Source organism: Nicotiana sylvestris, chromosome 11 (genome assembly GCF_000393655.2).
Source record: "Nicotiana sylvestris chromosome 11, ASM39365v2, whole genome shotgun sequence".
Lineage (NCBI taxonomy): Eukaryota > Viridiplantae > Streptophyta > Magnoliopsida > Solanales > Solanaceae > Nicotiana > Nicotiana sylvestris.
This window is the reverse complement of record NC_091067.1, coordinates 131,553,568-131,625,656: the sequence shown is the minus strand read 5'-3', so window position 1 is coordinate 131,625,656 and position 72,089 is coordinate 131,553,568. Positions and strand designations below refer to the sequence as shown.

General features: G+C 37.4%; 2 protein-coding genes across 3 annotated transcripts; one reads left to right on the top strand and one right to left on the bottom strand.

Moving 5' to 3' along the window:
* The first annotated feature begins 34,101 nt into the window (after positions 1 to 34,101).
* Positions 34,102 to 41,359, top strand: LOC104228911 (auxin response factor 4). The gene is made up of 12 exons (XM_009781464.2): positions 34,102 to 34,941; positions 35,041 to 35,097; positions 35,509 to 35,694; positions 35,799 to 35,883; positions 35,951 to 36,041; positions 36,294 to 36,458; positions 38,263 to 38,382; positions 38,470 to 38,545; positions 39,419 to 39,578; positions 39,663 to 40,408; positions 40,491 to 40,681; positions 40,930 to 41,359. The coding sequence occupies exons 1-12, from the start codon at positions 34,561 to 34,563 to the stop codon at positions 41,111 to 41,113; spliced, it is 2,442 nt and encodes an 813-aa protein (XP_009779766.1). The 5' UTR covers positions 34,102 to 34,560; the 3' UTR covers positions 41,114 to 41,359.
* A 902-nt stretch (positions 41,360 to 42,261) lies between these two features.
* On the bottom strand, positions 42,262 to 52,451 carry LOC104228910 (isovaleryl-CoA dehydrogenase, mitochondrial). Of its 2 annotated transcripts, none has more exons than XM_009781462.2 (15): positions 52,274 to 52,451; positions 50,637 to 50,720; positions 50,495 to 50,552; positions 48,608 to 48,732; positions 48,475 to 48,519; positions 47,291 to 47,339; positions 46,850 to 46,959; positions 45,566 to 45,642; positions 45,320 to 45,370; positions 45,163 to 45,227; positions 43,467 to 43,621; positions 43,331 to 43,371; positions 43,177 to 43,231; positions 43,001 to 43,057; positions 42,262 to 42,599 (listed from the first exon to the last, which is right to left on the bottom strand). In XM_009781462.2, exons 1-15 carry the CDS (start codon positions 52,388 to 52,390, stop codon positions 42,453 to 42,455), a joined length of 1,236 nt encoding a protein of 411 aa, XP_009779764.1. In that variant the 5' UTR covers positions 52,391 to 52,451; the 3' UTR covers positions 42,262 to 42,452. The 2 variants fall into 2 exon arrangements, with proteins under 2 accessions (XP_009779764.1, XP_009779765.1); XM_009781463.2 differs by lacking the exon at positions 52,274 to 52,451 and adding an exon at positions 51,969 to 52,041.
* Between the last annotated feature and the right edge of the window lie 19,638 nt (positions 52,452 to 72,089).

Genomic DNA, 72,089 nt, shown 5'->3' with positions numbered 1-72,089 from the left:
AGCATTGAAGGATTTGACCAAAGAAACAAAGAAATTGAGAAAGACTCGGGCATACAAAGAGTCGGTGAAAGAATTAAGGGTGGAGGTGGAGAGATTAAAGGCTGATCACTTGCCTTTGGATCTTTTATTGCATGACCCTGCTCCAGCAGCCCAGCCTGAGCCGGAGCAGGAAACAGAGAGGCCATCAAAGAGGAAGAGGGTGATTCCCCGTGCTAATGATGTTGTGATAGAGCCGCAGGGATGTTCCTCTAGCCAGCCTCAGGCCACAGTACAGGCCCAGGTCCTAGTGGAGACATAGGTTAAAGGGAGCTAGTCTCAGGTTCCCGAGCAGTCCGAGGACCCAGGGACCCAGACTCAAGATTCTATGCAGACGGAGGGCCAATAAGGAGTTTCTTTTTCCTCTCTATCTTTTACTTTGAGCTATTTTTGGTTAGTTAGCATTGTGGATAATGCTAGCTCTCATTTGAGGGGGTAGCCCTATTTGGATGATTTGGGTTGTATATATGATACTATTTTCTTTTATTATGCTTTTTTTTTTTACTTTTGGTATGTACAAATTATCATTCTAGTTTACTTTTCGTACTTTGAAACTTTGGTCTGTATATAAAGTTACTTTCTGATGTATATATTCATTTCCCCCTTATGTATATTCATCTAAATCCCCTCTTGTACATATTCATTCTACTTTCCACATTTTCTCTTTCATAGCTTCTTATTTCATTTCGATAGCTTCTTATTTTGAACTTTGTGTTCAATAAGCCTTTGGTTTTCTTTATGCCACGGTTCTTTCCAAGGGTGGAATTTGTGTGAACTGGGTGGCTCTTCCCGATGATGGATGGCATGGCAACCTTCTTAAGGGTTTGAGTCTGTTTTTTTTTTGTTCCTTTTTGTGTAAATAGTAGCTAGTGATAATGGTGCCTCAAACAAAGCTTCACTTGGGCCTAACACATTTACCTTTGATCCTATGGTCAAAAACTAATTGTTGTGTATAAGATGGTGAAAGTTGTGACCTTGAGACTCTTGTGTTGGCCGATAATCATCAAGTGATTTTTCGGGACCATTGTGTTGCCCAAATCTTAGATAAAGTTGTTGTGGGCCCCCGACTCGGTCTCTTTAGCAATCCTATAGCTTATGTGGTGAGAATTTGAATTGCAGTCCAAGTCCCGAGCCATTAGTCTAGAACTTGCCCTTAATATTTGTCTAGGCAAAATTCTAAGTGTATTTTGACTTGAGATGTTATTATAGGCTCTCCTTGATCCGAATGATGTCTTGAAAACTTCCATGGCCTACCAATGTTAATACCCCTAGTCAACCCTTTTGAGCCATAGACTTTTTTCTTTCAAAAACTACGATACAAGCCTTTACCCGTTCTAAAAATACCCTCTCTTGGCACCCGATATTTCCTTAGCATAAGGCAAAAACATAAGTTTGGGGAGAGAGACGAGGAATGCAACAAAGAGGTAAAAGGTACGAAATGAAGAAAAGGAAAGGCAATGAAAAAGAAAGAAAATCAAAAAGACAAAAAGAATGATCAATGTAGAAAAAAATGAAGGGGTTCAATAAAAGTAAAGAGATGAAAGGTGTGGAAAGTTGAGAAAGGAAAAAAAAGGTTTGAAATGAACAAGAAAGATGACAGTGTGTCTCTCTAACCCCCCCCCCCAGAAAGAAGTTAATGACTCAAAAAGTCAAGAGAATCTATGTCAAAATGAAGCAAATGAAGTGCTTAAGGGAAGATGGAACCTACCTAGACCAAATATTTCCTACCCTGAACCAAAAGCCTTCACTATATCTCCACAAAAACCCTATATGATCTTGAGTTGAATGAAGCTTACATTAGTGGTGACTCACATAAGGGGCAAGCTTATGGCACTTAGAGTCGGACTTGTGACCTTTCTTTGAAAGAGATGAGTGTGTTTCCACTAACCTCATTCTGAGTGCTAAAATCTAAAAGTGAGGTTTGCTTAGGGAGAGTTGAGGAGTATGAGTTTGGATTCCACAATGACCAAAGTAGTAGAAAGAGTTTCTTTGATGAGTTGAGTCAACTCTTGATGCTCTTGTGTCGCACTAAATCCATGGTGTTTAGAAGGTCGAATGTTGTTAATGATTCATTTAAATTGAGGGCAATTGTTAGTCCTAATTGATGCTAGATGAGGTCACTTTAGGTCAGCTGAATTTTCTTGGTTTTACTCTTAAGGAGGTGGGTCTTATTTTATTTGATTGAGGACAAGCAAAAGCTTAAGTTTGGGGGAGTTGATAACTAGGGATTATAGTTCATTTTACACTCCTTCTTACTTGAGTTTTGATTAAAAATGTATACAAAATAGTCCCAAAGGCTTACATGTTGTACTTTGTTGCAGGGTTTGATAAAAAAGGTGACAATTAGTCAAAACCAGCTCAAAAAGGAGTGAAACATGCACAAGTACCAAGAACAAGTCCAAGCACAGTTAAAACAGATCCACTACGGCCGCAATCCATTTAGCGTAGTTCGCAGTGAGAAGAATCAGAGAGGTGCACTTTTTAAGCCTAAGGCAATGCGGACCGCGGAGGATTTAGTGCGGTCACAGTGGCCTCTTTGCGGCCGCAACCCATTTTCTGCGGTCCATAAAGATGGGGGTTCAGAGAGTTAGGAGTTTGAAGATGAAGGCCAATGCGGTCCATGGTCCTTTTTGTGCGGACCGCAATTGATGCCACCGCGGCCGCGGTGCATTTTATGCAGCCCGGGGTGGCCAGATTCAGAGAATGCATTATCAAGCTAAAAAGCCTCAGTGCAGTCCGCGGTGCATTTTGTGCGGACCGCACTACCTCGTCAGGGGTATTTTTGTCCAGAAAATTTGGCCTAGTATAAATACTTTCTTTTCCTATTTTTTGTAATCTACGAAAGACTAGAGCACATGAACAGTTGTGTTTAACTATTTTGAGTAATTTTATAGTGGGTTTATCATTGAATCTTCAATTCTTAGCTTGTAATTAAATCTTGTAGGTTATTCTTCATCTATTTCTCTGTTTTTTTTCATTATTATGAGTAGCTAGACCCATTATCTAGGGTTGTGGCTCAACCCTAGTGTGGGTATTTGATGGGTCTTTTGATTTAAGGCTTAGATGTTTATGGGTAGCTGATATTTGGACTGGTTTGTGTTGTCCATGTTGAATTAGTTGTTGCAAACACTAATTTGTGCCTATTTGACTTGGGTTCTTCTTGAGAAAGAGAACTTAAGTCTAGGAAAATCAGTCCAACAAGGAATTGAGGTGTAATCATGAGATTGATAGCCCCAATTAAAGGGTTAAACCTAGAGATAGTAATACCCGACTTGAGCCTATATTGCTTGCACAATTTTGACACTCAATTGGTCTTGAGAAAGTCAATTAAGGCAAAGTCACTCAAGCTACCAAGAGGTATAGAGTGAGTAAATCCATGCATTGGCTAAATCACAATCCCCAACATAACGTCTTTGCCTTAGGCTTTAGATCCCGTCAAGAATTCACCTAGGAGAAAGTCATTTCCCTAGTGCCTCTTTAACTAATTAGAAAACCCTACAAGCAATCATTCTTAGTTTAATATAGCTTATCATTAGCATAAATATTAGAAGTAATATCCAACAAAAAGATGATTGGATGAGTAATTAAGAGCACTACGCATCTCTAGTTTAGATAGGAATCCAATTCCCACTTCTAACTCCCTATGGATTCGATCCCGACCATCTTGGGTAAAAGTTGTTTCGACCGCTCTAGCCACTCCGTAGTGGTGTAGGGTTAGCTCCGATCACGCCCGGATGAATAGAGTACCGGGAACTATGGGCCTCCTCTAAAATCAATTCTCGGAGCCCATCCACATTAGGCACACAAACTCGACCCTGCAGCCTCAAAACTCCATCATCTCCTAATGTAACCTGCTTGGCACCTATGTGCTGCACCGTGTCTCTAAGGACACACATATGAGGGTCATCATACTGTCGATCTCGGATACGCTCCAATAAAGAAGAACGAGCGACTGTGCAAGATAACACACGGCTGGGCTCAGAAACATCCAACCTCACGAACTGATTGGCCAAAGCCTGAACATCCAAAGCAAGAGGTCTCTTACCGACCGGAATATACGCAAGACTGCCCATACTGGCTGACTCCCTACTCAAAGCATCATCCACCATATTGGCCTTTCCCGGATGATATAAGATGGTGATATCATAGTCTTTCAACAACTCCAACCACCATCTCTGCCTCAAATTTAGCTCCTTCTACTTAAACAAGTACTACAGACTCTTGTGATCCGTGAACACCTCACATGACACGCCATACAGATAATGCCTCCAAATATTCAATGCGTGAACAATGGCAACTAACTCCAAATCATGGACTGGATAGTTCTTCTCATGAATCTTCAACTGCCGCGAAACGTAGGCAATGACCTTTCCATCCTGTATCAATACCGCACCAAGTCCAATACGAGATGCATCACAATAAACTGTATATGGAGATGAACCTATGGGCAAAACCAACACCAGCGCCGTAGTCAAAGCCGTCTTGAGCTTCTGAAAGCTCGCCTCATACTCGTCCGACCACCTGAACTGGGCACCCTTCTGGGTCAACCTGGTCATCGGGGCTGCAATAGATGAAAACCCCTCCACAAACCGATGATAATAGCCTGCCAAACCCAAGAAACTCCGGATCTTTGTGGCTGATGCTGGTCTAGGCCAGTTCTTGACTGCCTCTATCTTCTTTGGATCCATCTGAATACCCTCTGCTAATACAACATGACCCAAGAATGCAACTGAACTCAACCAGAACTCACACTTCGAAAACTTAGCATATAACTAACTATCTCTCAAAGTCTGAAGAACCACTCTTAGATGCTGCTCATGCTCCTCCCGGCTGCGGGAATAGATCAAAATATCATCAATGAAGACTATCACGAATGAATCCAAGTAAGGCCTAAACACTCAGTTCATCAAATCCATAAAAGTTGTTGGGGCATTTGTCAATCCAAATGACATCACCAAGAACTCATAATGCCTGTAACAAGTGCGGAAAGCTGTCTTAGTGACATCGGATGCCCTAATCCTCAACTGATGGTAGCCAGATCTCAAGTCAATCTTCAAAAATACCTTGGCACCCTGAAGCTGATCAAACAAATCATCAATCCTCGGCAATGGATACTTATTCTTGATTGTAATCTTGTTCAACTGCCGGTAATCTATACACATCCTCATCAATCCGTCCTTCTTCTTTACAAACAACATCGGTGTACCCCAAGGCGAGACACTAGGTCTAATGAATCCTTTATCAAGCAAGTCTTGCAACTGCTCCTTCAACTCTTTCAACTCAAGCAGGGCTATACGATACGGCGGAATAGAAATGGGCTGAGTGCCCAGAGCCAAATCAATACAGAAGTCAATATCCTTGTCGGGTGGCATACCCGGCAGGTCTGAAGGAAAAACCTCAGGAAACTGATGAACTACAGGCACAGAATCCATAGAAGGAACCTCAGCACTAGAATCACGAACATATGTCAAATAGGCTAAATACCCCTTCTCGATCATACGCCGAGCCTTCATATATGAGATAATACTACGGGTAGAATGACTAGGAGTCCCTCTCCACTCTAAACGAGGTAAACTCGGTAAGGCTAAGGTCATAGTCTTGGCATGATAGTCCAAGATAGCGTGTTAAGGTGATAACCAGTCCATCCCCAATATGACATCAAAATCAACCATGTCCAGAAGTAACAAATCTACTCGAGTCTCAAGACCCCCGATCACAACTATACATGAATGATGGACACGATCTACCATAATAGAATCACCCACCGGTATAGACACATATACAAGAGCACTCAAAGAATCACTAGGCATGACCAGATACGGTGCAAAATAAGATGACACATAGGAGTACATAGACCCTAAATCAAATAAAACTGAAGTATCTCTACTACAAACTAGAATAGTACCTATGATAACTGCATCGGAAGCCTCAGCCACAGGCTTGGCTGGAAGAGCATAACATCGGGGCTGGGCCCCACCACCTTGAGCTACATCTCTGGGATGGCCTACTGTTGGCTGGCCTCCACCTCTAGTGGCCTGACCTCCACCTCTAGCTAGATGAATGGGCTGTGGAACACTCGGTGCCTGAACTATGGCACGAGAACCCTGATGCTGAGAGCTACTCGATGCTCGAGGGCAAAATCTAGCAATGTGCCCCATATCACCACAAGTATAACAAGCCCTCGGCTACTGAGACTACTGACCCTGATGACCTGAATGACCACCTCAAAAACTCTGGAGCGGCGGTGCACTGATTGGAGCTTATAGTGTACTGTAGGACTGCTAATCAGAATACTGCAAATGAGAACCACAGCCACCTGAAGCACCGTGAGAACCTGAAGTGCTGACTGAAAAGGCCTAAGAGGATGGCCTCTACCATACGAATCCCTACCTCCAGACGAGGCGCCACTGAATCTGTCTGAATGACGAAGCCTCTTATCAGACCCTTGACCACCTCCCTGTGATAGAACCATCTCAACTCTCCTGGACACATTGGCCGCCTCCTGAAAAGAAATCTCACTCCCCGTCTCCTTAGTCATTTGAAGTCGAATAGGCTGAATGAGTCCCTTAATGAACCTCTTCACTCTCTCTCTCTCTCTCTCTCTCTCAGTAGGAAGTATAAGAAGAGCATGATGGGCCAAATCAATAAACCTGGTCTTGTACTAAGTAACAGTCATAAAACCCTGTTGGAGACGCTCAAACTGCCTCCGATAGATCTCTCTCTGAATGACCGGAAGAAACTTTTTCAAAAATAGTTGAGAAAACTGATCCCAAGTCAAAGCTGGTGACCCAACTGGTCAAACCAAACAATAATCTCTCTACCAAGTCTTGGCGGATCCAGATAAGCGAAAAGTAGCAAAGTCGACCCCATTGGTCTCCACTATCCCCATGTTCCTGAGATCCTCATGATAGCTGTCTAAATAATCTTGGGGATCCTTAGAAGATGTACCGCTAAAAGTGGTAGTGAAGAGCTTGGTGAACCTGTCCAATCTCCACAAGGCATCAGCAGACATAGCTGCTCTATCACCGGTCTAAGCTACCAAATCCGGCTGAACCGCTCCAACTGGCTGAGCTGCTGGAGTCTGAAACTGGGGAGCCATCTGCTTCAGAGTGTGAGTAGTAGGAGTCTGGGCTCCTCCTCTAGCCTGGGAGATGGCTGGTGCTACAGGAAGCAAACTTGCCCGGGTGACACTCTCCATAAGGCCCACTAGACGGACCAGAACATCCTAGAGTACTAGGGTAGCAATGAACCCCTCTAGGACCTGAGTTGGGCCCACCGGAACTACCTGGGCCGGAACCTCATCATCAAAGTCAACTTGAGGCTCCGCCGCTAGCGCTGATGCTCTGGGCTGAGCTCTTCCCCTGCCTCGGCCTCGCCCTCTACCCCTCGTGGGAGCTGCTGCTGGGGGCTCGGGCTGTTGATCAGTTGATGAGGAAGTGCGTGTTCTCGCCATCTGCAAAAGAACAGAGTAGAAATTCAATTAGTATTGAGAAACCAAACCGTACGGCAGGAAAGAATAGATGTGAAGTTTTTCCTAACTCTGTAGCCTCTAGGGGATAACTACAGACGTCTCCGTACCGATCCCTCAGACTCTACTAAGCTTGTCCATGAATTGTGAGACCTATGTAACCTAGAGCTCTGATACCAACTTGTCATGACCCGGATTTCCTACCCTCGGGAGTCGTGATGGCGCCTACTAGTGAAAGCTAGGCAAGCTAACCTTTTGAATAATTTATCCTTTTCCCATTTTTAATCCTTTAACAATTAAGAGTCAACATTATATAAACAGCAAAAATTTAAAAGTAGAAGACTGAAACGTAATATAATATTAAAGATGCCAACACCAATTCATACATAAACTACCCAAGACTGGTGTCACAATTTCACAGACTGTTGAGGAGTACTACAAATAAAGTTCTGAAAGAATTATTACAACACCGTCTCTGAAATACATGAAAGAAACAGAATAAAAGGAGTGAAGGAGACACCAAGGCCTGCGAACCCTGGCAGGACTACCTCGGATCTACAGATGGACGGAAGGCAGCAACCCCAAAGCTAAGGTCCAAAAGCTACTGCACCGGGATCTGCACATAGTGTAGAGTGTAGCATCAGCACAACCGACCCCATGTGTTGGTAAGTGCCTAGCCTAACCTCAGCGAAGTAGTGACGAGGCGAGGACCAGATTACCAAATAAACCTGTGCAGTTAAATCCTATACAATGGAGAATAAATGCAGGATGTACATTTAAGAATGGGAGGGGGAGACATGTTGCGGGGAAACATCAATGATAACAGAAGGACAACAGGTAAATATAAGGAACACCATAACTCAATTATCAACAAGAATCGGAAATCAAACAAGTGCACGGCATCACCCTTCGCGCTTTTACTCTCGTCCTCACCATAATAATCAATATAATCTGTACGGCATCACCCTTCGTGCTTTTACTCTCGTCCTCACCATAAAAATCAATATAACCGGCACGAAATTGTACATCGTGCAACACGACATCACCCTTCGTGCTTTTACACTATTCCTCACAAAATCATATACGGCATCACCCTTCGTGTTTTAACACTCTCTCACCAAAATAATGCACGGCATCGCCCTTCCTGCTTTAATACTCCTCCTCACCCAAACAACAATCACAAGCAATAAGGGCAAGAAAATAAATAAATAAAATTACAATAAAATCCCGGCAAGAGAACAATAGTACAACAATCAAATCCCGACAAGGGAACAATATCAAAGCATCAACATCCCGGCAAGGGAGATAGCATTAAAAGCAACAACATCCCGGCAAGGGAGACAATATAATAATCCTCTTCTCTTTTTTACATTTACTTCACAACTTAAGCCAATGCTCTATAAGGTTCAATTGCCAATTATACTTCCACAATTTATTTTACAACTTGAGCCAACGCTCTTCAATATTCAAATACCAATATTACTTCCACAAGCTTTGCTCCACAATAGAAATCATCACATAAGGCATGTACAATACAAACGGAGTCACATTAATCATAGTATAAGACTCACGGGCATGCTTGACACCAACATATAGATACTCGTCACCATCCCTATTCGTCGTACTCAATAAATAACACATAAAAAATAGGACACAACTTCTAATCCCTCAAGCTAAGGTTAGACCAAACACTTACCTCGATGCCACGAACACAATTCAAGTCTCAACTACCGCTTTACCTCTTGATTCCACCATCAATTCGCTCGTATCTAGCCACAAGTTACTTAATTATATCAACAAATGTTAAATGAATCAATTCTAATGCATGAAAATAAGTTTTCTAAAGTTTTTCTCAAAAAGTCAAAAATCGACCCCGAGCCCACATGGTCAAAACTCGAGGTTCGACCATAACCCGATTACCCATTCCCCCACGAACCCAAATATATAATTTATTTTGAAATCGGACCTCAAATCGAGGTCCAAATCCCCAAAATTTGAAAAACCTAGGTTCTACCCAAAACACCCAATTTCCCCCATGAAAACCCTTGATTTTGATTTGAAATCATATGAAATGATGTTAAAGATTGAAGAAAACGAGTAAGAAATGACTTATTATCGATTTGGAGAAGAACTTTTCTTTGGAAAATCGCCCAAGAGAGTTTATGTTTTGAAAGGGTTTGAAAAATGAAAGATTTTCGGCTAAGTCATGAGTTTGCAGGTCGCAGATGTCGCAATTGCGACTAGGGTTCGCAATTGCGAACCCTTCAGAACATGCTAATCTCGCATTTGCGATCACTGTTCGCAATTGCGAACTCGCATTTGCAACATTTCTGGGCCTCTTCACATTTGCGATCAAGCCTGCCCAGGCCTTATCTCGCATTTGTGATGGTCTATTCGTATTTGCAATCTCGCATTTGCCTGCGGCAGACCTGCAACATACCAGCAATTCCTAAGTGCAAATTTCACTTTATGGCCTATCCAAAACTTGCCCGAGCCCTTGGGGCTCCAAACCCAACATGTACACTAAGCTAAAAACATCATACGGCTCATGCAATCAAATCACCAAAATAAGATCAACAACCATGAATTTAAAATCAAAATCAAAGAAAATTTCAAGAACTTTCAAAGTTTCAAATTCTACAACTAATGTTCCGAATCACGTCATATGACCTCTGTTTCTTAACAAATTTTACAGGCTCGACTTAAATCATATATAAAACCTGTACTGGGTTCCAGAACCAAAACACGGGTCTGATACCATCAAATTCCAAACACATTTCATTTTCAAAAACTTATATATATTCAAGAAAATTATTTTCTTTAAAAATTTATTTCTCGGGCTTGGGACCTCGAAATTCGATTCCGGGCATACGCCCAAGTCCCATATTTTCCTAGGGACCCTCCGGGACCATCAAATCACGATCCGAGTTCTTCTACCCAAAATGTTGACCGAAGTCAACTTAAATTCATTTTAAATGTGAAATTCATCATTTTTACAGATTTCCACATAATGGCTTTTCGGATACACCCCTGGACTACGCACACAAATCGAGGTGAGACAAGAAGAGGTTTTTAAGGCTTCGAAATGCTGAATTTATTTCTAAAACAATTAATGACCTTTTGGGTCATCACATTCTCTACTTCTAAAACAACCATTCGTCCTCGAACGGACATAAGAAGAAAGTACCTGAGTCGGGGAAAAGATGGGGATAACAGCTTTGCATATCGGAATCGGACTCCCAGGTCGATGCCTCAGCAAGCTGACCTCTCCACTGAACACGAACAGTAGGGAAACTCTTCAATCTCAACTGACGAACCTGCCGATCTAGAATAGCTACTGGCTCCTCCTCATAGGACAACTCCTTGTCCAACTGGACAGTGCTGAAATCTAACACGTGGGATGGATCGCCATGATACTTTCGAAGCATGGACACATGAAACACTGGATGTACAGCTGATAAACTCGGCGGCGAAACAAGTATGTAAGCCACCTCTCCCACTCGATCAAGAATCTCAAACAGGCCAATGAACCTAGGGCTAAGCTTGCCCCTCTTCCCAAACCTCATCATGCCCTTCATAGGCGACACCCGAAGCAACACCCACTCACCAACCATGAATGCCAAATCACGAACCTTACAGTCAACATAACTTTTTTGCTTGGACTGAGCTGTACGAAGCCTATCCTGAATGATCCTGACCTTGTCCAAGGCATCCTGCACTAGATTCGTACCCAATAACCGATCCTTTCCCAGCTAAAACCATCCAACCGGCGACTGACACCGCCTACCATATAAAGCCTCATAAGGATCCATCTAGATACTCGACTGGTAGTTGTTGTTGTAGGCAAACTCTGCTAAAGGCAAAAACTGATCCCACGAGCCTCCAAAGTCAATGACACAGGCTCGGAGCATATCCTCCAAAATTTGAATAGTGCGCTCGGACTGCCCGTCCGTCTGAGGATGAAATGTTGCGCTCAACTCAACCCGTGTGCCAACTCTCGCTGAACTGCTCTCCAGAAATATGAGGTAAACTACATACCTTGGTCCGAAATGATAGACACGGGCACACCATAAAGATGAACAATCTCCCGAATATAGATCTCAGCTAACCTCTCGGAAGAATAGGGGACTGCTACCGGAATGAAATGTGCTGACTTGGTCAGCATATCAACAATAACCCACACTGCATCGAACTTCCTCTGAGTCCGTGGGAGTCCAACAACGAAGTCCATAGTGATACGCTCCCACTTCCACTTAGGAATCTCAATCTCTGGAACAAACCACCTGGTCTCTGATGCTCGTACTTAACCTACTGACAATTCAAACACTGAGCCACATATGCAACAATGTCCTTCTTCATTCTTCTCTACTATTAATGTTGCCGCAAATCTTGATACATCATAGAGGCGGCCCGGATGAATAGAGTACCGGGAACTATGGGCCTCCTCTAAAATTAACTCTCGGAGCCCATCCACATTAGGGACACAAACTCGATCCTACAGCCTCAAAACTCCATCATCTCCTAATGTAACCTGCTTGGCCCCTCTGTGCTGCACCGTGTCTCTAAGGACACATATATGAGGGTCATCATACTGCCGATATCGGATATGCTCCAATAAAGAAGAATGAGCGACTATGAAAGCTAACACACAGCTGGGCTCAGAAACATCCAACCTCACAAACTGATTGGCCAAAGCCTAAACATCCAAAGCAAGCGGTCTCTCACCGACCAGAATATACGAGAGACTGCCCATGCTGGCTGACTTCCTACTCAAAGCATCGGCCACCACATTGGACTTTCCCGGATGATATAAGATGGTGATATCATAGTCTTTCAACAGCTCCAACCACATTCTCTGCCTCAAATTTAGCTCTTTCTGCTTAAACAAGTACTGCAGACTCTAGTGATCCGTGAACACCTCACATGACACGCCATACAGATAATGCCTCCAAATCTTCTACGCGTGAACAATGGCTGCTAACTCCAAATCATGGACTGGATAGTTCTTCTCAAGAATCTTCAACTGCCACGAAGGGTAGGTAATGACCTTGCCATCCAGCATCAACACCGCACCAAGTCCAATACGAGATGCATCATAATAAACTGTATATGGACATGAACCTGTGGGCAAAACCAACACCAGCGCCGTAGTCAAAGCCGTCTTGAGCTTCTGAAAGCTCGCCTCACACTCGTTTGACCACCTGAACTAGGCACCCTTCTGGGTCAACCTGGTCATCGAGGCTGCAATAGATGAAAACCCCTCCATAAACCGACGATAATAGCCTGCCAAACCCAAGAAACTCCGGATCTCTGTGGCTGATGCTGGTCTAGGCCAGTTCTTGACTGCCTCTATCTTCTTCGGATCCACCTGAATACCCTTTGCTGATACAACATGACCCAAGAATGCAACTAAACTCAACCAGAACTCACACTTCGAAAACTTAGCATACAACTGACTATATCTCAAAGTCTGAAGAACCACTCTTAGATGCTCCTCATGCTACTCCCGGCTACGGGAATAGATCAAAATATCATCAATGAAGACTACCACGAACGAATCCACTAAGGCTTAAACACTTGGTTCATCAAATCCATAAAAGTTGTTAGGGCATTTATCAACCCAAATGACATCAACAAGAACTCATAATGCCCATACCAAGTGCGGAAAGTTGTCTTAGGGACATTGGATGCCCTAATCCTCAACGGATGGTAGCCATATCTCAAGTCAATCTTCGAAAATACATTGGCACCCTGAAGTTGATCAAACAAATCATCAATCCTCGGCAATGGATACTTATTCTTGATTGTAACCTTGTTCAACAGCCGATAATCTATACACATCCTCATCGATCTGTCCTTCTTCTTTAAAAACAATACCGGCACACCCCAAGGTGAGACACTAGGTCTAATGAAGCCTTTATCAAGCAAGTATTGCAACTTCTCCTTCAACTCTTTCAACTCAGGCAGGGCTATACAATACGGCGGAATAGAAATAGGTTGAGTGCTCGGAACCAAATCAATGCAGAAGTCAATATCCCTATCGGGTAGCATACCCGGCAGGTCTGAAGAAAAAATCTCAGGAAACTCATAAACTACAGGCACAGAATCCATAGAAGGAACCTCGGTACTAGAATCACAAACATATGCCAAATAGGCCAAACACCCCTTCTCGACCATACGCCGAGTTTTCATATATGATATAACACAACAGGTAGAATGACCAGGAGTCCCTCTCCACTCTTGACGAGGTAAACCTAGCAAGTCTAAGGTCACAGTCTTGGCATGACAGTCCAAGATAGCGTGGTAAGGTGATAACCAGTCCATCCCCAATATGACATCAAAATCAACCATGTCCAGAAGTAACAAATCTACTCGAGCCTAAAGATCCTCGATCACAACTATACATGAACGATGGACACGATCTACCATAATAGAATCACCCACTTATGTAGACACATATACAAGAGCACTCAAAGAATCACTAGGCATGACCAGATACGGTGCAAAATAAGATGACACATAGGAGTACGTAGACCCTAGATCAAATAGAACTAAAGCATCACTACTACAAACCAGAACAGTACTTGTGATAATTGCATCGGAAGCCTCATCCTTAGGCCTGGCTGGAAGAGTATAACATCGGGGCTGGGTCCCACCACCCTGAACTACATCTCTAGGATGGCCTGCTACTGGCTGGCATCCACCTTTAGCGGCCTAACCTCTACCTCTAACACCTCTACCTCCACCTCTAGCACCTCTACCTCTACCTCTAGCTAGCTGAACGGGCTGTGGAACACTCAGTGCCTGAACCATGGCACGGGAACCCTGATGCTGAGAGCTGCTCGATGCTAGAGGGCAAAATCTCGCAATGTGCCCTATATCGCCACAAGTATAACAAGCCCTCGGCTATTGAGACTGCTGACCCTGACGACCTGAATGACCACCCCGAAAACTCTAGAGCGGCGGTGCACTAATAGGAGTTGATGGTGCACTATAGGACTGCTGATTAGAATACTGCATATGAGAACCACAGCCACCTGAAGCACCGTGAGAAACTTGAAGTGCTGACTGAAAAGGCCTAGGAGGATAGCCTCTACCATACGAATCTCTGCCTCCAGACTAGGCACCACTGAATCTGCCTGAATGACGACGCCTCTTGTCAGACCCCTAACCACCTCCCTATGATAGAACCATCTCAACTCTCCTGGTCACATTGGCCGCCTCCAAAAAAGAAATCTCACTCCCCGTCTCCTTAGCCATCTAAAGTCGAATAGGCTGAATGAGTCCCTCAATGAACCTCCTCACTCTCTCGCTCTCTCTCTCAATGGAAAGTATAAGAAGAGCATGACGGGCCTAATCAATAAACCTGGTCTCGTACTAAGTAACAGTCATAGAACATTGTTGGAGACGCTCAAACTGCCTCTGATAGATCTCTCTCTGAGTGACAGGAAGAAACTTCTCCAGAAAATAGCTGAGAAAACTGATCCCAAGTCAAAGCTGGTGACCCAACTGGTCAAGCCAAACAATAATCTCTCCACCATGACTTGGCAAATCTAGATAAGTGAAAAGTAGTAAAGTCAACCCCATTGGTCACCACTATCTCCATGTTCCTGAGAACCTCATGACAGATGTCTAAAATAATCCTGAGAATCCTCAAAAGATGCACCGCTGAAAGTGGTAGTAAAGAGTTTGGTGAACTTGTCCAATCTCCATAAGGCATCAACAGATATAGTTGCTCCATAACCGGTCTGAGCTACCACACCCGGTTGAACTACTCCAACTGGTTGAGCTGCTGGAGTCTGAAACTGGAGAGCCATCTACTCCGGAGTGCGCATAGCAGGAGTCTAGGCTCCTCCTCCAACCTGGGAGACGGCTGGTGCTAATGGAAGCAAGCCTTCCCGGGTGACACTCTTCATAAGGCCCACTAGACAGACCAGATCATCCTAGAGTACTGGGGTAGCAATTAACCACTCTGGGACCTGAGTTGGGCCCACCGAAACTGCCTGGGCCGGAACCTCATCATCAAAGTCAACCTGAGGCTCCGCCGCTGGCGCTGCTGATCTCGGCCTCGGCCTCTGCCCCTGCCTCGGCCTCTAGCACGGCCTCGGCCTCGCCCTCTGCCCCTCGTGGGAGCCGCTGCTGGGGGCTCGGGCTGCTGATCAGTGGATGAGGAAGTGCATGTTCTCACCATCTGCGAAAGAATAAAGTAGAAATTTAATTAGTATTGAGAAACCAAACCGCACGACAGGAAAGAATAGATGTGAAGTTTTTCCTAACTCTGTAGCCTCTGGGGGATAACTACAAACGTCTCCGTACCGATCCCTCAGACTCTACTAAGCTTGTCCATAAATTGTGAGACCTATGTAACCTAGAGCTCTGATACCAACTTGTCACGACCCGGATTTCCCACCCTTGGGAGTCGTAATGGCGCCTACTAGTGAAAGCTAGGCAAGACAACCTTTTGAATTATTTATCCTTTTCCCATTTTTAATCCTTTAACAATTAAGAGTCAACATTATATAAATAGTAGAAATTTAAAAGTGGAAGACTACAACGTAATATAATATTATAGATGCCAACACCAATTTATACATAAACTACCCAAGACTGGTGTCACAATTTCACAAACTGACTAGGAGTACTACAAATAAAGGTCTGAAAGAATTATTACAACACTGTCTCTGAAATACATGAAAGAAGTAGAATAAAAGGATAGAAGGAGACGCCAAGGCCTGCGGACGCCGGCAGGACTACCTCGGATCTCCGGATGGACTGAAGGCAGCAACCCAAAGCTAAGGTCCAAAAGCTGTTATACCGGGATCTGCACACAGTGCAGAGTGTAGTATCAGCACAATCGACCCTATGTGCTAGTAAGTGTCTAGCCTAACCTCAGCGAAGTAGTGACGAGGCTAGGACCATATTACCAAATAAACCTATGCAGTTAAATCATATACAATGAAGAATAAATGCATGATGTACATTTAAGAATGGGAGGGGGAGACATGCTGCGGGGAAACATCAATGATAACAGAAGGACAACAGGTAAATATAAGGAACACCATAACTCAATTATCAACAAGAATCAGAAATCAAACAAGTGCACGACATCACCCTTCGCGCTTTTACTCTCGTCCTCACCATAAGAATCAATATAATCTGTACGACATCACCCTTCGTGCTTTTACTCTCGTCCTCACCATAAAAATCAATATAACCGGCACGAAATTGTACATTGTGCAACACGGCATCACCCTTCATGCTTTTACACTATTCCTCACAAAATCATATACGACATCATTTTAACACTCTCTCACCAAAATAATGCACGACATCACCCTTCCTGCTTTAATACTTTTCCTCACCCAAACAACAATCACAAGCAATAAGGGCAAGGAAATAAATAAATAAAATCACAATAAAATCCCGGCAAGGGAACAATAGTACAACAATCAAATCCCGGCAAGGGAGATAGCATTAAAAGCAACAACATCCCGGCAAGGGAGACAATATAATAATCCTCTTCTCTTTTTCACATTTACTTCACAACTTGAGCCAATGCTCTATAAGGTTCAATTGCCAATTATACTTCCACAATTCATTTTACAACTTGAGCCAACGCTCTTCAATATTCAAATAACAATATTACTTCCACAAGCTTTGCTCCACAATAGAAATTATCACATAAGGCATGAACAATACAAACGGAGTCACATTAATCTTAGTATAAGACTCACGGGTATGCTTGACACCAACGTATAGATACTCGTCACCATACCTATACGTCGTACTCAACAAATAACACATAGCAAATAGGACACAACTCCTAATCCCTCAAGAAACACTTACCTCGATGCCACAGACACAATTCAAGTCTCAACTGCCGCTTTACCTCTTGATTCCACTACTAATTCGCTCGTATCTAGCCACAAGTTACTTAATTATATCAACAAATGCTACATAAATCAATTCTAATGCATGGAAATAAGTTTTCTAAAGTTTTTCCCAAAAAGTCAAAAATCGACCTCGGGACCACATGGTCAAAACCCGAGGTTTGAACCAAAACCCGATTACCTATTCCCCCACGAACCCAAATATATAATTTGTTTTAAAATCGGACCTCAAATCGAGGTCCAAATCCCCAAAATTTGAAAAATCTAGGTTCTACCAAAAACACCCAATTTCCCCCATGAAAACCCTTGATTTTGAGTTGAAATCATGTGAAAAGATGCTAAGGATTGAAGAAAACGAGTTAGAAATGACTTACAATTGATTTGGAGAAGAACTTTTCTTTGAAAAATCGCCCAAGAGAGTTTATGTTTTGAAAGGGTTTGAAAAGTGAAAGATATTCGGCTAAGTCATGAGTTTGCAGGTCGCAGATGTCGCAATTGCGACCAGGGTTCGCAATTGCAAACCCTTCAGAACCTGCTAATCTGGCATTTGCGATCACTGTTCGCAATTGTGAACTCGCATTTGCGATGGGAGATTCGCATTTGCAACAATGGGGATTTCTGGGCCTCTTCGCATTTGCGAAGAAATGATCGCATTTGCGAAGAAATGATCGCATTTGTGATCAGGACTGCCCAGGCCTTCTCTCGCATTTGCGATCTCACATTTGCAAAGCCTGCAGACCTCCAACATACCAGCAATTCCTAAGTGCAAATTTCACCCCGTGGCCTATCCAAAACTCACTCGAGCCCTCGGGGCTCCAAACCAAACATGTACACTAACCTAAAAATATCATACGGACTTGCTCGTGCAATCAAAACACTAAAACAACATCAACAACTATGAATTTAGCATCAAAATCAAAGAAAATCTCAAAAACTTTCAAAGTTTCAAATTCTACAACTAAAGTTCTGAATCAAGTCATACGACCTCCGTTTCTTACCAAATTTTACAGGCTCGACTTAAATCACATATAAGACCTGTACCGGGCTTTGGAACCAAAATACGGGCACGATACCATCAAATTCCAAACACATTTCATTTTCAAAAACTTATATATATTTCAGAAAATAATTTTCTTTAAAAATTCATTTCTCGGGCTTGGGACCTCGGAATTCGATTCTGGGCATATGCTCAAGTCTATATTTTCCTACGGACCCTTCGGGACCGTCAGATTATGGGTCTGGGTCTGTTATCCAAAATATTGACCAAAGTCAACTTAAATTCATTTTAAATACAAAATTCATCATTTTTCTCAGATTTCCACATAATGGCTTTCCGGATACACGTTTGGACTGTGCATGCAAATCGAGGTGAGCCAGGAAGAGGTTTTTAAGGTTTCGGAACACCAAATTTATTTCTAAAATAAGGTCATCACAGCTTAAAGTAAGGAGATCCTCTAGCTCCTTCCATGTTCATCATTGGAGTTGAACTTCTGTCCAGAATGCTCAACAACCTGAGTCATGATCAATTTTTTAATGGTTTCTATATCCAAAAGAGGGGACCTCAGATTAATCATCTCAGCTTTGTAGACGACATCATCATTTTTACCTCTGGAGACAGAGTATCACTTCAAAAAATCATGACAATATTGAGGAGTTATGAAGAAATCTTTGGACAAAAGATCAACAAGGATAAGAGTCATTTCATGACTTCACCTGGAGCATTACAATCTGCCATCATGAGGATCAGAACAGAAACTGGCTTTTCAAAGAGGGAATTGCCTCTAACTTACCTGGGATGCCCATTGTTGTAGGTAGGAAGAAGATCATTCATTACAACAACCTCACAGCTAAAATTGTCGGCAGAATCAAAGGTTGGCATGGAAAAATGCTATCCTATGGCGGTAGGGCTACCTTGATAAAACATGTTCTACAATCAATACTAATTCATCTCCTGTCTGTAGTGTCTCCTCCAAAAACTATTATGAAGCAGATTGAAAAATTGGTAGCAAACTTCTTCTGGGGCCTGGAGAATGACAAACTGAAGTATCATTGAGCTTCTTGGTAGAAACTGGCCTATCCAATAAATGAGGGTGGTATAGGATTCAGAACAATTGAGGATGTGTGTAAAGCAATGGAAATCAAACAATGGTAGTATCTAAGAACTTCTCAATCCCTATGGAGAAATTTCCTTAGAGCCAAGTACTGCCAAAGGTCCAATCCAATATCCAAAAAAATGGAATCTAGCCAGTCTTAAGCATGGAAAAAGATGATGATAAACAAAAAGGAGGCAAAACAGGCAATTCAATGGAAACTTCACTCAGGAAATTATTTATTCTGGTGGGATAATTGGCTAGAATAGGGCCTTTATCTGACCAATGAATTGGGGGAGGCAGACCTGGCAACATTCCTGTTTCCTTTTTCTGGAGGGAGGGTCAATGGGATCTGTAGAAACTAAATGAAGGGGCTCCATATCACATGATCCAAGATATCATCCAAACTCCTATTCATTTCCAACCTCAAATCTCAGATGTTGCCATTTGGACTCCAACAACTAATGGGAAATTCACATGTGCTTCTGCTTGGGAATTAATCAGAAAGAAGAAGCAACCTAACTTCCTCGATCCCTGGTACTGTTCACATCCACTGGAGAAGTTGGCTCTCCCTTGGTCGCTCATCAGCTTTTTCAAGTGTCCTTGGTGAAGCATGTTCACACCTCTTATCTTAAGGCGATACAGACTTCGATTTTGTGACCCCGCTCCTAGTGGAATTCACAGAGGGAATTTGACTTTCTGGTGCTCGGGTCGGATCTCATCTTCTGCGGCCATTTCACTTTTGGGCCGAGCTTCTCCAATGCACAGACTATTTCTGAGGGGGAAACACAGAAATTGTGAGCATATAATAAGGGGGAATACCTCTCTCACTTCGGTAAGTTCCTATTCGTGGCCTGGGTGGGCCTTCGTCATGGCGAGGGGGCGGCATGAGGGTGCCTCTGAAGTAGGGCTGATGTCTTTCCCGATTAGGTCGGGGTCCTGCTATATCTCTCATGTTGTTGTTTCTCCGGTCCTTTCTGGACTTGGCTTATACCGAAGTTAGCCGTTGGGTTGGACCATATAGATCATCTTCGTCAGCTCGGACTTCGGTGCAATAGGCATTATGTATTTCGTCCCAAGTGGTCGGGGGATATTTCATGAGGCGGCTTAGCGGCTTTCTGGTCGCCCTCGAACCGCTTCTGTTTAGCCCGTTTAGAAAGGCTTCCACAACCATTCCTTCCGATACATTTGGTAAGGTCATCCTTACTCGGTTAAATCGAGCAAGGAAGTGCCTTAGTCTCTCTCCAGGTGATTATTTGATGGAGAATATGTCATTTACTCTTGCCTCCGCCTTTTTTGCTCCGGCGTGGGCTGTTACGAACTTGTCGGCCATTTCCTTGAATGTTTCAATCGAAAGTGTGGGTAGCTGTGAATACCAAGTCAACGCGCCCCCGGTGAGGGTTTCGCCGAACTTCTTCAGTAAGATGGAGGATACTTTCTCTTTGGCTAGGTCGTTGCCTTTTACTGCGGTGACGTAGTGGATCACATGATCTTTAGGGTCCGTTGTGCAGTCATATTTTTTTAGGTACGACGGCATTTTGAAGGTTTTGGGTATTGTATGTGGTGCAACTTCGTCGTTGTATGGCTGCTCAACAAACCGACCGGCGTCCCTTTTTGGTAGGAGTTTTGGGGCACCCAGTATTTTGTCTACTCTTTCTTGATGTTTTTTCATTTGGTCGCGGAGCATTTTATTCTCGTTCTCCATCTCCTCCATTTTCCTCAGAATGGCTGTGAGGGTGTCATTACCTGCATCACTAACATTGTGAGTAATACATGTTACGGGAGGGGGCGTGTTGCTCGTTTGTCGCTGACGCAACGCCAACTCCTGCATCTTCTCGGTTCGGCCTTTGAGTGGGCTTGTCGAGAATGCTGGTCAACGTGTTTGTTAACCATGCCTCGAGCAACTTTTTCACGATTGGTGGTACCTCTTCTTTTGCAGACGTAGAGGCCCCTTTACTGTGTGAGGTTGTGATGCGGCCGTGAGGAGGGGTGAGTTGTTTCGCCTGGGAGAGATATTTGGTGTTATGTCTTCACCCTCCATTTCATTGACTTTGTTGATGGTGTGAAGGAGGTTGGTGGTGAGGTTGGCTATTGTTTTCCTCTTTTCCTCACCGTTACCTGCCATGTTAAATTTTTGTACACAAGTGTAGGTTTTTTGCATTTTTTTAGATCTAGAATAAACTAAAATTTTAACTAGAAAATTCCCACAGACAGCGCCAAAATGTTTGACTAAAAAGTATGAAACTCTTTGTTAAACTCATTAAATAAAAAGATAATCCATTTGTAAGTTCCAAAGTTATACTAGCCGTTGTTTATGTCCATTACTGCTCGGCCTCGGCTCTGATGAGCCACTCAACGGCTCGTCCCGTTCTCCACTGATCGGCCTCGGCCGAACTGCCCATGATAAGTTACAATTCTCACAATGATCACCTCCTCGTGCTGAATTTCGTTCCTCGGTCGGATTTTGACCCATACAATAACAACAAACTCAGTATATAATTGGATTTGGAAATATGCAAAAACGAATAAAATTAAAATCTATACATATAACATGATTACACTTATTCTAGAGTGGACCAACCAGATTGAAATCGTCTCTATATATGCGAAGGGGCTAGCTGGACTATAAATATAAATTGAAGAATGCTACAGTCGACAGTTATTTCGTTTGAATACAGTACGCTCATGGAGCTGCCAATCTCTTGTTATTTTAGCAGCATTAGCTAGCTGGCTAACGGTAGACAATATAGTATGAACATGAGTAATTAAAATTCTATGCATTCGTAATATAAACAATATAATATTTATACAATCATATCACTTATTAAGTAATTATAATTAAAAAGTTTGGTAAGCAGTAACAAATTGATAATCTATTAAAAATAATTACTCACATACTATCATAGGTTAAAATTCACTGATTGTTTAAAAGAACAATTACACGCAATGGCAGAGCCACATGTATTCGCCAGAAAATTATGCTATATATTCAAGAAAGATGCTTTTTTTTGTTTGTATATATACCATATATTGACTCTCCTTGACTTTTCATAGATTTACTTATTTATATTTTGACCTTCCATAGTAAAAATTCTGACTTTGCTACTAATTACACGACCAATGTATATCTTAAATCCTAACGGTACTGTTACGACGCGAAGTAACATGATGCACCTTGAATATTACGTATCCTTATGATTAATTATGAAGCTAGCCAGATGATGAGAAGAGTAGGCAGTTTCATAGAGTTAGCCATAGCCATATAGTTGTAAATATGTATAGTACTTTCGTAGAACTCCACATATATTTCCCTGTTTGAATACTGTGCTCTTGCTTGTGGCCCATGCAACTTCTTTTGTAAATGCATGGCTAGCTCTCTGTAATAAGTAACCTTTTTTTTTCCGGTCTGTGTTTTTTTATTAACAGCCAGGAGCAAGGGCAGCCAATATAATTAAAAGAATTTATTTGAGTGTTTATAATTGACAAAAAGTTCCTTATATTTTCCTACTATATGATTGTTTATCAAGAAAAAATTATATTTTTATATTTAGCAAGTTTTTTATTTAATATTTTCATATATCTTAATAACATTCTTTTATAAGAATATCACGACATATTTAAGATCACAAAAATTAAATAATATTCTTAATTTTAGATGATTTAAATATAGCTCGAGGTTGAACGAACCAATAAAGAGGAGCAAAAGAGCTGGCTGGTCGTCCCTAGGTTGCATCTAGTCGATCTTTTTTATATTCTTAAATTTCGTGTTCAATCAAATTAAGAGTAGATAAATGAAATGAATAGAGTTTTTTATTTTATTTTTTGAAATACGTGTTTCATCCATTATATATATCTTTCTTTTTTTCACTTTGGATAATCGAGAGAGGTATACAAGGGGGGAAAGTGTCAAGTCAGGAGTGGTGGTTATCAAACAGTGAGAGGGTAAGACAGTTGCCAGCATGAAGTTCGAGGGTTTCTTTTCTTTCCCTATCTTTCTTTTTGTTTTTTAGAGTTTGCTTTGTTTACAACGATCCATTCCTTTCCCATCTCTCGCTATCATACTGCTCTTCTCAGACAAAGCCACTGTCTTTACATATCTCTCTCTCCTTGACAAAGACACTACCCAAGTCTCACTTTATTAAAGTTGCTCCATTATAGGCCTCGACAAAGTCTTGGTGTGACATTTCATATTTTGTATGTATCCTATGCTACAGTCAATCATTTTTACATTTTAATCAAGAAACAAATAATACTTGAGTACTATATGTCATAATGACCAATAAAGTGAGATAGAAAATTATTATCGATGTTTAATATTTTGCAACGAAGGGAAGTCTCGGAGTAATGCTAAAGTTATTTCCGTGTGACCTATAGGTCACAGATTCAAATCGTGGAACCAGTCACTAATACTTTCATTAAGGGTAAGTTGTCTATATCATACCCTTGGGTGCGGCCCTTTCTCGGACCTTACATGAACATGGAATACTTTATGTATCGAACTGCCTTATTTCTGTTCAATATATATCCGATAGAGACAAAAAATGTATGATAATTTCTTTCCATGCATTGCTAAGTATTTTTGGGGGGTAGAATTAATGTACCGTCTAATTATATATATTGATGGGTGATAGGACTGGAGACAGAACAATTAAAGAAAGAAAAAAGACAAGATGAAATGTACCAAAAGAAAAAAAAAATAGAAATATTAGCCGAGGAGTGGGCGTGAAAGTCAAGACCAACCTTATCCGCCAATCTATGCTTCTATTTATTCTTTAATTTTTGTTACCAATTGTATTAGTAGACCTTAGTTTTCTCTTGAATATTGTCTTTAGTGAATAAAGCCTTATATATTACCAATAGAGAAATTTAAACAAATAAGCTAATTAACATGAATATGAATGTATGTTTACGTTAAAATATCGCCCAAAAATATTAAGGTGATAAAAAGAGGATGTCAAAGTTGTGGACAATCTAGGATATATGTTGTCACAGACAAACTAACATTATGGCTCTATAGGTGTCCATCTTTTGTCTGGTCGGAGGGCACTCAAAAAATGAGCATTTTGAAAATTTGACTTCTTTTAACCAGAAATTCCTATTGCCCAGAAAGAGACACCAATAATGCTAGAGAAAAGAATCTCATTCTACTATAGACCGCATATTTTACAATAATAATAATAATAATTCTACGTTTACTTTGAAGTATTATGATTGTAATTTGTAAATTAAAGTGGATGAGACAAATGACAGTACTAAGTTTATGTTATAAAACTATTCACATTCTCTTTTCTTTTCTTCACATTCACGAAAAGAAAAATAAGCATCGTGTCATGACCCGCTACATCATCATGCCACGCAAGTGTCACTTGACATATATTTTTGTCATATGAAAAGCTTATATAGGAAAGAGGCTAGAACTTGTAAGAAATTTTTAGAGAAATATAGATGTTTCCCTAGGAAGACCCTAGAAACTTATGAATTTGCTATGAAAGTCCTTGGAAGATTCTAGCTATGTTGAGAATTCTAGAGAGGGGTCTTACTCGTAAATAATAAGGGACTTGTGTAACAATTAATATTTACACACTAGCCCATACGAGACTAGTATATAAAGGGGTCATTCATTTGTAAAATCATCAAGCAAAACAATCAAGTTCTCTCTAGTACAAAAGTTTCCTTTGGCAATTCTCATGTGTTCTAGCATTCTCTTAGCGATCTTTAGTGTAGTAAGGTTAACTTGGCATGGCAAGAACGTGAGCAAATTGTGCAAGATCGTGAGAAAGATGTCAAGTGCCGCACAACGCATCTGCTACATAATTTATTTATTTATTATTTATGCAAATGATTAATAGATTGACTAAATAATTGTTTATACAAAAGTATTTGAAACGTATACAAGGGGGAAAAGCAACACCAAAAAGGAAAAATTGAAGGAAAGAAACTACAAGGAAAAAAGGGAGAGAAAGAGATGATTTCTTTTACAAAAGCAAGAATCTTGGCCTACTTATACGACCTTCAAAATGAAAGAAAAGTAAAAGTAATAGAACAAAGGGAATTAAGAATCATAGCCTACTTGTTTTGGTAAAAATGAAGACAGTGGAAATTAAAATGCAATACGGGCATTCTTGAGTAAGAACAATGTTAGGCAATGTAGGGTTCTTTATTTTAAGCCCTATTATCAACTCTTTATTCCTCTCATGCTTTGACACAATTATGAAGAAATAAAAACTCCTCATTCAGAATATCTCTAAAAAAATTCCTTTTTTTTTATTTTCAATATATATATGAAATTAATGGTCCAAGAAATAAGCCAAATAACCTCCTACAACGGAGTAAAATTTTAAATACACTAATAATTAAAGATTCTTTACCTTGTCAGTGTAGTTAAATACTTTGTACACTCCCGGTCATTTTTTTTTTTTTAGAAAATCTAGTTTGGGTGGAAATTTTTGGCTCAGCATACTGTTTTTCTTTATCTCAGTTGTACATAGTTTGTATACTTTGGTAATAAAATTGTTTAATTGCCAAAAAAAAAAAAATTATCTTCAATCTTTTAAGGGTACATGCAAAGCTTTCTTCCAAGAATAAAGCAATATGAAGCAAAAAGGGTTTATGTGGACACGAATTCGGATCAATCGAGACTCCAATATAGATATCTGACACCGAATGGGAAAACACAAGATGGGGGAGATCATCATATTCGTGCATGGGAGCTCTTGTTAAAGGCTGCAAGAATGCCACTATATGAACTGAGAAGAGCTTTTAAGACTAAATTGATTTCCATCATTATCTCTGAACTTTGAAGGAGTTACTGGTTTGAAGTTATAATTGATCTTCAATTGATTTCCAACAGTCTGAGATTTGAATTGTCTTTGCACTATACACTTCTCTAGCTATTGAACTAGCTATATATTTTATGATTTTCATGAGAACAATAGGGTATAATCCAAAATATAATGTATAAGATTCTCCCGTGCGAGAGCTGCTCGGGTCTCTGGAGCGGTAAATCCATCTCAGAAGTAAGTTGGTTAATTAGTTGTAGCAACTTTTGTACCTGTACCAGCTTGAGCAGACAGAAATATTAATATTGGAAAATTTGGGATTGGCTAAAACACTCAAAGATACACATTTGGGGATTCGACTAAAGATCGGAAACAATCTCACTTTTCTCCTCATATTCGATTTGACCTATATATTCATTCGCGCGGTGAGCAGAGCGGTATACTGAAAAAAGAAATGACTATTTTATTTAAGTATTTCTTCTTATTCTTATAACTTTCGTAGCTCAAGTTCTCCTTCAATGGATTTACCCGATGAGCACAACTCTTGCTCGGGCAAGTGGTGCCGATTTCCGGCAACTTTCCACATTCATATGCCTTAATTACCTTGCTTGTTAATTCTACTTGAGTGATCCCACAAAGATTTTATGTAACCTAAGTATGATGTTTATACTTAAATAGTGTATAAAAAGACTTTAAAGTGTCAATATATATAGGGATTTTTTTATTTTTTAGCCCGCGCCAGAAACTATTTATATTCGGCTGCCAAAAGAGTATATTAAATTTTTATAATTTTTGTATGTACATATATATATATATATGGAACACTTGAAATGTTAAAAAGGTGAAAAGGATAGTTAAGGGGCTGATGGGCCATGAGGGTAAGATTGTCGAGCCCAAAATAAAGCAAACAAACAGTACCTTTGAGCCCACTAAAAGTAAGTCTGAGATAGATAGAGAGATGGATACCCTTCCCATGTTTTAACAGCTTTTTTAAATGCTCGTGCGCTGCTAAAGTCAGTTAATAGTCTCAGTGTGTCATAAAGAGACTGACCAGTGGCACTTCCGTAATAATTTGCTACCAGGAGGTTATTTCCGAACGGCAACTACGAGGAATGTTGTATGTAATAGTGCAATACGTATAATACAATAACTTCACTGGTACCCCTCCACTACTTCATTGGGTACCTGTTATCTTTCGTTAACAAAATTATTGGGTAATTTTATTCAGCAAGTCTCAAGGACGGGAGAAGAAATCACTTGCTCTTTCCTTTTCAATATATTTGAACATTTTCATAGTACAGAGGTCAAATTGAGTATTTTTAGTCTGAATTGAACATAGTTAAATATTTTGAAATAAAATTTAGATATTTAGAAACTACATAAAAAGTACCATAAGTAACAATATTTAACAATTCAAATGTAAAATATATAATACAAAAAATCTTGTTTAACTCTCCAAATAGTACTCCAATAAGTTCTTTTTCTTTTAAACGAAAGGAGTAATATTTTTTGCCTTCACTAAAATTTGAACATGATTCTCAATTGACATCACCACGCCTTCGTATTTAACATGCAAAAAAACATTTACACGATAATTTATATAAATTAAAGTAATCATATACAAATACGTATTAGATAGAAAGTACATTGAAAAGGCTGGGGTTGGGGAATAGGGGGAGAAGAACCCGGGAGTAAAAGACTGATGGTAATGGGGAATTGTAGGTGGGGGTGGGGGGTTGGGGGGGGCAATTACCGCAGCGCCAAAAGCGCAGGTTCTTCGATACACTTAACTTTCTGTGCTCACTGTAGACTCTATACCATTTATTCAACTCTCTTTCACGAGCGTGGCAACACGTTTTTAAGATTTATTTAGGAAGTTTTTAGAACCCGTTTTGGCCATTAAAAAAATTCTTTGTTCGAATTAACAAAGTCACTAAGATTTATTATTATTCTCTAACTTTATTTATCTAGTCGGACTGAAATTAAAATTACCTTATGCTTGATTTTTCTCCTCTTAATGCTTCGTCTGTAATAATTTTCGGAACATTTAATATCATAGTATGTAAAAACAAACAAATAAAATAAAACAATGATTGTATAACTTGTAAATAACAAGATTTTAAAAGAAAAATATGGATAAAATTATTTAAACAAATATTAAGTAACACAGAATTTAACAAAAAGAATAAAGCAAAGCTATAGCACGCGCCGCCTGAGGAGAGTAAGTAAGAGTATACTTTTTAGTTGTTGATAGCAACAATATAACAGCAGAGATATAGTGATGAGACATGAGAAACGTTTGAAGTTAAACATATATATAGCCTGTTTGGCCAAACTTTTTTTTGGCCAAAAATAATTTATTTATTTTTTTGCCAAAAGCACTTTTGGCCAAAAATTGAGATGTTTGGCGAATCTTTTGGAAGGAAAAAAATGTTTTTGAGGAGAAACAGAAGCAATTTCGGAGAAACAGAAAAAAGTAGCTTCTCTCCAAAAGCACTTTTTTGAGAAGCACTTTTGAGAAAAATACACTTAGAAGGAGTTTTTTTAAAGCTTGGCCAAACACTAATTGCTGCTCATAAGTGATTTTCAAACTAATTAGCCAAACACAAACTGCTTCTCACCAAAAGTACTTTAGAGAAAAATACTTTAAGAAAAAACACTTCTCAAAATAAGTTGATTTTTGCAGCTTGGCCAAACGGGCTAATAGATAGCACCCTCACCCCACCCCACGAAACTTGTTGCCATTCACTCCCCATCCTCCTCCTGTTCCCCTACTCCCCTCAACCGCCGGTGACCCAAATTTCTTGCCGGTGTGTCTCTTGAGTTACTCGCATTATGTGTTTAAATCAAATCAATGATATATATTTGAAGTGACATGAATTTTTATCACTTAACTATACTATAACAACAAGTATGTTTGGATCGACGATATAAATACTCATTTCCTTCTAGTCCCAATTCTTACCATCATGCCAGAATAAATAAGAATAGTAATATAAATTAGTTAAATAAATAAAAATGTTGATAACATTAAAAGTTTTGTAATAAATTAAAAGCCTATTATTAACTAGTAAGTATAATTCATATGGATTTTTTTTTCTATTGTACCCTATTTACAGCTAAGTTTGCATTATTCCAAGGATTTATACTCACCATAGTTTCACATCTACTGACCGGTGCCTCTTTAGGTGACACAAGATATGACCAAATCATCTCAAACAACTTTTTAAAAATTTATCTTCAACGCGTGCTACTTGCACCTTTTGAGTAGTATAATTAATATATATTTTTTATTTCATTAAATTACTTAGCTATAATAAATTGATATGGATTGGTTAGTATCTAAAGGAACAATTTTTTGATGAGAAAATACATAAAATGCCCATCAAACTTGTTCGGAAAAATTATTTACACACCATAACTTTACGGGCAACCTATGTTTCCCCTATTCTTGCTTGGGATGAATTTAATATCACATTGGTAACATATAGTCAGTCTTGTGGTGGGATGTGTAGTACACGCGTGCCACGTGTCAAAAGCTCCTTTATTTTTTTCCCACTTATTTCGTTACTTTTTTTTTAACTCTTTTTTTTTCTGTGTCATCTTCATCACCACCTACACCACCATGGAAGATCCAACACTTTCAGCTTTAAAAAGTATGGGAAAATTCCTCGTCAAAAAAATGAAGCCGGCAAATCCCAAACTTTTCGGTCAGTTAAAATCCCTCAAGCTCCGGCAAAATTTATGTCCAAACAGGCCAGATTACATTATTTATTCAATTTTTTCAACGAAATATTACAAGAAATAAATTAGAAAGACAGAATTTTTTGTAGCTAGTACAAGTGTGTGTATATATATATATATAGGTGTGAAAAGTACACGTGATATTGCTATTACTAAAAGGTGGTGAAGAGAATTTTACTCTGGTAAAGAAAAAGTAGAAGAGAAAATGAAGAAAAAAGAAAAAAAGTAGAGGAAAAGGGAAATGGTGACAGGAAGAAGAAAAGCTAGAGAGAGAAAATAAAAAGACAAAAAAAAAAAAAGTAAAAGAAAAAGGGTTGCAGACCATAAAAATATATGTTTATTTTTAATCCTTTTACTCTTACACACACGCGAATTTGGGAGAGTGAAATTACTGCATTTGTCATGTCACCATTAGGAATGATATTAAATTCACCTCAAACAAAAATAAGGAGGACATAGGTCGCCCGTAAAATTAAGGTGTGTAAATAATTTTTCCGGACAAGTTTGATGGGTAACTTATCTATTTTTTCTTTTTTGATATTAAAGTAACCATGTATGGTTATTATCCATCGATAATAATACGGTGATGTGATAGTTAGAATCTCTTTATTTTTAACCATTCAGTTTAAGCCTTAATATAGAAAATCTTTCACGAGGAAGGATTTTTCTCAATTATGAGTGTATCGAGAGAATCTAGATTAATTGTTTGGTTAGTGAGTTTTGAATATTAAATGGATAACTCAAAGTTATTATTTCATATGTTAAAGATTTCATTGACATAATTTGGAAGTTTTTTATACGAAATTTAATACGCACAACTTACAAAAGTACATCTAATTACTCCCTCCGGTTCACAATAAGTGGTTAATTTGCTTTGGACACACCTATTAAGGAAATACTAAATTCTAGATAAAAATAGTTAGTGTGACTAAATTACCCTTAATTAAATATTGCATCATAGTTATAATAGCATTTACTTCTCTTCTCAAATTTGAGGAGTAAATAACTTTTTAGGGATACATACATATGAGTAATTTTGGAAAAATAAATTGAATTTTTTCTTGATTATATAAATGGACACTTATTTTGGACCAAAATAAAAAAAGCAAATTGGTCACTTTTTGTGGATCGGAGGGAGTACTACCTAGGGTCTTTTTGAAAAGCCACCTGATAATTGAAATTTGTGTAGTTAGTAGGGTAGTAATTACACATCCCATTAATTACACGGTATTGCAATTACCATGACATGTTTGTTTGTCATAATATAATACAGTGTAATTACAAATATATTGTTTGGTTGCACAAGAGTAATTACACAGTTAGATTAAATTTTAAATAAAGAATTGATTATCAAAAATTAAAAATTAAGATATAACAAATATATACCTTTATAAATAATATTCAATTTGAAATTTAAAATACATATTATTTATCGAAAATATATTAATTATTAATCATATATTTGTAACTAATATTATAAAAATAATTGATATATATTTTTTAAATTAATAATAGTTTACTTTAATCAATTATAAAAACCAAAAGTACATATTTTGCAAGAACATCATGAACTGCATGCTTGATAAAATGATTAATATTTCTAAAGATAATGCCCTAATATTATTCAAATATTTTACGAAAAAATAATCTATCAACTTTTACTGAGAAATGAAAGGCATGCAATTTGAATTAATAAGTGAATATTACTAAAGCAAATAAAATGGAAGCAGAATATAACATAAAATTCAAAATCCAAAAGAAAAAAAATATAATACTCTTATGTAAAATTACAATATAACATAAAATAAGTTTCAACATAATTTAAGTAAATATAATTTAAAAGAAAAGGAAAACATAAGTCTATAACCTCATTCAACAATGAGATTTTACTTTAGTGACATCACTCATTATATGCTAAGTTTATTAATGATTCATTATATCTAATATTAGGAGTAGTTTCAAAAGTAGAATAATAACACAATTATACTAAATGGAGAAAAAAAATACGACCAACTACATGGAATCACAAAAAATAAAGGTTGAAAAATAAAAATATTATTTAAATATTAAAAAATAATATATCATTTTAACATAGTTAAGTTTGCATATAGCCTCATCCAATAATAAAGTTCAACTTTAATGACATCACTTAAGTCAAGTTTATGGAAGACTTATTCTTTCTAAGATTATGGGGTATGACTTTTAAAAAAAATTAAAATAATAAAATAGCTAAATGTAATAAAAAATATAAAAAAATTAAGAAATAAATAAAATATGAGAAATTATATAGAAACACGTGAAGGTTGAAAAATGAGAAATAAGAAAATAAATAATGTAAAAAATAATATTTGAAAAAAAAGAATTAAAAAAATTAAAAAAATAGAAATAAAAAATAAATTTAAAAAAAGAAAAGATATTCAAAAAATAACCTTGTAATTACACCATGTAATTGTAAAGCAACCTTGTAATTGCATAGTGTAATTACCCATTCCAATTACAACATATTACATGCTAAGCAGGTAATTACTTGGTCAGATAAATATGCCAAAATTATGTAATTACACCCAATTACACTTAAATCCAATTACAGGATAGCTTTCCAAATAAGCTCCTAAGATTTTTAAAATGAATTAAAAAGAAAATAATATGTATAAATTAAATCGAATAAAATATACAAACTTTAACGCATTTCGTCTATGTATTATCTAGACACTTTTTTTTTATTTGTGGAATTTACGAATAAAGAAACTTAAAGTATATATGTCAAGTCAAAAAGTGCATAATATATGTTTATTTATGTAAATTTTCATTGTTAAGAACATAATTTTATATTAAAAATTTACTAGCTTAGTACATGACAAGGATTCATCGAAAGAAAAACAAAACCCTGAATCTATAACAAGTACATTTTTAAATAGTTAAATTGAATATTGTGCATATATTAATTAGTGTACTAAAGTTTTTTAATTGAAGGGTACTTCACTAGCCCTCGTCAGAAAGACAAAAGGCTTTTTGAGCTCATGAGAGAAAAAAGAAAGAGAAAGAAAACAGCTCATGAGTTTTAATGAAGGTATTCTAACTAGTAAATGATATAGGTATTTGTTTATGTTTTTTCAGGAAAAATGATAAATACTGTTGTGGGTATCTTTAAATCCCACTCAACAAAAAAGATAGGTAAGGCAAGAAGCATAATTAAATTCAGTGACCAAAAAGGGATAGTGCTACTAGCTTAATTGAACACCTATAAGTGTTTTTTTTTTCTTTTCAACTTCTTTTTTTGGGAGTTAAAAGCTGCATTTGTTTGCATTCAATGAGAAACTCCCCTTTTGTCTTGGTTGATGGAAATGGGGGGCCTCGCCTCACTTTTGCTTAGTTAAAAAATTATTTTTCTAAATTTTAACATTACAATAATATTTATGTCTCAATCTCAAACAAGTTAAAAGGCAACTCGGTGCACAAGGCAATAACGCAAGATTTGGAAGAGGGTCGCACCCCAAGAGGTGTGATGTAAATAACCTATCGCTGCTTTCACAGCTCGAACCTGTGACTTATATGTCACATAAAAATAACTTTACCGTTGCTCCATGGCTCCCCTTCACATAAGTTGAAAACAAGTTTACCGTTGTCGAACCCGTGACTTATATGTCTCAATTTCAAATAAGTTTAAGACTAGAAATTAACTAATTTTACGATGACGGTTAGTCTACTGTAACTTTTATCTTTATTCAAGATGGATAATATGAACAAGTTGATAACAACAAAAATAATAAGAAAAATAGAGAGGAAAAAGTATCAGCAAGCAATAAGTTGATATAAATAGAATTATTTTTCCAAATCTACGATGGAGAAAAGAAAAAAGAATCGATACTATGATTATGTTTTTTTAAAAAAGGAAAAAACAAAGAGAAAAAGGCAAAATGCAAAGCAAAAGAGAGAAGGTTGATGAAGATGTGTGGGTTCTGTACTGTCTTTAACCTGTCCCCTCCACTCAACACAGTATTTGTTGGGGCTATCTTTCTCAAAAAAAGAAAAAAAGAAAGAAAAAAAAAAGAGACAAGAGTCTTGAATCCAAAAGGGCACTAAACACATTGGCTTTTTTCTAACTTTTGCTTCTGTGCTACCTTAGCAATTGTCTATGTCTTCTGCTCCCTCTTCTCAGAACTGCAAATGGGAAGATGAGAAATCATACTTTGAATTTCTTGTTATTATTTGATACCCTTTTAACTTCTTTTCTTCTCCTCAACTTTTCCTCCTCCCTCTTTACTTCCAAAAACATGACTTTCTTCTTCTTTTTTATTCAATCTCTTTTCCCTGTTCTTGCTTTAAAGACAACCCCTTTTTAAATATTAACATTTCTTAAGCCATGATTTGACTTCATTTCCAAATTTTCTATTACTATTTCTCAACTTGGTGACAAGTTCTTGATTACTCTCCGCTCAACTTTTAATCTGCTTTTCCCCCTATTTCTTTGTTTTGTTGAGGGTGTAATGCTAAACTAAGAACAAAGAAAACCAAACCAAAAAAACCAAAAAAGAACAATTTTTTTGGGTTTAATGGAAATTGATCTGAACCATGCAGTAGTAAGTGAAGTGGAGAAGAATGCATGTTGTAATGGAGAATGTGACAAAAGGGGTGTTGGTGGTAGTTGTGTTAATTGCAATTTGTCCACTACTTCTACTTCTTCTTGTTCCTCAAATGCATCTTCCTCTTCTTCTTCTTCACTTACTCTTTCCTCAATTTATATGGAACTTTGGCATGCTTGTGCTGGCCCTTTAACAAGCTTACCAAAGAAAGGAAATGTAGTGGTTTATTTCCCTCAAGGTCATATGGAGGAAGCTGTTTCTGTTTCTCCTTTTTCACCCATCAAAATGGATTTTCCAACTTTTGGTCTTCAGCCTCAGATCTTCTGTAAAGTGGAAGATGTTCAGTTGCTTGTAAGTTCTTTATTTTTTCCCCTTTTGGATTAAAAGGTTTTGGCTTTACTTGTGAACTCCTTACAATATGCTTCTTTTTGTAATCTTGTGAATTTACAGGCAAATAAGGAAAATGATGAGGTTTATACACAGCTCACTCTTCTCCCTCTTCCAGAGGTAAGACCAATTGCAGCTGCAGCTATTTTATTGTCCAATCTTGATTTTTTGCTGTTCTATGTTCAATTTGTGGATAAAGGTGTTAACTTTACTGTGTTTTAACTGCTGTTCTATGTTCTAGTTGTTGATAAAGGTGTTAACTTACTGTGTTTAGCTGCTGATTTTGTTCATTTTTTAAGGGGCCTTTTTCAGTTCTTTTAACTTGAACTGATCTTTGTTTTTAGCTATGTTGCTCGGACTCTCCGAAAATGTTGCCTGGTGCGTGTCGGATCCTCCAAAATAAGTGTGTTTTTGGAGGATCCGACACGGGTGCGGCAGCATTTTGGAGAGTCTAGGCAGCATAGGTTTTTAGCATGACTTCTACAATGAGCTAGAATTGAGTTCTCCATGATTTGTTGGTACTTTGCACAGTCAGTGGCTATAAGCTTAAAGGGAAAAGAACATGAAGATTTGGGGGTGGATGAGGAAGGGAATGGAGTAAATCCAGGAAAATCAGCTTCTCACATGTTCTGTAAAACCCTGACTGCTTCTGATACCAGTACCCATGGCGGCTTTTCAGTTCCCCGTAGAGCAGCTGAAGACTGTTTCCCACCTCTGGTGCGACTCCATTGTGCGATTCTTGCTAAAAGAGATTGTTAGCTGATTACATGTAATTGTCTGGTAAATTTACTTCTAACTTGTTGCTACATTATAAAATGTAGGATTACAAAGAGCAAAGACCATCTCAGGAGCTGATTGCTAAGGATCTGCATGGAGTAGAGTGGAAATTCCGTCACATTTATAGAGGTATTAAGTTAAATACTTAGATACTTGCTCAGTCTGAGATTCTTATGATGTGATGCTCTTCTTTCAGGCCAGCCGAGGCGACATTTGCTAACTACTGGATGGAGTATTTTTGTCAGCCAAAAGAATCTTGTCTCAGGGGATGCAGTTCTCTTCTTGAGGTATACATATCTTGACACAATGATAAACTCAGAGTGGTTAACTTTTAAGGCGTTAGAACATATGAAAATATGAAGTCGTCGTGCTTGAAAGCTGTCAGGATCATTAGGTCCAATTCCTAGGTTTTTACTATGCAATAACCAGTTAGGACATCATTGCCAAGATTTTAGTTGTTCCGATATTCAACTTTTGAAGCTTGTTCAGTTGCCATAGTTATTTAAATTTTATTGAATTAGTCACAACGATCTTTGTAGGGGAGAAGGTGGAGATCTCAGGCTGGGAATAAGAAGAGCTGCTAGACCTAGAAATGGGCTTCCTGAATTAATAATCAAAAGTCAATATTCTGGTTCTGATGTTCTTTCAGCAGTTGCTACCGCTGTGTCAGCCAAGAGCACATTCCATGTTTTCTATAGCCCAAGGTAATTCGCTAAATCTGTGTATGGTTTTTTGTTTAGTTATTGCCTAATTTACATAGTAAAATCTGTGGTAATATCCCATGTCTGTACAATTTTACTATTTAAGGCTGTACGATGTTAATTAGATTTGATATTCACGTGCCTTAATTTTAATTCCATTTATTTTATGAAGTCAAAACAACCAAATATGTATTAATAAGGATTGCTAGTTTCCATCTAACTTGTCGTTGGTGAAGATTGAAATGAAGTATCTAAGTTTTAGATAACCACCATATAATGCTTCCTGTTAATATTTTAATAGATACAAACGGTGTAGCCTTCTACATGCAGATAAGTCGTATTAGAAGATTTGCTTAGCTTTCTATAAGGAAATAGTTGCACTAGGAGTAAAGTTGTACTATTTACGGTCAAACTTAGGAACTGAGTTATTTTTGAAGTATATATTGATTTACTATCTCCTTTTCAGATGGTTTTGAGTGTTATCTTTTCTATTTCTTGAAATAAATGTCAGTGCATAGACAATACGGAGACGACTTTATAAGACGGATGACACTAAAACATCAGTGATTGTTGTCATTGTTACATATTATTGTGTTGTTTTAGTAAGAATGATGTGATATTACACTGAAGCATGAGGTTAGATTTGGACTGTCTTTGGCGGGAGCGCCAGAACAGAGCGGAATGGTTGCATGGCGGTGTGGCAGTTATTTGGCTCTATTGCAATCCACCTTTATTCTATTTGTCAGTTGTTTCTAAATCCAGGAACTACTAGGGGTTCTTAATTCAATTATGTGGCATCAGCTGTGAAACAAAACAGAATTGAGGCTAGTAACTTATAAGAGCACCCCAAGTATTTGATCCGAAATTAAACTAGGTAGTGGTCTTTTCATTTACGAAAAAGTTAATGACCTTAATTAAGTAGACATTTGGACATAAGAATTGTAAAATTCGAAAAACTGGTGAAAATTTTTTTCAAGTGAAAATGGTATTTGAAATTTAGAGTTGTGTTTGGACATAAATTTCAGTTTGCGTTGTTTTTGAAGTTTTGTGAGTGATTTGAGTGAAAATTTTAAAAAACAGCTTTTTGCAGTTTTTCAAATTTTCAAAATGCATCTAGTGAAAATTGGAAATTTTATGAACAAACGCTGATTTCAAAAAAAAAGTGAAATTTTTTTAGAAAAATCTTCCATCAAATTTTATGTCCAAACGGGCACTAATAGTCCTGGATTCCCAACTTCCAGTAGTCAGATGAAAAATATTAGGTGAGACAAAAATAGGCTTGTTCGATTAATATGAGTCGTTCAGATGCATTCTGTGCTTACTGTACAAATGTGGTGCATGTATTCTAAAGTGGCTCATGTCAAGTATTTTTGCCTAGTAAACTAATTCTGTGGAAGCTTACTTGTGTACGAGTAGTCTGTACCTCTAATGGCTTGTTTTCATGTTCGCTAAAGCAATCAATGGCTCATCTTCTTGATTCAGTTAAGAAGATGCACGAAGCATGATTTCTGCTGCTTCCCTCAATTCATGTGTGTGTCCCAGGCAGAGTCTTCTTCTGATTATAATACCTTTTATATCCTAAGAAACAACAAAGAATTATGAATTCTTAAAAAAAAAAAAAAAGAATCTAATGAATGAAAAAACCTCATATTATGTGCAATCCTGTAATCAAATTCCTTTATGTTAAAATGTGTGAAATTTTCTTCAAAGTCACTTTTGCAGCCTGCAGGAGTTTGCATTCATGAATTTTCCAGATATTATTAATGCTACATAGATGGTTTTGTGATGAAGTTTGCTTGTAATGTAGGGCAAGTCATGCTGATTTTGTTGTACCGTACCAAAAGTACATGAAAAGCATCAGCAATCGGATTCCTGTTGGAACAAGATTTAAAATGAGATTTGATCTAGATGATTCACCTGAAAGAAGGTACTTATATCCTTACCAAATCCCATATTCAGCTTTTCTTTGCAGAAGGTTTATGTTGTAATAGAAAATTTCCACTACTGCATGCAGGTACAGCGGTGTAGTGACTGGGATAAGTGATATGGATCCCTTTAGGTGGCCCAACTCAAAATGGAGATGTTTGATGGTACTTCTAGCATATACTTGACATTAAATTGTATATAGAAGTTGTTATGCTCCACTTATCATTTCATGTTTTTGAGCCAGTTGGAAATTTGTTCTATTTATCTAGGGTGCTCTTCTTTCTTCCTTGTTACTTTCAGACCCCTTTATGTTCTTGAATTTTCTGCCGGTGTTCCCTTGTAGCAGTACCCTGTTTATCCAGACTCGGCAGTTTTCTAACACCTTGATCTGCTTGTTGAATACCACTAGGAACACTAGAAGGAGACGCAGGACCATATGCTCGTTTTTTTTTCTTTTATTAATTGTATTTGTCGAAAGTCGGCAATTTGAAGAATTGGATAATTCAAAGGCTTGACCGGGAGTTGACTTCGGTGTTGTCGGACTCCTATGGTGGTTTTGATACCTTGGATAAGTCCATTTAGTTGATTGGAACTTGTGTGTAATGTTTGGTTGTGAACTGGATCGTCTAAGTGTGATTCAGACGAGTTCGGCAAAGTTGGAATGTTTGAAAGTTAAGAGAATGATTTTGATGTTCGTTTCTTGGTTTTGATGTTAAAAAATAATAATTAGAATATGGATGTGCATTAAAGCCTGTATAGCCCTTCAGGGCTAAGATTAATTATCAAACTATTCTTGCTTTGATTGTAACTACAACGAGAAATTGCTAAATGCTCAGTTGTTGTAAGATGCTTGATAGATTTTTCCTGTCAAGACTGATAAAGTTTGCTTTTGGCATAATATTAAAATACATCCTTGTATTGCATATCTTGAAATAATTTCTTCTAACCAAAGCTGTTACAAATTTATAATAAGTATTGTGTCCGTTGATAACTCGAAAACTTTTTGATCTAAGTATCCTTGTTATCAACTATAATAGGTCAGATGGGATGAAGATATCATGAGTAATCATCAAGAACGGGTTTCTCCGTGGGAAATTGATTCTTCAGTTTCCTTACCACCACTGAGCATTCAGTCTCCAAGACTGAAGAAACTGCGGACTAGTCAGCAGGCTCCATCATTGGACAGCCATTTTGCTGGTACTGATCAAACTTTTCGAATATTATTTTGATTATGTTGTCATTATGTCATGATTCCACTAATGTTCTTGTTCTTTTTTACAGGAGGGAGTGCTCTTTTGGACTTTGAGGAGTCGGTAAGATCCTCCAAGGTCTTGCAAGGTCAAGAAAATTTAGGTCTGATATCACCTCCCTATGGATGTGATAAGACAGTCCGCCCACTGGATTTTGAGCTGCAAAATGTAGCTCGTCACAATCTCATGCCAACTGGTATAGAGAACATAGTTGTTGGAGACTTTGTGAAAACTCAGCCTCCAACAACCTACACAGGCTTTCTGGAATCCAATAGGTTTCCAAAGGTCTTGCAAGGTCAAGAAATTTGCTTGTTAAGATCCCTTACTGGAAAAGGTGATGTTAATTTTGGTGCTTGGGGAAAACCTGAATTTGGTTGCAATGTTTTTAGCACATATCAGAGGCCGAAGACCAATTTCTATCCCCTTGCTTCTGAAGGGGTGAGGAATGTGTTTCTACCATATAATGCGATGTATAGAGCTGGACAAGATCCTGTAGTGCATTCCTACATTAATAACAATTTCCAAAGAGAAAATCCTACCTTAAACCAGAATTCAATCCAAAATGGGATTAGGAGGGAAGAAGATGGAATGCAGAAGTTTGCAAATGAGCAGAGGCCACTGGAGATGTCCAAATTGTCTATTCCGGAGACAAATTTCAAGAATGAGAACGGTGGCTCCTTAAATGCACAGGCTTCTTGTAAACTATTTGGCTTTTCCTTAATAAAAGAACCCTCTACTCCTAGCTCGCACAGTTCTGGTAAGAGGAGCTGTACAAAGGTAAGCTTCGGTAAGTGCACTTAATGGATTGGAAATGCTTTCACTTCAGACTCTATTGCTAATATTTAATAAATGGGTGAAGGTTCACAAACAAGGCAGCTTGGTTGGACGAGCCATTGATCTCTCACGGTTGAATGGCTATGAGGATTTGCTGGTTGAGTTGGAGAGGCTTTTCAACATGGAAGACCTCCTAAGAGATCCCAATAAGGGATGGCGAATCTTGTATACCGACAGTGAGAATGACATGATGGTTGTCGGAGACGATCCATGGCAGTAAGTCTCTTTTTCATGCATTTGAGTTCTCATTGCTGTCTCAATTATTTTATACCAAGTTCAAAAGATATTACTCAAAACGACGTATATCTATGAATCATGAGAACCCCACAAAATTTCTCTTCCAATTAGCTTCTTGAGTTTTGGATGTTAAATCATCTCTACAGAATCCGAGTTTTCTTTTACTTTTCTCCTCCCACAAGTGATTGGTCGATACACTTATGGTTACCTTCTAATGACTGTTGCAGCGAGTTCTGTGAGGTAGTATCCAAGATCCATATATACACTCAAGAAGAAGTGGAGAAAATGACTATTGAGGGGATAAGTGATGATACTCAAAGTTGTTTGGAGGAGGCGCCAGCATTCATGGATGCCTCAAAATCTTCTTCAGTAGGCCAGCCTGATTCTTCTCCAACTGTAATCAGGATATGAAGAAGCTGAGGTCCTATGAATTTCGTGCTTGTTATATTATATATATGTGATACTATTCTACCTACTAGATGTTCTTGTTATGTTAAATAAATTGTTATTCCTTAGTCAACTTGTGAAGTTATGTTGGAAGTCTGTTTTCAACTTACAATGGGGCTTGTAGTGATAAAATTATATGGCGACTCATATGCCATAACTCTGAATTCTGATTATGTTCCACTATGTATAATATTGAACATTGTATGACTACTCCTCTCCATCCCCCCCTCCCCAGCCCAACTCAACCCCCTCAAGTTGTGCCTGGGAAACACTATATCACCTACTTTAACTTTGTTTTCACCTTCTAACTTATCTAATCTCTTATTTAGGTAGGAGGATATAAATGAGAGAAAGTGTGAGTTAGCTTCTGATGGAATTTGGAGCATTTTAATATTAAAATCATATTTTTATGACTTTTCATTTGTTAAAGATAGTAGTGATATTATGGTGTTAGTGCATGCTATTGCAAGTTTTTGTAAAAAAAAGGTTTGAGGCACTTATTCCAGAAAATGATTGTTATATAGAGTTGCTGTTATATTGCGTCTGACTGTACTTCTTTATTGCCCAGTAACAAGTCTAGACACCACTAAATATTTTTGGTGGGGAAGGGGGTGGGTTGTTAGTGCCATCTAATGCCTGCCTAGATTGCACTGGTAGTGTCAATAATCAGACTATAAACCCTACAAGTAGCCTTACTATTTGAATATTTTAATGAAGTGGATCACCAATAACAACCCTATAACTAGTTTTGTCAATACTAAGGTATAAAAGCACTGAAACCAATTTTCATAGGCTATCTTTGTACAAAATTCTTTGTTCTTAAAAATGGTATTATCTGGTACAATTCCTAGAGCTACATGCGCTAAAAACACGATTTGCTGTTTTTTTTTTTTTTTTGCCTTTTACATTAACTCTAAACGCTTTACTACAATCAAACTAACTAAATTTGGTGCATGCATCGCTTAGATTAAGTTTTTTCCCAAAATACTACCCTGACTTCTCAGAGTAAGCTCATTTCTAGCCACAATCACAACTCTTCCATTTCATTTGTTAGGAACTCCCGAAAATATTAGCAGATGATGGCAATAAAGAGTATTAGCCTTCCAGAACACTTGAGATAATGGCTTTCTTTCCCAATAGACGAATTTAATTCCTTTTTCACGTACATAAAGCTAAAGGGAACAACTTCACTTTTTTTTTTTTCTTTTGTTCCAAAAATGTAAAGAAAAAAAAAGGGGGGGGGGGGGGGGGCTCAATTTGTGATATTTTCCCAAGAAGCTCAAGAAGCCATCGATTTCAATGTTTATTGTTCTTTAAAGAGTTCACGACCTATTATCATTCTTCTGATCTCACTTGTGCCTGCCCCAATCTCATACAGTTTGGCATCTCGGAGAAGACGTCCTGTTGGGTACTCATTCACATAGCCGTTGCCTCCAAGGCACTGAATCGCCTGCACCACACGCACAAGCTCATAAGCATATCATCTTCCCTACTAAACCTTTATAACCGAGAAATTCTCAGGAGCCAGATGGCACACACTGTTTGAACCTCGAGTGATTATGGGCCGGCCCTCTACCCTATTATCTTTCCAACTAAATGCTAGCAGCTTGTGTGCCTTTAATTACGTTAACATTTTGGCATTACTAGAATAAGCCAAGACAAAAGAAATTTGTGAAGAATCCGCTAACTGCTGCTAGGGGATTCTTTCAGAAATGACAGTCATTTTCTGTGCTCTTAAACCAGTCAGAAATAATAATAGCAAGTTCCGAACTAAAGATGACCGCGTGAACACAGCCGATGTGAAGAAGAACTAATTATCATAAAGGAACAGAAAGCAATTAAGTTTTTCACCTGAAGAGCTACTTGGGTTGCTCTTTCAGCAGCAGTGAGTATAACACCAGCACAATCCTGAACAAACATAATTTGCATGTTAAGTGCAAAGGAAAAAATGTTTCTTTGGTTAAGTTTTAGCTTTTATAGAGTAAAGAAACTAAAATTAAACCAATGAAAATTTCTACTGCAAGGACCTTTGTGTTAATATTCCCGCTGTCACATTCCCTTGCAACAGAATAGACATATGATCTGTTGTGAACAATGAAAAAGAATAAGTACATGATATTATCGATCAGAGTGCACAAAGAAAAGGATAGAGAAGAAGTATGACAACAAAGAACACCTGACCTTGAAGATTGCAAAGCTGTGTACATGTCAGCAACTTTTCCCTATATTTTCAGGTCAATAGGCAAGATAAGTTTAAGAATTCTGACAGACAACGAACAGCAATAAAAGTACATTCATCCAGAAGGCAGTTAGGAACCTGTATAAATTGAAATTCTCCAATCGGTCGCCCAAATTGTTCTCGTTGTTTAACATAGGGGAGAACGACATCAAGACAGGCTTGCATAAGTCCAACAGGACCAGATGACAAAACAAGTCTCTCTAGATCGAGCCCCGACATCAGGACATAAACACCTGAAGCAATAGAAAAACTTTACTAAGAGAGAGATAGGAGCAATGACATCGTCTAGGTGTGACACTATGATAAAGGATTAAAAAAGAGACGAGGTAAACCAAAAATAACTTCAAAGGAAGTCGCTGCAAAAGACCTACAATCTCTCGCAAGCTATGCAGACTTACAAAGAACTTAACAAATACTCCCTCCATTTCAATTTATACGATGGTGCTGGACAGGAAGTTTAAGATATTAATGTTTATGTATGGATTAAACTAATGCTGGTGGAAGAAAATAGTGAAGTAACAGTTGAAAAGTTAGTTCGATAAAGAAAAATCACATCAAAGTTTAAAATATGGATAATTTAAGGAACTGAATTCTGGGAAATTGAAGAAGTTGACAGAAATGAAACGGTTTTAAACATTTTGGAACGTCCCAAAAATAGGAGTGCCATATGATTTGAAACAAAAGGAGCAGATGCAAAATGAAGTAGCATTCTCCGACGAAATTCTTCGAGTACTGTCTTCATTACAGGATCGCGGGGATGCGGATCGGTCAGACCGGCTCTGTCTAACTGCAGAATTATATACTCTAGGATTTCTGGCCTTTAAGCCTTGTTCCCTAAAAGGGGATTCGCATAAAATCGGAAGAAACTCGCCGTCCGGTTCATTGAGAAAGAGATTAAAAAGTTGTACGCATTACCAGCTAGTTTGGATTAAAGCTCAGTAATGTTGGTTTATAGGATTGGCATAAGACTGAGTTTTAGTTCTTTAGAGATTTTTTGTATAGAATTTCTATTGTTGGAGAATCCCTAATTGTTTGAAAATTTTTTTTATTAATTATTGGAATAAAAAAGGTCTGGATGGCATAGAATGAATATTGACGATTCATATAGCCAACCAAAATAGTTTAGGATTAGGCTTAGTTGTAGTTGTTGTAGTATTCTGAATTAAATCTCCATATTTCACTTGGCATGCTCTTTCAAAAGTTAAAGAACATCTGCCGTTTAATCTTACTGCAAATAAATATGCAGGAGACTACCAATCAAGTGCTATGCAATCGATAAAAAAAGATTTTTCTCTTTAGGGAAAGGAACATTACTTGGTGCGACCAAAATAAAAAGGAGAATATATAGTGTGCGAGGAAAAAAAGGGTATTATCTCAGAAATAGTACAAGTAGGTGCAGTATAGCAGAATGAAGAAAATGGTTCGAATTCAAAACCAGTGAAAGCTTAACATAAATCTTTTGAACTTTACCTATACATAAAAATCTAGACAAAAACTTTGTGCAACTCTAAGATTAAGAACTCTTTAGCATAAGCTGTATTTAAAAGATTAGACAAATGCTGCACTCTCTTTGCTTGAAATTTTTGTAGCTCATTAGATCACACCCTTCAAGTTTTTACCCTTCTTTGTTCAGATTCTCCCCTACTTATTCTGTTAGATAAGCTAGTCCCTCTTTTTTCGCTTTCAATACCGAAAGCGGAAGTAAAGTGTAATCTTAAGGAAGAAATGAGGCAAGATATTTGGGCCAACATAGAAGTTAATTCAGAACTCTTACCTTTTCCTACCTGCCCCAAAACATTTTCTTCAGGGACGAAACAGTTCTCAAACACAAGCTCACATCTACAGTTAAGATCAAAGTTATTAGGCCACCTTCAGCATAGTAACAAAAGTATAAATCCAAACAGAGCAACACTTGGGCAAGATGTACATACGTATCACTCCCTCGCATCCCAAGTTTGTCTAATTTCTGGGCCGTAGAGAATCTGTATATTCAGTTAAAATAGATGAATAAATATGTCCCGAGCTCACTGGCATATCTAGTGTTTTTGTTATAATAAATCATGCTTTACTATTTGTGTCATGAAATCAAGCAGCTACGAAAAATAAAACAAGAAACAATTAGTATTTTCTCTCCCTTTTTTCATTTTCTATCGCAAGTATCAGTACAGGGAGCATACCCTGTCATCCCTTTCTCGATAATGAATGCTGTGATTCCTTTCGAACCAGCTGCTACATCCGTTTTTGCATAAACAACCTGATCCAGAAATAGATTTTCTAAACTGAACCTTAAAATTAAATTGCCGTTCAGAAAAAGACCAGAAATACAAATTCTAGATACACAAAGATAACAATTAGCCAAAGGATGTAAGAAAAATTGACAGACCGCTATTTCTAAAGCCAAGTTTTAACAAAAAAGCACATTTTCATCTATTAACGATATCAGGTAAATTGAACTTGTAAGAGAATCTCACAGACAAACCCCACTCACAGCTGAAAGTTCAGGTATTTGCCCAAAAAAACATATAAAGGTAGGTGAACTCAAAAGAGGAGGAGAAATTTTTGTAAAACCAAAGAGTACATAGACTTTGCTGGTGATCAGTAGTATATCTCAAAAGTAAGTTTTCAATAGCCATCAGCTGTGATTGCACATGTGCCACAAGTGATTATAGCATACTGCTAAAAAGAAACCAGACAATCTGTCTTGCAAAATTAATAGTCAATAAGCAAATTTAGATGAGTACTTCTACTTAGCTGATCAACAGACAAACCGAATAAATGAGAAAATTATAGATGAAGAGTGCAAGAAAGAGCTCTGGGCAAAATGAAAAATAATCCAAGGCTGTAAAGAGAAACTCAGTTACAGGAACCCAAGTAGTGAATCAAATTCAACTAGAATAAAGTATTGCATGTTGAATGATTCATTTAGCACAACGAAAGTCACTACTCTCAGGAAAACAAACTAACTATTTTTATTTAATCCTTCACTTAAAAAATTCTTTCCCACCCTTCCTCGATGTCACAAATGAGCTTCTCCAGAAATCAGCCCTTCACCTTTGCAGGAAAAGAGCTGAACTGATGTCTTTTCTCTTATTGTCCTTCAACAGTTGATTTTCATATGGTATTAGGTTTACATGTGGTGTATATGACCTTTGCCCATCTTCCAAATTTCTAACCTAATAGATTATATCAAATCTAAAATTCAAATTCTTAAGACTATTTTTAGAATGAGGTAACAAAAATTACTATTACTACAACGAAAAATTAAGAACAGTATCCTTTTTTTTTATTCATTATCTGTGATACAAAAGATAAATCCTCAGGAACTAATGGCAATCAAACGATGTAAAGTGAGAAGGAATCTTGATAAAACGGAGAAGTACAACAACAAACCGAGTGTAAACCCACAAGTGCAGTCTGGGTGATAAAATTGAAAAGTAAGGAGAGATATTCAAGAAAAGCACCAGCGTCTGAGCAGTTGGACCATTTGTGCACCACATTTTATTTCCATTCAGAACATAACCACCCTCAACACGATCAGCTTTGCACTTCATGCTAACAACATCTGACCCGGCTAAACCATGAAAATGAAACTATTCAGTGACACTCAACACATAAAAATTCACAAGCCTTTCGCTCTCTCATAATAGCTGACCACCTCTCCACCCAATGAAAAAGGAAATGGAGATTTAACATCCAAATTAATATGATTGACGAGAGACACAAAATGAAAATTAACAGTAGTTGGGGATTCAGGGTAGAGCTCAATTGGTGAGCTATCCAACCTCCACCATGTGCGTGTGGGTTCAAATCCCCATATGTACTCCCCTTCCCCATTCCCAGTCCCCTTTCCCCTATGTATAACAAAAGTAAAAACAAAATAAAAAGGAATTAACAGTAGTTACCATTAGGTTCACTCATAGCTAGAGCCCCCACATGTTCACCACTGATTAGCTACATCCAATCAAGTCATAAAAGAGTTAGCCACTATGTTAGCCATTCAGACATTTTATTTAAAAAATAAGGGATTAAAATTAACTGAACAAGGATATCAAAAATAAAAATAACGACTGTCCCGCTTTTTTTGCCCTTATATTAAAAGCCAAATCCGTGCCAATTGAAAGCCAGAAGAAATTTAGGGGCTATGTTTGAGCAAACTATAGCTCAACTTGCTCTCCGTAGAACTTCTTGAAGAGAATATTAGTGACGTAAATTTACAAAATCCAACCATATGAATAACCTTCATCTATAACTCGAAGCCTACATCTTTCCTAATATTCCGACTTACAAATCCATATCAGCTGCTTGCTATAAAAGTCTAGAAATCATAATTGTAATTTATTGGTGTTATACATTTGGTACCACATGATTTCTGCCATTGATCATCTGAGCTAATCCAGTTCAGAAAATTTCTAGAGAAGACTCATCTAAGTGTGGATGTTGTAGATGACTTGTAAAATGTAATAGACTTAAGTATTTGAAGCTTCAGTAAGTTAGTATATTCAAATACCTAGTTCTTTGTGAATCGAGCTTGTGCCATTACAATGTGAAGTTGTTGAATTCATAAAACTATGGCCTACCCTGGGCAAATGGAATACTCACTCCAACAGTCTATTTTATTTTTTCCTTTTCTTTCTTTCTTTACCTTTTTTCCTGATAAAACACCAACTCCAACAGTTTCAAGTAATCTGGATTGCAGATCCACCATCAAAGATTTGAAGCACTTATGAGATATATTTTGGTGAATCATGATATCCTCAAAGAATACAAAACTAAAGAGGAACTTTCATGAGACTCCAACCATTGTACTAATAATAGCATGTCTGAACCAATAAATTTGATAGAATTTGTGCAGGGCAGGAGTAGACCGAATGGTAAAACATACATAATATAAAGGAGAGTTTTTAACATCCTCTTCCAATAATCAGTTGATTTTCTGACAGAGATGATGTAATTTTTGGTTCATTGAATATGAAGGGTGGTCTATTGAAAGACCACGGATGTAAATCACCTATAGTGGAAAAAACATAGCAGCTGGCAGGAAATGTAAATATACTACTCTAAACAAAATGTGATTGTGGAAGATAACCTTTGGTAGATACTTTTGCTTCTGCTCATGCGATCCATTTCTAACCTACAAAATCATCAGTAATTGTTAAATATTTGGCATGTGCCACAGAGAGACCACCTATATACAAAAACATGAGTGGTGAAACAGTTACCAACTGATTAATGCATAGGTTCGTGTGGGCACCATAAGAAAGGCCAACTGACCCTGATGCTCGACTAATCTCTTCCATGGCTATGCAGTGATACAGATAACCAAGGCCAAGTCCTCCATATTCCTCTACACAGACGAAAGGAGCAATCTCAGACATAAATATTTAGCCGCTGTCACAAGTCCCAGTATGTAAAGGCATTTATAGCTAAAGGAAGAAGAAAATCTGAAGGTCATAGTGCTTAAAATGTTATGAGCAGGAAAAAAGAAAGGAACGAAAACAAAAAGAAAGATAGCTCTAAAGTGAAAGAAGTCGAACTACACGGTTACTCATTCCCTACAAATAACTGCTTTCATAAACATATTTTGGACATGGGATATTAATTTCTTAATTCAAAAGGCAAAGAACAGTATCTATTGAGAGAAATGAAGCATATTATTAGCTATATGCTTCTGCAACCCAAAGGAAGAGTAGGATAGACTCCTGTCTTTGTTTAACGCAAGTCAACTCCCTTAGAAGTATGGGCTTCAGCAGGGATAAACAATACCACCAGAAAAAGATATCCTGATTGAAGCTTTATTCAAGACATCAGGAGATTCCAATTTCCCCTTACTCTATGTGAACCAAACTCCTGTTACACATGTTAAGAATATTGAAGCTCATGATCACCAAAACATTATACTCTAATCTGAATTTGAAGCTTCAAATTACATTGGCAACTGATAAATCCCTATTCTTAATCTGTAAAGCTCATACGGCCAGTGATTGAGTGCTAGATTGATCAACGACGAAGCAAACAAAGAAATTGTACAACAGCTTTTTAGTACACATTCACTTGCATTATACTATCTTCAACCAATTTCCACCACGGCAAGTGGTTGAAACACCCCATTCATAATTAGTGAATTAGTAGTTCAGCTCCTATTGGATGCATGCTAATGAGGATGCCTCATCAATTCAATTCAAAGGCAAATCCATTTCCTAGTCACACGGCTAAACACATATTGGAGTGAAACCTTAAAGGGTAGAGGGAGACTAAAGAGCATAATAAGAGAGACACTGGAATTTATCATATTTTACATCTTCCCCTTTTAGCTGGAGCTACAAATAGGTGACTTTACAAATCTTTTTACTGCAGTGACTGTCTCTATACCAGGTTTCCCTAGAGCAAAGACAGGTTGATCTAGTTACATGAAATAAAAGAATTGACGCGTGATAGCTTAATCCCCAGTTAAGTGAGATTTCCCTTTTGGTATTGGTCCATGCCATTTCATGGCAAGCTGATCATTTATGCTGAAGGCAGCGAACATAGTGGTTTCAAACACCACACAAGTGAAAGGCTGGTGGACAATAGACTGATCCAGACATTGGATAATGTAAGGTATACAAAATAAGAGCTGAGATACTGTTTCAAAGTTTGCACGCCCAATTATTAAAGAGTGTAATTGTCAGCTGGTAGTATGTTGATTCACTTGGGAAAGAAGTGTTCACTGAAATAATTTGTTTAGCCCTATGACAGCTTCGGCTGATATAATGTCCAGGCATAAATGTCCATCTTAATGAACAGATTAAGCCCTCCGACAGATTACTGTTTAGCCAGAATATCTCCAATACTATGTATGTAAGTGCACAAAAAATCAATTAAGATAATATGAACTATTAAGTTCCTTTTTTATTCTCAGATACCAGGAAAATAATGCAAGTCAAGAAAGAGTATAAAAGCAAGTACGGCTTTTAACATCAAGAAGGTTAAACTATGGTGTCTATATCAGTGTCTGGGTTATTTAAAATATAGCTCTCTAGAGGAGTGTTAGAGCTTTCTTCTCCGCCCTCTCTTGGCCGTAGTATATCACATCAAAATCAATAAAAAGAATATGATCAAAGGCTTACCTGGCACTGTAATACCATGGAGATTAAAATCCCCCATTAGTTTCCACAAATTAACATCCTGATATCACAAGAAGAATAGAGGTTTAATATCATTTCTTGTTAATAGAATACTCCTGAGAACAAGAGCAGATATTGCATGTACCTGCGGGAAATAATTTGTTTTATCTATCTTTTCGGCATGAGGGGCAATATTCTCTTGAGCAAATTGTGCCACGCTTTCTTTAAACTGTAAATTTGCATATGGAAAAATTAGAATACTGCCATAGTGCATTCGAAAAAGATTACATTCACATGTGATGCAACCAAAATTATTGCCTTAAAGTAATACATATTCTTAAATGGCTTAAGTAAATAGGAAAAGATTTCAGCAGTGATGTACTAACCGCTGAATTGCATAGGAAAATGCTAAATCAATTTTTAACCCCATTCCCAGACCTCTATAGTGGTTCCAACCAGTGGTGGAACTAAGGAGAGAGAAGGAGGTTCAATTAATCCCCTTCGCGGAAAAATTGTACCAAGCAAATAGGGTTAAAATGATTTTTTTTGGTTATATATAAACTATTGAATCCCCTTGACATGAGGAAAGAATCTGGTGTTGTGGCAAAGGGGGGTTCAAAAATTACTTTGGTCGTAGGTTCAAATCTTAGGTTTGATATTCTAGTATTTTTTGAAACCCCTCGTATCAACTTATGGCTCCACAACTGGTTTCAACTTATCCATGTGACATGAACCACCCCCCCCCCCCCCCCAACCGACAGGAGGCGAGATTTTGAACCTACTGCAAGAGGGACGGCTCATGAGCATAGCTTATAGAAATGAGGCCTTTTAGCGCCCCTTTTACGGTATATAGGATGAAAGAGCTTTCTTAAATAAACATTCAGTGAAGTTACATAATTTCATTGACAATTCAGAAGATTGACTACTGCAGAAGTCATAATGCAGCTTGCACAGAGAATGAACACATAAATTTAGCAATTTATCAATTCCCAGTCTCAGTGACATTTCAAGAATCATCCAAAACCTTGATAACACCTTTCACAAATAATTCATATTTTAGGGTTATAAAAAAAAAATCAGATTATAGAGCATCACATATGACTATGTGAACCGGTGGCGGAGACACATGCAATCAAGGGTATTCGATTGAAATCCCCTTTGCCGAAAAGTAATACTGCATAAATGGAGTAAAAACAATTTTTATACATAAATAGAATTTTGAATCCCCTTAATATAAGAGAAATACATATCAGCATTTTTTTATTTTTTTTAATCCTCTTGTCAGAATTCATGGCTCCTTCACTGATGCAAACCAAGAATAACAGATCAAAGACAAAAAGCAACTCAATCAAAATTGCTACAGAAGGGGCCCACAAAAGGGAGAGAAAATCAAAAAGAAGAAAGTAAAAGTAAATGAGTCTCCATTAAAATCTGAAACAAGACTACCCATATAACATTAATCACCTAAACCAAATACCTCCATATAGTCATAGACTAATCGCAGAGCCTGGAGTTACCAACCCAGTTGTAAAAACCATAAATAGGCAACTATATTTATAATCAAAAAAGAGATATTGTACTATGTTAATCGCTAGCCTAAAAATACTAAGTGATTTGTTCCTATCTAACCAGTACCCAGTGCGTGCAAGGTGGCCCGAACACTACCATAAAAAACAGGAAAGAAATAGAGGAGATTAAAGCACAGTTAATTGACATTAGATAGGCAACTAAAAATACATGCAAAATAATTGTAACTTCATTAATATATTAATTGGTTAGGACCTGTTTTTGAGTATCATCGAAGAGTAAGGAAGTAGAAAACGCAGCAAGCTGTGGCTGCTGCTTTTTGGTTCTGCACAAAGCAGATGTCAAAGACCTCGCTGCAAACAATTTATGCATATCTTTTATTTATGCGTATTGTCACACAGTTTTTTGAAAATGGAGAACAATTGGAAAAATATGACTAAATGATGCGAATTTATAGTTCACACATTATGTGTACTTGACAAAATAAAAATGGTGGTTGGACTAGTCAAGTTGTGGACGCAACTGTAATTATGCAAACTGGTAAAATAGACTTGGAGTTGGGACCTTTCTTTGTCCCTAAAATATAATTAATTTTAGCTGTGACTTTTAATTAAGAGGTCGTGTTTTTTTGGGTAGAATTTAGGTGTTCGATTTAGAACTAGTCAGAAATTATTTATATAGTGAATAATAATATACTTTGACTCTAATAAGAAATTATCGAGTTACTCTGATGCACATAGTATTCTGTATTCATATACGGGAAAAGGTTGCACCTCAAGAGGTGTGATGTAGACAGTTTACCATGATGTAAGCACTAGTAGCAGTTTCCACGGGTTCGGTCACACCCCAAGAGGTGTGATGTAGACAATTTACCATAATATACATACTAATAACTGTTTTCACGGCTTGAACTCGTATTGGTTAGATAATTTATAAATTTTATAAATAATAAGATTAGATATTGCTCAGTTTCATACTTTTATTAATATAATCTTGTGTCATGTACTAAGAAATTGTGCATACAAGATAAATAATAGTATACTAGTAGTACTAGTAAGAATTATTGTGCAATGTCTTAGACTTTATGTGTTTGATTTGAAGTTAGGTAGATAGAATATGTTTAGATAGTGAATAATAATATACTTTGACTCTAATTAAAATTGTTCTTTTTTTAGACTTTACAGGTTGTTTAATTTAAGGAGAAAAATAATAATATAGTAGTAAGAATTATTATGCATTTTTTTTGTCTGATTTAGAGTTAGGTAGGCATAAATCGTTTATATAGCGAATAATAACATACTTTGACTTATATTAAGAGATCACTTTTTGGTTAAATTTTACGAAGTCGTTTGATTTAGGCCTCTGTGAATGACAAGATGCGGGAAGCGAGGCTCAGATGATTCGGGCACGTGCGGAGGAGAAGTCTGGATGCTCCGGTGAGGAGGTGTGAGCTGCTGGCTTTAGGGGGTACGAGAAGAGGTAGAGGACGACCTAAGAAGTATTGGGGAGAGGTGATCAGGCAGGACATAGCACGATTGTAGATTTCCGAGGACATGACCCTTGATAGGAAGGTCTGGAGCTCGAACATTAGGGTTGTAGGATAGAGTGGTAGTCGAGCTTCTCCTTCTCCATTCCGGGGGTGAAGCGAGTTTGAGTAGGTTGGTCCTAGACGGCTTGTAGTTAATGTAAAGTTCACACTAACCTTACTGTTTTTCATAGCTTTGGACCTTAGTTGCGGGTTATTGTTATTGTATGTCATCTATTTTATGGTTTTTAGGATGATGTCATTATTTCTATGGTTATGTTGATGTTCCTGATGAATTGTCTTTTCTTGGTTCCTTGTTTTATTTCTATCTTCTTGAGCCGAGGGTATATCGGAAACAGTCTCTCTGCCCTATCGGGATAGGGGTAAGGTCTGCGTACACACTACCCTCCCCAAACCCCGCTTAGTGGGACTTTACTGGATCGTTGTTGTTGTTGTTGTTGTTGTTTGATTTAGGCGGCAACTGTCGGCTGTCTATATAAAAAAAATAATCTATCTATAATTAAAAAGAGAGGAAGAAGCATCCTCATTAAGCCAAATGGCATCATTATAATAAGTCACTTGGCACTTTAGGACAAATTAGTTATTTTAGGTAAAAATAGTTTCTTTTTTTAAATTTTGAATTTGAAAACAATTAAGTAGGTATTCTATATTTTTTAAAAAAAATAGTTTCTATATTTTTTAAAAAGAAAACGCCATTCCTATGTTACGTATTCTATACTTAAAAAAAATTAGTATCTACACTTTTTAAAAAAAAAAACAAACAATTAATTAGGTATTCTATATAAAAAAAAAAGAGAGTAGTTTCTACCTTTTCTAAAAGAAATTGCTTCTACATTTTGAAACCTTAAAGAACGGCAATTGGGAACGCTATTTTCGCCTATTTGCCCTAAAATTTTATCCTTCAAATTCGGCACTTCAATGCCACGATGTCTCACCGCGATTTTAACTCCTTACGCACGAACTCTTCTGCCCTGGATTCCGGTAACATGATTTCAAATTTTTGTCATATCAATTCTAAAATCAGTTACTTTTACATTATTGATATCTCTTCTTCAAACGGCTCTACAACTTCTCACACCAAATTCAATTTCTAGGCAATTTGATACGGAAGAACAGAAGAAACTCACAGGAAAAAAATTAAATATGCATACGGAAGCAGAAAGGGGCTAAATATTCCTCGTGTAAGAATGGTATAAACTTTTATCACTATATACAGATTTGCACTATAAAATCATATACTATTGTTCTTAAAGTTACAAACAATTAAAACTGATCATGACTTTTGATAACAGATAAATTTGATTGTTATGTAGGCTCTTTAATCCATTGCAATTGTCCTCTGTCTTTCTTCTTTAGCGTAAATTAAATATACCCTTTTAACCTGATTTGGCTTTATAACTGCCTGTTTATTATGCCCAAAAGTTCAGATTATGTTTCTAAGTCTATTTAACATACATATGTTAACTGTGCTTGAGATTGTTACTGAAGTTACTTTGTATGTCTGCTACTTGAACTTTGATTTGTGATGCAAAATTTTATTTTAAATTTTATTGAAGTTGGTTGCAGAAGTGATATATGTTGTGGTATTTAAATTTTTTGACTAAACTAGCAATTTCACAGAATGTGATGTCTTGAAGTTGTGGTCATTGCCTAACTTTATTAATTAAATATATATAATTGAGTTCAAAAAAGTAAAATTTTATTTTAAATTTTATTGAAGTTGGTTGCAGGAGTGATATTTGATTTTTTTAAACTAAACTAGCAATTTCATAGGATGTGATGTCTTGAAGTTTTCATCATAGCTTAATTTTATTAATTAGAACTTCTTACACAATAATTAGAGAGTAATGGTGTTCTTATTTTTGGCATTGGGTTTATATTTTGTTTCTTCTTTGATCATATTCTAGGAAGGAATTGCTATTAGCCATCGGTTGTTACAACAATCTACCAAATGCATAGATAACTATTTTCACGTTTCTGATATTCTTTTCTGTAAATGCCTTCTATCAAAAGAGTTGTGGCACATTTTATCATCTCAGTCTGAGCCACAATGTTCAAATTCACAACAAGAACAAAATTTACAATATGGTTTGTCGGCTTCACATTTGCATACAGATCATCATCTACTAGATTTGAATGAGCCACCATTATTGTAAGGTTATTATTTCAGTTAAGTTTATTTATATAACATGAGTCGTTGATAAATACCTAATGCATATTATTATAACTTATTGTTACAATTTAAAGATGTCAAACTTATGCGTCGTTGTACTGGCGCTCCACATAAATAATGAGGTTATAAAGTTAAATACTCATACCTCCTACACTTCAAGGACTAGCTAGAGAATAATTTGTAATATCGTTAAATCAAATTATTATTTGTTGCGCTATTTTTGCTTCTGTTCAATTTTTTAAGTAGTAGATGTTTGTTAAAAATGAAAAACTATGGTTATGCGTGATTTTTATTTTTGTGGTGGTGCTTCAGAAAATTCTTTATGTTAAATAGTACTATCCAAAAATAATAGCTATGCTGTTATAGTACTATTAAAAATTATAGTGATACTCATGTATCTATAAGTCATATGGTCTTTTAACTGCTGAAACTTAAGGCTGAAAGAGGAATTTTCCATGCCTTATATTTCTATTAGTTAAATGATAGTATTGTAAGCTCTTAAGTTATATGTTTAAATTAATTAATAGATTATAAACAGTAAACTAATCAAAGGCACGTGTTATTCATAGTAAAACAAGTGTATACCATTATTTGTTCTTCGAAGTAACTTGGAAGTACAAACAAATCACAATTTAAACTTCATTCTTTTAAACTTACCTTTGGAAATGGTTATTGGCTTTAAATTTTCTTCAATTTCTTTGTCCATATATTTGGTATTCTTTCTTATAGATATTAGTCTTGGACCACACATACAGATTTGTGATTTTTCTACATTTGCACTTTGAGCCTAAACCCCCAACAGAACTTTGAGCCTTTTTGCGCTTTTCGGCTTTGATAATATTGTTGGCTTCTCTGGTGATTGGTGGTGAGTTCGAGTCTCCCCAAGAGCAAGGTGAGAAGTTCTTGGAGGGAAGAATGTCGAGGATCTATTTGAAAACAGCCTCTCTACCCTAGGGTAGGGGTAAGGTCTGCGTACACACTACCCTCCCCAGACCCCACTAAGTGAGATTATACTGGGTTGTTATTGTTGTTGTCTCTGGTGATTGTTTCTTCATGTGCTACTAGAATGCTGCTCATATATTATATCCATATTATATTCAATAATTTAGGAATGTTTTAATATATACTCTGTTATTTCATGGACTTGCATAATATACAGGCAGGCCACTAATGTATCAAGGTGCCTAAACTTAGGTTCATGTAATTACTTTGGTTTTATTGCATTAGATGAATATTGTACACTTCGCGTCATTGAGTCTTTGAAAAAGTTATATGTCACCATTTGTTGTAGACTGATGAGAATGTAGCAAGGGAGATCATTATTCATCAATCTCTTTTTTGCTTCAATGAGACTATTTTCTGATCTTATATATTGTTAATTTTGATGGCACTGTTGTATTTAAGTTGGTTTGTTTTGATAATGACAAGAAAAAGCTAACGATTTGTTTGCCTAACTATTTTTCTTTTACTTTGTGCGATACAGGTGATATTAACTCTCATTTATCTTGCCATTGTTATTGAATATGCAGTTGGCAAAAAAAAATGTTAGGTGCATTTCTAATGCAGAAAGCTTAAGCTAATATGAAGTATATTTTTTTTTTATTTTGGCAATAATTACTTTTCTCATATACTACTATTATGAAGGATAATGAAATGGTATTTGAGGCCTTTTATCACAATTCTATGATTATAAAAGGCCAAAATTTTTATGGTTTTCAAATCATTGGTTCCCTATGTGCAATGCTTCTATCATTTGGTTTGATTTTGTTGTCATTTCAGGCTACATGATGATTATGTGGGAACTACAACCTTTCCCCTTTTAGGCACTTTTATCTCCACTGTACTATATCGGTAGTAAAAATTAGTAAGTTGCAGAATACCCTTATTGATGAAAGAGTAGCTCCACACTTGAGGATCTATGATATTGGATACTCAAAGTTTGATGCTATTCTGCTGATTTGTATATATTTATATTTCTACACTAGGAAAGAATAAGGTAGTCATAGTTTTCCTCCTGCAATTATTGTCGACCCTGTTGTATTCAAAGCCAAAATCAACTGCTCATACTCCGACGTATAGTGCTCCAGATGTTCAATCTAGAAAAGAGTATTACGGCAAGGTAACTATGCAATTACTTTTGTCATTTTCTTTATTCGGTGAAGGGTGTGGATGTTGGCATTTCTATAACAGCAATATCTCTTTTATGGTTCTATATTCTTTTCCTCTTATGAGTAGTTAAGAAGCTATTGTTATTGGTAGCTTTATAAGCTGTTGAAATTACTGATCATAATTCTAGAGTTGTATAAATAATTACATCTTATTATACCATCCCCCTTAATCAGGTTTAAGCAGGTGGCAGGGACGGAGGTTTAAGAAGAGCCAGCTAAAACCTACCAATATCACTCCTTTGTGTAATTATAGGGCAGTCTGGATTCAAAAGAACCATAGATATTTCAGGATAAAACTCTATCCTTGATGGAAACATTCAAATGCTTACGTACAAAATATATACTTTTGTAGTAATAGAAGCCCAGAAAGTGTTGGTTACTGACTATAAAATCTTAACTTACCTATAAAATTATATTTATGTGCATGTAGTGGGTATGGGAACTGTTACTACTCTGTTCATCTTCTTGCGCATGAATTTTTTTTTTTTTTTTAATTTGCAGCTGAAAAATACCTAGGGTCAAGAAAAAACATATAAATACTCGAGGGTTGGTAGTTGATTGAGCCTATCCTACATGAGTTGGATACTTGAACGAGAGAAGGTGAGTAATTTGATACAAGGTGAGTAATATTTTTTGTCTTACATTGTTGATTAAAATTTCCAGACCTTAACTTCTATTTTTTGGGTTTCGAAAATTTGCAATGACCCTAATGATGGTAAAAGAAAGTGTGAAGCATTCTGGCCCATATTCATGATTGCACATCAGAGGGGAAAATATGTTTGACCTTTAATATGGAAGGAATGAAATATCTAAAAGAGCGTATGAGGTCTATTTGGAACAACATTATGCAGATCGCAACTTGATTGAAAGGTTGAAGAAGGTGTTTGAATCCAACATCCTCCACAACTTACAAAATCTGTTTGTTTCTTATATTCAATTCTTTCCTATTTCCTGTATTTTGACATATAACCTGGATATGAGCATCTCTGCTGCTTGCACTGTATACAACCTCGGGATCACAATTTTGCAACTACTTGTGCATATCGTGTCTCACACACCTTAGGAAAGTTGTTGTAATAAAGTATGTACATTATGGATGTCAAGGTTGTGCAAGTGGGAAATAATTATTTTCCAGTATTGATTTTTTCAATCTTGAAAGACTAAACTTTGTTTGTGGCACTTTAGCTGGTATACATGACTTGCTTTTTCGAGGCTATAAAGAATATTATTGGACTTCATGAAATAATTGTATGTTTCTTTATTGTGTGTCCTTATGACTTCATTGTAGGAATATCAATTATAGTTACATGTTTCAAAAATAATAACATTTCCATACTCCTTTGTATCTACCGTATTTTCATGTTATATTTTCTTACAAAAAATTATATTTATTATTTTTCGCGCAACGTGCGGGTACAAATACAGTAGTAAAAATTATTATGTAATAAATAATAATGAAAGAACTGTACATGAAATATTATGTAGCATATTATGTTTAGAAGCTCTTGTTGATGTATTGCTAAAACGAGATATTCTTTCTTACCTTCTATTCATAATAAATAATTATATGTTATTATATAAGTTATTTCGAAATTAACAACTTAATTTTAAATAATAAAAATTTACACATATTATGCGGGTTTAATATAAAACAAAAAATATATTAATAATGTAAAAATCATACGATTAATTATACACTATTTTACACTGCATATCAATATATTATTTTATAAATAATAATGAATGTTATACAAAGATTAAATTATTGGGAATACTACAGGATAAACATCTGACTAGATGCAGATAGACACGTGAGCTGGTAAAGCTCCATTCCAAATATGAGGTTGTTCGCGTTTTTAATAGAAGATGCTAAGATTTTTATATTACTTGTTCCACAAGGATAATTGATTAAGGTTTAAAAAATGTGCTCATAGAAAATTAAAGTTATTTATTATATTGGTTTTAGTTTATTTGACATAATTTAATTAGGTACGAAATTAAATTTGTCATGATATTTTAATGACTATAAAAATATATCATTAAACGTAAAATGAAATCTAAAATTAAATTATTTTAAATGCTGAAAGATATCATATTTTCATGCTAAATGAATTAGTTAGAAAATAGTGACGATCAAAGAGAGAAATATCTATCATTCTATTTTTAATACGTTACTCATTAGGGACGAAACAAAAAAATTGGAAAGCTAAACATCAGACGTAACTTTATGTTCAAAATAGATACTGTTATCTCTTATAATTATTCCAATCAAGGCTGAGTGATTTCACATACCATATGTAATTTACAAAAAACAAAGTTTAAAAAACCCGTAAATAATGATAAGACAAGGTAAGACCCTCCAAAATCTTGGTCCACTTTAATTTATTTTTTAGCCTTTTTTTTATAGTCCACAATATTTGATTTTTTTATATATATAAAAGGAATTAGCTTCTTTTTTTTTTCTTCAAAATTGTCCGGGGAGTAAAAATTATTGGAGTATCTGTTATATTTTTAATGAACAAATTAAAGAGATAGTAAACGTTAATATAGTCAACTTCATTATTTATTAATATTACAAGGTGAATCTATACTATACTAAAAGCATGAAAACCTTTAACGAAATGCCGTTCACCTTTTTTTCCCTTTAAATACATATTTCACATTGGATAAAATTATAATTTAATTATTTTTCTAATATTTAGGACTTTGAAATCAACTAAAATTCTGGAATATTAAATCTTTTTCTTATTTAAACTAAGTAACAAGTCCTAAAATTTAGGACTTTAGATTCAAATAAGATTTACCTTATATGATTTATTTCCTTATTTGAACTTTACAACATAATTATATTTCCTCTCATATTACTTTTGTTAAAATTTAGAATTTTGAAAAAGTGCACAATGAATTTGTTTGACCATTTAACAATGAATTATTATTTTAGATGGCATATTTAACAAATATTAATTTGAGTCCGCTTGCAGCCATGTGTGTTTGCAGATATTCAAGTTCAAATTTCCTAATTTTTTAAAAAAAGGTTCAAGTTTGGAGGAAATAATATTTCTATATATTTTCTTTTCTTGCGTAATGAAGAGCTTCAAACTTTTTGAACCTAGATATAATTTAGTACAAAAAACTCCAAAAAGGTCTTGCACAAGTGCACAAACCCACCACGAAAATAAATAAACCAAGAATATTTAAGCATATTTGATCGTACAAAAAATTATTAAAATATATTTTTACTATATATATATATTTTAAACATTTTTTAGAAGTTAGTAATAGTATATTATGAACGTTGGTATTATTATATTGTCCATGAAGTATAGGCCTAATCATATATGTAATATGTTTGTATATCATATAGAACCATAACTTTCATAGCAAATTTGAAAACACTAAACTTACGGAAAATGCATATCTCAAGAGATTTTGACTCAACCTTCATTTAATTAGTCAATTTATAAATATTTAATACCCGCCTTATACATGGGTAAGACAAGATTTATTTTTAATAAAATTCGTTTGTGATTCCTTAGGCATGAATATGATAAGGAAATATTTTCATAAAATGAGCAGATGCGGGTATAGAATTTTTAGTTATTGGTAAACTATGATACATTAATTTTATGTAAAGTTGAATGACCTTTGTACCTTTCAATCAAACAGTATTCCTATAGTATTTTTGTACAAAGAAGCAAGTACTAGAACAAATTAGAGAAAGAACTATTAGAGTAGATCTATACCCTTAAACATGATTAACATTTATTATTTTGGAAGTTACAGTTATTTGCTAATTTTGTTTTAGAACACAAATGCATCTTTTGAATATTATTTATTTTATTTTAAAAAAATTAATTCTCATTAATATAGGATACACACGTAACGCGTATACTCTAGGACTAGTTCCTTAATATATGTGAAATTAATTAAAATAGACCGGAGAGAATAAACTTTCAAACGTTCCATACTAAAAATGCAACCTTTTAACTTTCTTGTCACGACCCAAAATCCCAATCCGGTCGTGATGACACCTCTCGTGAGGACAAGGCCAGTCAATCAACAAAACAGTACATCTCTTTATAATTACTTAGCAGGAATAAGTTTAAATCATGGGCAATATAATCTTAAATGCGAAATAAACGTGATAGAACAAGGAAAACCCTCCCAACTCAGCCCGAAATCGGGGTGTTACAAGTCATGAGCTACTACAGAGTTTACTAATATTTTACAAAGTCTGAAATTATCATAAATAACATAGATAAGGGAGAAAACGGGATTGCGGACGTCAACAGCTACCTCGTTACTCCTGGTCACCGCCTGGTCTGGAAAGAATCAGCGCTCAGGTGCGAACTCAGCTCTGCCTGTATCTGCACACACGGTGCAGGGAGTAATGTGAGTACTCCGACCCAGTGAGTAATAAAAATAAATAACGACTGAAAACATGAAATCTCATAACGACACAATATAGCGCTATCCCAAGCAGTAAAATCAGTTATACCGTAAAATAGTGAGTATCAGATAATTCTTCTTTTAAAACAGTAAAGACATATAATTTCCACAGTAAGGATAAATCAAAAGCTTGCCCTCGGGCTCAATATGTAAATCTCAGTATAGTATCAGCCCCTCGGGCTCCCTCCTAACTCACCAGCACACAACATCAGCCCCCGGGCTCACTCCCAACTCACCAGCACACAACATCAGCCCCTCGGGCTCACTCCCAACTCACCACACACAAGCAACGGCCTCTCGGGCCCACTCCCAACTCACCTGGGTACCCTGTGCTCACTGGGGGTGTGTACAGACTCCGGAGGGGATCCTACAGTCCAAGCGCAATATCAATAGGCCTGGGGGTGTGTACAGACTCCGGAGGGGCTCCTACAGCCCAAGCGCAATATCAATAGGCCTGAAAGCCTTCACACATCACACACGAGGCCTGAAAGCCTCCTCATATAACACTCGAGGCCTGAAAGCCTCCTCACATCACTCAACATATCCTCACGTATGGCCCTCGGCCTCAATCAGTCCAGAAAATAATCATAAGCCTCTTGGGCATCAGTAAAACAATAGTGCTCAGCTCAACAACATTATAAATATCATTAAATCTCGAGTTGAGTATAAATGTAGCTGAGTTCACAAAATAATATAATTCAATTGGACTGAGTTCAAATAATATTTCAATTCGTGAGGAAAATAGTGATGTAAATTCACAAAAGATTTCAGATAATTGGCACGAAGCCCAAATATGGCAATAAGCCCCAATCATAGTGAAAAATAATAAATCTTTATCAATTACGCGGTAAAAATATCAACTGGGATGGACCAAGTCACAATCCCCAATAGTAAATGACCCCGCACTCGTCATACAACGCGTGTCTCATCTCAACATAGCAGTATGTTGTGCAATCCGGGGTTTCAAACCCTCAGTGCATCATTTAAAATCATTACTCACCTCTATCTCGCTATGCCCTTGCCTCTCTAATTGGCCTCCTTGTGTGACGAATCTGCCAAAAATCACACAAACCTCGATGAAGTTCGATTTCTAAAAGACGGGGTTTTAACCATACATATCTGAAATTCGCCCCTTAATGATACTATAATGATCCCATACAGTTATGTAACTTCAATCTACAATACAACACTCAATAGGGCCAATATTAGTACTAGATCCCATAAATTATGCCATTTAGGCATATTATCAAACATCTTGTAGGCATAAATATTTACACCTCTTAACTATAGCATTGGTTCCTCCAACTATCACCATTAACCAACAATTCATCACACTATTATTCTTTAACAATTTATACTCCTAACATCACATGTGTGATCAACCATTCACACCCAAACCAACAAAAATTCCATCAAATAAACACCTTTAAATCCCTACCATGTTCATGTATTTAAATTGGGAATTTATGGCTTCCAACCACCATACAATAAGTTGTAATACTTGATTCATACTCATATTTTCCATAATATATCCATATATGTGAGTCTAAGGTGTAGGATTTACCTTTTGGAAGAAATCTTGCAAAACCCTTCTTTGAGTTCTTGAAGGAATTTCTTGAAAATCTAAGGATTTTTAAGATCAATCCATGTTAATATAAGTGTTTGGGAGTAGTAATCAACTCAAAATACTCCAAAAAAATCTTACCTTAGGAGTGCAATAGGGTGCCTTGGTCGAATTGGGATGTAGAGGAAGCCCTAAGCTTGAGAAATGACTCAATTCCTCTCATTTTCGGTCTTTAGAGTACTTAAAACCCCTCCAGTCGCGCGAGTTCGCGCGCTGTTCGCGTGTTGTTCGCGCGTTTTTGCTGAGCATTCTGCGCGTTACTTCGCGCGCTCTGACACCTGACCAGTGAAATGGTCATAACTTCCTGTATACACTTCCAAATGACGAACGGTTTGTTGCGTTGAAAACTAGACTCAAAGGGATTTAATTTGATAGGTTGTAGCTCACACAACTCCTTATATAACGAGAGATATTATCGTTCAAAGTGAGGCCTTGTGCGCACTCATTTACAACTTTCGTCTATTATGAAATTTCCAACTTCAAAAGTTCCCGTTAGCCATCCGAAATCATCCCGAGGTCCTCGGGACCTCAACCAAAAATACCAATACATCTTATAATATTATTCAAACTTGTTCCAATTATCAAAACACCTCGACTAACACCAAAATTATCGAATTACATCGAATTCAAGTCTAAGTTCCTTTAAAACTTCCAAAACGAGCATTCGATCAAAAACTCGACCAAAATATGTCCGAATGACTTGAAATTTTGCACACATATTCAAAATGGCATAACGACGCTACAGAAATTCTCGGAATTCCATTCCGACCGTCGGATCAAAATTTCACCTATCAACCGGAAATCGCCAAAATACTAACTTCGCCAAAATGAGCTAATTTCTTCACCGGACCTCCAAAATTAATTCCGATTGCGCTCCTAGGCCTTAAATCATCCCCCGAAACTAACCGAATCATCGGAATTCAATTCCGAGCCCTCTAACTCACAAGTCAACGTCCGGTTGACTTTTCCAAACTAATTCTTCCTTAAAGAGACTAATTGTCCCATTTCATACCAAACTCGATCCGAATTGACTCAAATTCACCAAGTACACATATTGAAACATGAATAAGCATTTAATGGGGAATACGAGATGAAAATACAGGAAACAATGGTTCGGGTCGTTACATTTCTATCCCTACGAGAAACTTATGAAAAAAAACTGATTTAACGAGCTCCCTAGCTTCCACTTGAGGTGGAGGCTTCAAACTCCATCGGTATCTTAGCATCTTATTTTTTTTCCTCTCATCGTTGATGCAATTTTTTTTAAAATAAAATAAAAAAGAAAAAGGAAAAAGTTGACCACTCCCTCGTAGAAAAGCTAACACAGTTTCAAACTTCACAATCCTATTCCCATATTTATATTAAATCAATAAATACAAGTGTAACGATCCGATCGGTTATTTTACTTTTTAGAACCCCGTTTTCCTAAATAAGACTCTCCGTATGTGCTTTTACTGTTTTATGACTTGCAAGAACGGTTAGTTCGGGATTTGAAATGGTTCGGGTTGAAATCGAAACATTTAGTTCCTTAATATTGGGTTAAAAAGGGTAAGTTTGACTTGGATCAACATTTTTAGTAAACGACCTCGGAATCGAAATTTGATGGTCCCAATAGGTTCGTATGATGACTTTGGACTTGGGCATATATTCGGATCGGGCTTTGGATGACACGGAAGTGTTTCGGCACTTAATATTGAAAGATGGCACATTAAAAGTTTTAAAGTTCTTTAAATTTGGTTTGGAGTAGATTTTGGCATTATGGAGGTATATTCGGGATTCCGAGCCTGAAAATAGTTCCATATGGTGATTTAAGGCTTGCATGCAAAATTTGGTGTTATTTCGAGTAGTTTAAGTATGATACGGCGCGTTCGGGGTAAGTTGGAAGATCTTGAAGTTCATAAGTCGATCCGATTTGGTTTGGAGTGTGATTCTTGGTTTTGGTATTGTTTTCTGTTTTTCGAGAGGTCGAGCATGTCCGTCTTATGGTTACAAATTTGTTGGTATATTTGGGCGAGGTCTCGGGGGCCCCGGATGCCATTCGGACGATGCGCGGAACTCGTTTGGACTTGGAGAAAATGGCTGAAGCAGCAGAGCTTCTAGTGCAATCGCACCTGCGAGGGGCTAGCCGCAGGTGAGAGCTCGCAGAAGCGAGCCAATGACTGCAGAAGCGAAAAGGAGTGGACTGCCCAGTGGTCGCAGAAAGCGAGGAAGGGACCGTATCTGTGAAGGCACAGATGCGAGGAAGTTGATCGCAGAAGCGGGAGGGTGCACAGGTGCGACGCTCGTGCTGCAGAAGCGAGACCTCGCCCGAAGAAAAGGGAAGGGCAGACATGGGCATGGTCCGCATCTTCGAGGCTTTGTCCGCAGAAGCGGAACCACAAAAGCGGCCAATGTTCTGCAGAAGCGAAAATCGCTGGGGCAGTGAGGTTCATTTAAGACGGGAGTTAGGCCATTTTGGTTCATTTATTTCACTTGTTGGGCGATTTTGGAGCTTCTTAGAGAGGAGTTTTCACCTAGCTATTGAAGGTAAGTAATTTCTATCCAATGTAAGTTAAATACATAGATTATGGATAGATTTTAACATGTAAAATTATGAAAATTATGGGTTTAGTTAAAATATCTAGGTTTTGATAAAAATGGTATTTGACCACGAAAATGATTATGAAATTGGGTGAAAATGATATATTTGAATTTTTGAGGTTATGGGTAAAGATTATCTTCGAAATTTTTCGGAATTCGGGCATGTGGGCCCGGGGGTAAATTTTAGGGATCTTCCAATTATGGGTGGGTAATTACCTTAATAGTTAAATTATGAACTTTTGAGTATATATTGACTTATTTATATAAGATTTGGCTAGTTTCGGGTTGTTTGGTACCGAGTTGAGGATTTAAAGCGTATTGTGGACCGGAAGTGAGCTTGAGAACGAGGTAAGTCTCTTGCCTAACCTTGTTAGAGGGAACTCATCCCCTTAGGTGTATTTGTCACGACCCTAACCTCGAACCCGGTTGTGATGGCGCCTCTCGTGAAGACGAGGCCAGCCAGACCAAAACAGAACACCTCTTTTAAACAGTTAAATACCATAAATAGCTCTAACACATGATATAATGACCATAATTTGTGGAAATAACGATAACAACGGTAGAAACCATCCCGACACAACCCAGACCGGGGTGTCACAAGTCACGAGCATCTATTAGAGTATAAATACAACTACAAAGTCAGAAATATACAAAACAGGACTGATGAGCAAAAGGGAGAAAAGCGGTGCTGCGAACGCTGGCAACCACCTTGCTAAACTCCGATAACTCTACCACCGATTAGCCAAAACCTACTACCGGGTGTATAAATACCTACATCTGTACACAAGGTGCATGTTGTAAAGTGAGTACTTCAACTCAGTAAGTAATAAATGTAAATAATAACTGAGCAGTAAGAAATTACGTAAAGCAAACCATCATGCAGTATAGAGCAGTCTAAAACCCGTTGAGTAAAAATAGTGAAACTGTGAAATCCTTGGAAAAACACATCTTAGTTCAGTTTAAACCTCTTTTAAAAATGACTTTTTCAACGGTTACGCAAATGGGCAAAACAAATAGTGCAGATAAGCACGGAAATCCGCCCCTCGGGCACAACACTCAATTAATAGATAATGCCAGGCAATCAGATAGATATCACATGAAGTAGCTCAAACAACAGATAATGGCAGACAAATGAAATAAAGTAAACACATAGAATAGTACCAGCACCGCTGCGGCGTGCAGCCCGATCCATATATCTCGTCGACGGTGCTCACTCGGGGTGTGCAGACTCCGAGAGGGTCCCCTTACGACCCAAACGCAATATCAAGTCATCTCCTGACAACAAATCTAGGCCCGCGACCTCATATAAATCACAAGCCACCTCGTGGCATACATATCTCTGACCCTCGACCTCATAATCAAATCAGTATCTCACTGCTGCGGCGTGCAACCCGATCCAAAAGTATCCTCACAATACAGGCCCTCGGCTTTACTCAGTTAAAAATCACGTAAGCCCCTCGGAGAGCAGTAAAACATGATGCTCAGCCCAAAAATATTATTGGAAATATCATTTCAAGTGTTAAAGCGAAATAAACTTGGCTGAGTTTTGAAAACAGTGGAAAATACATGACTGAGTTCAAGTATAAAATCAAAACAGCGAGGAAATATCAACAACATTCCCCGAAGGGTTCAAATAGCTGACACGAAGCCCAAATATGGCAATCAGCCCAAAACATAATGATCGCAAATAAGTTTCAGTCAAATACGCGATAAAATTATCAATCGGGACGGACCAAGTCACAATCCCCAATAGTATACGACCCCACGCCCGTCATCCAGCGTGTGTCTCACCTCAATATAACACTACGATGTGCAATCTGGGGTTTCAAACCCTCAAGATATCATTTACAATCATTACTCACCTCGAACCGGCGAAATCTCTAGCTCGCGACGCCTTTGCCCCTTAAATCAACCTCCACGCGCGTTGAATCTATCTAAAATCAGAACGAATACATCACAATATGCTAAGGAAACAAAGCCCAAGCGAAAACAATCAATAACGGGCACAAATCCCGAAATTACCAAAATTCGAGCCTCGGGCCCACTTCTTGAAACTCAGAAATTTTTACATTAACGAGTTCCTTATCTCCTCACGAGTTCATACATATCAAAAATTCTTAAATCTGACCCCAAATGGTCCTTCAAATCCAAATCAAATGTCCAATTTCACAAGCCTTAGTTCTTCAATTTTAGGCTTAGTTTCCATAATTTTCTAGGTGGATTTCACAATATAATTGAGTTTTGATATAATTGAGTTTTTAGTCCAAGAAATCTTACCTCCAGGTGATTCCCCTTGAATCCCTCTTCAACTCTCTTCAAAAATCTCTCAAAATGAGCAGCTATGGGTGAAAATAGACCCAAAATCGCGGACAAGACGACTTAAAAACATTCTGCCCAGGCCTGATCTTCCTTCTTCGCGAACGCGGTCAACCCCTCGCGTTCGTGTAGCACAACCTTACTTTGACCGAAAATTCTCCTTCCCCATCGCGAACGCGATGCTTTAATATGAACATCCTTCCCGAATGCGTCCTTACCATCGCGAACGCGATGGGCAATTTGGACTCCACATAGCTGACCTCTACGCGATCGCGAGGCTCCTGCCGCGAACGCGGTGCACCACTGGTCAACCCTCCGCGAACGCGAAGCACCACTCGTGAACGCGAAGGCAAAAATCCTCAACCTCTTCTGACTCTTCGCAAATGCGAGGACCCACTCGCGAACGCGAAGAGTAAAACCCTGCTACTGTTGAACCTGCATTTTCTGCAAACTTTCAAACTCCAAAATGGTCCGAATGACCACCCGAAACTTACCCTAGGTCTCTGGGACCTCAACCAAAGACACCAACGCATCCTAAAACCTCATTCAAACTTGTTCCAATTATCAAAACACCTCAAACAACACCAAATCCATCAATTCACCTCGAATTCAAGCCTAAGTTTTCTAAAAACTTTCGAAATACGCTTTCGATCAAAAACCCAACCAAACCACGTCCGAATGACCTAAAATTTTACACACACATCCCAAATGACACAACGAAGCTACTGCAACTCTCAGAATTTCATTCCGGCCTCTATATCAAAATCTCACCTATCCACCAGAAAACGCCGAAATCTCACTTTCGCCAATTCAAGCCTAAACCTTCCACGGACTTCCAAAATGCATTCCGATCATGCTCCTAAGTCCAAATCACCCAACGGAGCTAACCAAATCATAACAAATTTCGATCCGAGCTCATATACAAATAAGTCAAATCTTGGTCAAACATTTCCAATCTCAAGCTACAAACTGAGAACTGTTCTTGCAAATTCATTCTGATTTCCCTGAAAATCAAAACCAACGATTTACATCAGTCATAATACATCACACGGGGCAAGTCATGCCCGAGAAGTGGCGATCAAAGTGCTAACGCTCAAAACGACCGGTCGAGTCGTTACATCCTCCCCCACTTAAACACACGTTCGTCCTCGAACGTACCCAGAGTTGTTCTAAAAGCCAACCCGTAGCTGAATAACTTTACCATGCGTATACCTGGGGATGATCCCACATCACCCTATCTCATATAGGGCCGATAGCACATTGCAACTGAAATTACACAATCCAATCTGGCCCATAAGCCATAGAACCACATTTCCACTTCCGAAACCATCAATACGATCAAAACCTCACACCTATACTCTGAGTAGACCCGAACCAGCTGTAATAACCCATGCCTGCAACCTCGGGAGCAATACCATGATATACCACATAACTCAAACACTCGTAGTGATAACTTCTATTCACAGCAGCTGCCCACAACAACCGACTACTGGTAGAAAACCACTTATCAACTAAAGTTTCATTCCAACACTTTTTATATATACTGCAAATGATAACTAAAACACGCAGTAAGCCATAACCATTTCTCAAATCAACCATTCATGAAGCCATTTCTCCTTGGCAATTACCATGGCAATTTCCGAGCCGAACCTCGATATTATCCGTCCAATACATTGAAATCGAATCCGTTCGTATTCATTAATGATCCCAACGATCCCCTCTAATCCAACACACTACTCTGGCGACATGACACATCAATACAGGCCTATGCCACAACTTGTACAATACACGCACCAATAAGCAACAGTCCGAACATACTCAAATCATGAAAATGACTCAAATGAAAGAGTTGTACCTCAAGCTCACCAGAACCACCACAACACAAGGCTGAGGATCCGTCTCACATCATAGGAATAGAGCACACGAATCTAACCCGAAGGATCATACCTCCGTATAATCTTCGCTGCAATGCGCGATCCTATCCATACACTGCTCCACATGAGACACCTCAAGTCACTATGCTCGAAATTAACAACCACGCACAATTTGATGTCTGAAACCAAAGCAAATCATTACACCCATGGTGAAACAAGTAACATATACCATGCAAACCCGATAGGACATAACCGATACGTCATTCACCGAGCAACGCCCAATTACTCTTCCCGCTCGCTTCCACTATGAACCCCAAATGAACCGCACCATATGTGCCCATAACCAACAAATCATAATGTCTTGCAACACAGAAAGGTAACTCATAGATCTCCCCAGATCACTAATAAGCTCAATAACGGTCGAATCAACCTATCCCTCAACAATACAATTCGGGGCCCACCAAGCCGACTCAAGCTAGAACACACCCCCATAGGCCTACCATCGAACTCTTTATCAAAAAAATCCTGAAGCTATTCCCTCAACTCCTTAACTCTGCCGATGCCATACGATACTGTGCCCGACACCAAATCAATACCGAAATCTACAACCTTGCCCGACGACATGCCCGGCCACAAGAAACACATCCGAAAAGTCTCTCACCACCAGAATTGAATCAATATGAGGAGCCTCAGCACTGGCGCCCATCACAAGAGCCCAAATAAAAAAGACAAATCCTTCCCAACTGTCGCTGGGTCTTCGAAATATAAAACCACTCTACCAGGACATACTCTGACGCACCTCGCCACTCAACCCGTGGCATTTTCAGCATAGCCCATAGCGCAATAGTCCAGAATAACACGGAGACAACCGGTCTAAACCCTAATATCACATCCAATATCTAACATACCAAGCAAAGAAAGATCCACTCGGGCCTCCAAATCTCGATAGTCGCTAATCAATGCCGATACACACAATCTACAACCACAACATAGCCTGAATATGAGAACTTCCGTCTCCAAATCCACATGGCACATGAATCACCATATCCGATCCCAATTTTGCCGTCCGAATACATGCCACACCTTTAATACCCAATCATTTCACGAGAGATACTCTAAAATTCTTCTGTTCCACTAAGCAGACTCGAATATCAATAGTCAATCTAGCCAAAGAGTGCCGCAATACTACCGAAGTGCCATCAACTTAATCACATTGCCCTTTTTCTGAAACATATACTCTTGTCAAATCACTTCCAATTAGCAGTACCATTTCTTTAATTATCTGAGGCTACCCGCTGCCTAAGAGTTTTATGAACTTCCTTTCAGCACTGAACTATAACC

Bases quoted from the DNA above. Each gene is read 5' to 3' on its own strand.
- LOC104228911 (XM_009781464.2), top strand. From the start codon at position 34,561: ATGGAAATTGATCTGAACCATGCAGTAGTAAGTGAAGTGGAGAAGAAT. The intron at 36,042-36,293 runs GTATACATATCT...CGATCTTTGTAG, and splicing joins GATGCAGTTCTCTTCTTGAG to GGGAGAAGGTGGAGATCTCA. The intron at 40,682-40,929 runs GTAAGTCTCTTT...TGACTGTTGCAG, and splicing joins GTCGGAGACGATCCATGGCA to CGAGTTCTGTGAGGTAGTAT.
- LOC104228910 (XM_009781462.2), bottom strand. From the start codon at position 52,390: ATGCATAAATTGTTTGCAGCGAGGTCTTTGACATCTGCTTTGTGCAGA. The intron at 45,643-46,849 runs GTGCTTTTCTTG...TTTCTGGATCAG, and splicing joins GTCCAACTGCTCAGACGCTG to GTTGTTTATGCAAAAACGGA. The intron at 42,600-43,000 runs GTGAAAAACTTA...CGTGTGGTGCAG, and splicing joins CAACCCAAGTAGCTCTTCAG to GCGATTCAGTGCCTTGGAGG.